At 49.1% G+C, this 71,191-nt stretch overlaps 1 protein-coding gene and 1 long non-coding RNA gene across 3 annotated transcripts; one reads left to right on the top strand and one right to left on the bottom strand.

Annotated features, from left to right (window-relative positions):
- The first annotated feature begins 48,151 nt into the window (after positions 1 to 48,151).
- Positions 48,152 to 68,717, top strand: LZTS1 (leucine zipper tumor suppressor 1). Of its 2 annotated transcripts, XM_062616932.1 has the most exons (5): positions 48,152 to 48,508; positions 55,439 to 55,496; positions 62,945 to 63,432; positions 63,857 to 64,678; positions 65,925 to 68,717. In XM_062616932.1, exons 3-5 carry the CDS (start codon positions 63,082 to 63,084, stop codon positions 66,588 to 66,590), a joined length of 1,839 nt encoding a protein of 612 aa, XP_062472916.1. In that variant the 5' UTR covers positions 48,152 to 48,508; positions 55,439 to 55,496; positions 62,945 to 63,081; the 3' UTR covers positions 66,591 to 68,717. The 2 variants fall into 2 exon arrangements, with proteins under 2 accessions (XP_062472916.1, XP_062472915.1); XM_062616931.1 differs by lacking the exon at positions 55,439 to 55,496.
- Positions 56,736 to 62,971, bottom strand: LOC134162737 (uncharacterized). The gene is made up of 2 exons (XR_009964430.1): positions 59,498 to 62,971; positions 56,736 to 57,072 (listed from the first exon to the last, which is right to left on the bottom strand). It is a non-coding gene; the product is annotated as an uncharacterized LOC134162737 (long non-coding RNA).
- Positions 68,718 to 71,191: the final 2,474 nt, after the last annotated feature.

Raw genomic sequence — 71,191 nt, 5'->3', positions numbered from 1 at the left:
TGAATTGGCACAGAACCTCTGAAAACTTGAAGAAAAAAAAATCTCTTTACAACAATCCCATTGCAGAACCCTGGAGTTCCCAGCTCAGCACCACTGTCAAGTTGCAATGAGTCCCCTGGGCCTGGGCAGATACCACCACTTCAAGGGGATAGATCAACAGTGAGATGAAAGAACGCCTGGAAAACCCTGGGGCAAGCCATGTCTTGATTTCCCAACCCCAGCACCCTCCTGGGGCAGAGATGAAGGGGCAGTATCATCAGTGCTGATGGAAGGATGGAGCCTGCTCTGGAAAGGAGCCCCAGCTAAAGCCGTCTCAGCATCACACCTGGAGAGGTCAGTGTCCAGGAAGGGACGATGCACCAAAGGGGAATTATATGCTTGATCCTTGCAGCAGGAAAAAATCCCAACAATCTGGAGAGCTGTGCAGAATAAACAGCACCGGAAAATCTAAAGCATGCAACTTTAAAAAAGCTGCTGGAAAAGCCCAGCTCAGCAAAGCCCTTAAGCCTCTGAGTGGTCAGCCAGAGCCAAGCAGACTCTTCATCTCCTGAAAACTCCTCTTTAACATCAGCCCACTGGCAACCCAGAATGAAAGGAGCTCACCTAAGGATGCAAATGCAGTCTTCCACATCATTTCCTTGGCACCAGGAAACCTTCCCAGGGAGTTGTTACCCTTTTTCCCTCCAATTCAGCAGCCAGCTTTCAGGTTTTTTAAGTTTACACTTTGCACTCAAAACCTTGGGCAAAGCCAGAAAAAGGTCAGTGGAAGGGAAGAGGCTTGACATGAGGCATTCAGGTCTAGTTTAGAGGTTCCAAAAGCCCCCCAAAATGCAGAATCTTATAGTCCTGCCCTGCCCCTGTCTTCCCATGACTGTAGGTAGCACAGCTGCTAGAGCCTGGCAACAGTAATTGATCCCATAAAGCATCTATTGCAGCACTCGCACTAATATATTGTTCTCTTGCTGCCCTCCCAGCTCACACTGATTCTCAAGCAGAGAATGGACATAATTTCCCCAACAGAATGCTTCACACATGAATGTTTCTCTGCAGGACACAGCTGAGAGATATTGAAATCAGGTCTGGGGGGAATGTTTGAACTGAGGAACACAGTTGCTGTCATACAGCACCATTTTGTACAGCAACATGACCAGGGAGTGAAACCTTAGCAGGGCTCTTAGTTTGGGATTCAGCTCCCTCTGTGGTGGGGCAAAGGGAGAAATACCTTAACTTTTGCTACCATTGAGGGTAAGAGTACCAAGATCTTGCAAGCTGTCATCCATGCACTGAGCATCCCCCCGAGAAAAACCTTTTATTTTTTAACTGCTTCAAGTGATTAACACAGAAATGACAAGTTTTCCTGCTCTGCAAGCTGCAGTAACTTGATTGCATTCAGTGCTGTGTATATATCTTTACATCACGTTTCTTCTCTTGTTTAAGAAAAATGTTATTATGTTTAATATAAGTTATTTCTTCCTTTCAGTTTATGCTGATAAGCTCCCACATTCCACTCCTGTGGGTGCTTTTACCAAAATGAAAATTACAATATCAAAGTAAAAATCAGTAAATGGGGTAGAATAAATGGCCCAGAGAGCATCAAAAACAACGTACCAAGAGTGAATAATAAGCCATCATGATTCCTCAATTCTGTCCATCCATCTAACTGTTAGACAGGAAGAATCTCAATTAGCTGTTAAAAGGATATTTATGATTATTTTACAGTATTGCAGTGCTCTTTCTGTTCCCAAAAGCTCTCGTGACACCTCTCCAACCCAAGGACAGGGAAGCAAATCCAGCAGATTAGAAGATCTCCCAAGAAATGAGATATATTCCTGCTGCTGCATGGAGGTGAACAGCCTAAACACCCCAAGCCTCCAGGGGGAACCTGGCTTATTTCACCTGGGATCACTCCCACATACCAACAGGAAAGATAGAAGGAAGCTCCCAAGTCATTCGTTAACTCCAATGTATGCAATTACCCTCTGAACAACCAACGAGCCTGACCTCCCTGCTCCAGCTCTCAATGTTCAGAACAGTCAACAATCCCAATTAGCTGTAATTAAGAAGGATTATAACGAATCTACCGCCTGGGTTTTTTCATGCACCTATTAAAATCCCCCAGTTTGTTATTTACAGCCCCTATGTACATGCTGGCGCACCCAAGGAAAGGGCACAAAAGGAAAAAAGGTTTCTTTTGTCATTATTTCTGTCAAAAGCTTTTACATCAGGGCTTTCTGCCTGCAGCTGATTATAGATGTCGAATGGAATTCTAACAGGAGACAGAAAGAGAAATTAAGCAAGAAATAAAATTGCCGAGGCTGTAATCCCCACTGAACAGCCTCGCTGAGATTACTGCGGAATGAATCTGGCTTCTGCTGCCATTACTTGCCTTTTATTTACCTAAGTTTGACAATACATATTTATGCAAATTGGAGACTGGCTGCTTTTTTTGCTGTTCATTAATTAGCATCTCTTTCTGAATGCAGGAACCAGGCTGGAAGAATTTGTCTAATTTGATCAACAATTTGATTCCTTTCCCCAACACCACCTTCCTTCCCCCCTTTTTGGATCTTTAACAAGGTTTTGTTGCACAAGGAAGTTTACATTCAAACCACATGGACCTCACAGGGCTCTAGCAATTGAAATTAGGGAAAGAGGGATGCTGAGAGAGAAAGAGAAGAGAAAGAGTGAGGTTTAGGAAGAGGTGAGCAGCAGCGTCACACTTGAATCTGCATCAATCTGGTTTTCCCTTCCAGCTTCTTACCACAGTGATGCTGATGGTAAGACTTTCCCCAGAAAGCCTCATGGAGCAGGGCTAGAGCTTGTTCTGGTGACCAAAGAGGTTTTGCAGCCCAAAAAATGGAGATGGAGAAAGAGGATGATGGTCCCATCCCCATACCAGCGTGTTGCCAGCTGGGCCAACATGTCCAGCAGGCACAGGGCTGGGATGCAGGCCCAGGATGCTCCTCCATGCAACATCTGGCAGAGGGATCCAGGATCATGTACCCTTCTCCCAACAAGCAAGAAAAGAATAAATCTTTACATGATGGGCAAAAACATCAAGATCCAAGACCAACAGATGCCACTGGGAGCTAGTGTGCTGTGCCATCACCACTGTGGTGCTGTGCCCGTGAGGAGTGAGCAACCTGCCCAGGGCAGCACCAACCCCTCAGAGACAAGGAACCATCCCATTGCTCATACAGGGCTGCAAAGGGCCTTTTACTTCAACTGCATGAAGGAAAAGGCAAGATGTTCTTGCTCACCCTGAGATGTACCAGGGCATAAATCACTCCAACAGACAAGTTTATGGGGCAAATTTCTGGAGGATGCATTTAAACTACCAGTGAGCAAACACATAAGCAACATTGCTGATGTTATGTTTACAAAAAAGATGCTTCTTAAATGCCTGACCAGCACCAAGTGACAACCACATTGGAGCACAGCCACATCTTTAAGCAGAGGTGAGCTTTAGCCTGGAACATGGCAGAGACATCCCCACCCCAGGCTCCCAGTTGCATTCCTCTTCCCCCACTGCTTTTATCTATCCTCAGCTTCCCTCAAGGGCAATTACTTTTGCTCGATTTACACATTTGTTTACAAATACATAAGGAGCAGGGGAGGCACCCACCACCTGCAGAACAGCGGTGCCTATTTCTAACCGCTGGCCTCTTCCGCTCTTTCCTCTGCAATTTCTGCACACACACAGTCACACAAAACGGGCCTAAACACTGCAATTTTCCAACCATTTTCATCCAAATTGCCAGCAATTTCCCAATGGCCCTGGCACCAAATTACTAGTGAATGCTCCGTAATACTACACGGCTGCGCAGGCATCCCTGGGGAGAGGAGTCAGGGAAGGGAGAGTGGGATGCAACGTCAGTAGCTGGACACAAACTCTTCAGAAATGGGCTTTTAGGCTATTACTGGCCCCATCTTGGCCATCAAGTCATCAGGGTGAAAAGATGTGCTCGTCTTTCTGATGCATTTCAGATACCACAGCACAAATCTTCCTCGATGGCTGGGAACGGGGGCTTTTTGCAGGATATTCATAGCTCCAGGATGCCAAAATAGAAAGGGATCGCAATATAAATCGGGGCAATTGCTCAGCTCACACTATGACTGCGAGGTTCTTTAGCACATCTCACTTAAAACTCACTCAAAAACCAGGGAGGATAGCGAGACACTGGCACAGGGTGCCCAGTGAAGCTGTGGCTGCCCCATCCCTGGCAGTGTTCAAGGACAGAGGGGCTTGGAGCACCCTGCTCCAGTGGAAGGTGTCCCTGCCCGTGGCAGGGGTTAGGACTGGATGAGCTTTAAGCTACCTTCCACCATAAATCATTCAGTGATTCTAATTCCACCTTAGCAGGAGTGCACCCTGCCCCAGGCTGAGCCCCTCCAGGGATCCTGCCATACCCAGAAAGGCACCAACAGCTCTACCATGTTCAGATGGCAACTTATTTGGGTGCTGATGAGGTACCTTGGAGTGTGATCCCACAGGAAAACACAGACTTTTGGTAAGAAGGGATTCTTTCCTGAAGCACGTACCTCCCCACAGCGCAGATGGCTGCTTTTGAAGACCTGCAAAGATTTGGAGCAGAACATCTTGCTTAACACTAACTTGGAGGTGAAACTCATTGACCACACACCAGACCACATCCCTGTGCTGCTATCACTCCATCCTTTCCTGCCCTGATATTCCAAATAGGAAGCTGAGGCCCGGTTCACACAGTGCTCCAAGCTTTATCATTCAAATGCTGTTAGTTCCTGTCTTTCTCCCATGGCATCTCCTGCTTCTTGTCACACGTATTTTGCATTCCCCGCATCACCCAGAAAGATAAGCCTGTTAGATATTTATGTTTATCACAGATGGTCTTGGTTTCAGCAACAAACCATTCTGCAATCAGAAAGAATGTATTAATAACTATATAGCACAACATGATAATTACATCCAAAGCAATCTAAGTCCTTTGTCTCTTCTCTTCTACTTAGGCAGTTATTTCATCAGTGACTGGGAAAGCCAGGAAGTGTCAAGTATGGTGGTTAATTCCTGAGCTGACAGCATTTATTAAAATTGCTAATGAATCTAATAATTAAACACATAAATTTTAGTTACCTCAGGTATTAAATCTAATTATTGGGCCAGCAAAAATCGATTTCTGTGCATATTCATAATAATGCATGGGCAAAGTTAATTAGAAATGTTCAGATCAATATTTGAGTAATTCTTAACTAGTGGAATCCCTGCCTGAAGAGTGGGTCTAGATGCTGTGAATAAGTTATAGTTCAGAAATTAATGCCTTGTCTTAATGGAGTTTATCCTAGTAAATTAATAATACTCCAGTAAATCTGTGAAATAAGTGACAAACCTGTTTGCCTGAACATTGCCCTTAGGGAAATCATATTAATGATACTCTGTCAGCAAGCTCCGAGGTCAGAGCTGAATCTCTGCTCCCAAGCAGTCTTGCTACATGGGGAGAGCACAGAGTTGGAGCTTGCCAGGCCCTGACCCACACTGCTGCTCTTCCCTAAGGTGAGCAGTGTTGCAGCTGAATCCCACCCTTCCCAGGAGACAGCCCCCACCAGTGCTGCCCCATTCCCACGGGCTCAGCTCATCTCCTCCTCCAGCAATATCACCCCACTGGTCTTGGAAATACGACCTTGACTACAGTCCAAGAGCTGGGGTGTATCAGCGGAGCGGTGCTGATGGATGCTATTTCAGATCCTAGTCCAAACAGAAGCATTAAATTCAGCAGTACTGACTCTCACGGAGTTTTCCCAGCCCAGGAAGAAAACCTCAGCTATTTTTTAAAGGTGGTTCCACTGCTTTGCAAAGAGCAGGAAGATCCAGAACGACATCCTGATGCTTGGAATATGGCAGAGCTGGGGGGATTTTAGCATCCCACCTCCTATACCCAACAGAACCACAGCATCCATGCATGCATCTCCTCCACTGGCAACTCTTGCCAGCACAGAGTTGGTTAAAGAGGAGAAAGAAGAGCAAAATGCTTTGTTTTGCTTGGAGAGGATGCTGCATGGCTTGTTTTAACACAGTGCTAACATGAGCCTCCACCTTTTCCCTTGCCATCGCCCTGTCACGCATTCCCCTTGCTTATTCATCTTGGCTGAAGGAAGATGAAACAGATGTAATACGGCACAGAACTCCAATACACATCCTAAATCATCAGTCTCGATGTGGCTGCTTGGCACGCGCGCATTGCTCATCGAGAACCTGGCTGAACTGTTTCAGTGCACATGAGTGATTTGATTGCTGAGTTTCTCCAGTGTGCTTCTGGCATGGGCAGGGATGATGAAGGGGAAGTTATTCAGTCATGGGTGAAATCATGATGGGGAAATCTCTGCTCTGAATTACACTGGGGTAAATCCTCTGAAGGGTAATTCAATTGAGATCAATGGCCCCAAATTTTTGCTTTCCTTTACTCCAAAGATGGGACTGTGTAACAGGTTTGAAGTCACAACTAATGCTGCTGATTTTCACAGCTGACAGGCAAATCCGATCCACCCTGTTTCCAATCTTTTGCATTATGTATTTTGTGAAACCAGTACTTCAGGGAGATTATTTCACATGAAGTTGTCTTTTTCCATTTCCCCCTAGCCACAGAGTTTAAAACACATTGTAGCCCTATTTTATAACTCTGGCTCTCCTAAGTAAGCAAAAGGAAAAAACCTGCTGACCATATGCTGGGCAGCTTATTGAGGGATCATGTGAACCCCAGCTGCAACATTAGCGTCCCTGTGCTGAAATGCCCAGCCATGATGGCAAAGGGGAATTGCAAGGAGCCTGTCCCCACCTCACAAGGACCTTCTGCCTTATAACCTTGGTGAAAAAGAGCCATGGAAGGACTGTTGAAGGAAAAGATTGTCTCTGCCTTCCCTAAAAGACAGCAACCAAGAACACTGCTTTCATAGCTGAGCAAAAAAATCTGTGCGTGGCCCCAGCCTCCTACACCAAAACCGTATCACATAGATGGATGAAACAGGCAAAGAAGCAGCTATGAGATGCCAGAGGCAATGGAGCTGTGGTCCATCGGGTCACAAGGAAGAGCACAAAGTAAGGGGTCATGAGCACCACTCAGCCCCCAGCTTCACCAAAAGCAGGTTGGGGCTGGGGCTGGCTGCAGGAAGCATCACCTCTGGCTATGGTTCATCTCACTTCTCCCTGTAATTGATACTTGTCAGCTTCTTTACAGCGATTGAAGCCTGGTGGTGCTCGTTAAGAGAGGAAAGAAGGTGGAGCTGAGATGCTGCTAATTGTATAAAGCCCATGGAGGAGGGTGGTGGTTCCCTGGAGCTCTCCCAGTCCACTAAATTGAGACATCTGTTTGGAGTGCTAAACAACGCAGGACCAGACCACTGAGCAAAGCCACCAGAAAATAGGTGTAAATCCAGGACCACTTTTTCGGAAGTGGGTTTTATGTACTAATCAGAGACACAGGCACAGCTCCTATGGATCCATGTAATTACAGGGACAGGCAATTCAGGAGAAAATTGGAAACCCAAAGGTTATCCCTGTTGTCAAGTGGGCACCAGGAAACCTCAGCCTCCGGGTAAGAGCAGTTCTTGGAAAGAGCTTCCAAGAGCTGCTGGGGAGGGGAGCAATTCTACTCCTGAATCAGAAGCTCAATTGCTCGTTTTGGTGATAGTTCATTTATAAATGATTTATAAAGGCAAAATCACCACTTCATAGACATGCCAAACATGTTGGAAGCATCATGACTAGTGTGTGTGTCACATAGCTAGGAGGACAGAAGTTGTTACGCCTTAGGCTACAGCAACAAAGAAAAAAACCCTGCAGACAGTAAGGCAGCAGTTTATTGAGCTGCTGGATTCTCTAGCAGTTAATTCTCCATTTATTAAAACATCTATTTGTCATTTATTTACCCTCCATGTGCTATTTATAAATCTGTCCTTAATAAAGTGCAAATAGATCTTAACAGAGTTTCACCACAACAGAGAGGATCCAGAGCACATCACTGTCAGCAATCTGCTCAGGTCTTACAGATCTTTGCCATCTCTTTCTAGGACAGTTTCCCTGTCTCTATTTGTTTCTGTCTCTCTCCTGGGATAACACCATCTTTCAATCTACTCTGACACATTCATTTCCTGAGGGCAATTTAAACTGAGAATGATTCCCTGATTGCTCACTTTTCCTCCTCCTCTCTTATTCTGCAGGGTTTTGGGTTTTTTTGAAGGATCATAAAATAACATGTTTAGAAATAATTGCATGATAGGGATGTTTTCTTGCCATGTGAGCATTGCTCATTTCCTCTCCAGAGAGTATATTTTCAGCACGTTTTCAGGGAAGGCTTTGCCTATCGGCAATACAGCCTGAGAAGGACTTTGGCATGGGGTGGCCATCTCAGGCAACCCAGGAGCTCTGTATGCAAAGGAAAGGTCCATCAGCCCAGCCAGGGCAGGGGTAGAGATTTGGGATCAGATCTGAGCCAGTGCTAGGCTCCAAGCATCCTAAACCTGAATGATTTCCCAGCAGGAGCTAGAGCAGGCAGCTCAGCACACACTGAGCTCCAGCCCAAACATTGTCTGCAGGTGGCCAGACCCAACACGCTCCCGAATTCCATGGGATTTCTGAAAGTGGCAGAGACACCAATCTCCTGGGCTGGCAGACCCTGCTCACTTCACTGCAACGTCAATTCCACTCAACAGCTCAAAAGTGTTTCTATTTAGTTATAAATGTATATGTGTTAGATTATACATTGCAAGTGCAAATAAATTCCACGTATTACCCAAAAAAACATTTGGTAGTCCTCAATAACAAGCAGGTGAACTTTAAAGCAATACATACTGTGAGAAACGAGAATTGTGAACAGGTCTGTGATTTTCCTGTTTCCTTTTCTTTATTAACCTTTTACAGGCCATCCAGATACCAGCATTTCCTAATAATTATCCCCTCCCACCCCACCACAGGCATCAGGAAACTCATTACAGCATCCACAGCACATGAATTAAGTGGACAAGTTTCACAAAACTATGAACAAATTTATGACAGGCCATAGTGATTCTTAGGAAAATATTGATTTGTTAACAACTGAATGACTGTAGAGCTGTTAAATCAGAGCTATTGTACTTCCCGACATTAACAAAAAAAAAAAAAAAGGTTTATTTTTCCACATTTCTGCATCTACTTTATCTGTAAACCACAGAAGGGCGAGTTTGGAAGAGTGTGTCCAGGAAGAAGTGCTCTGATGCTCCTGGAACTGTATCTGCACAGAGCCTGGACTGCTCTGATGCTTCAGCAACAGAAGGGGACTGATGATTTTGTTCCCTTAATCTGCCATACATCAGGAGTGACTGTCCCCAAATGGGAAAGGAATGTTGTCACTGGGAAAGATGGAGGCAGCCACAACCTCAGTCATTAGAACGTCTCTGATTTACACAAGAGCAGAGCTGATCCTTTCCCTCCTCTCACTGCAGCCCACAGGCAAAAACCTTGTGGAGGGCAATGCCATTATCCCAGATTTATGTCTCTATAATGGAAGGAAGAATCTTTCCCACTTAGGATTTTTCCAGAGGTGGGAAGAGCCCAGGGATCCTAGCAACTTCTGAGGACTTTTAAACTGCTCAAACAGGGTTTGCAGTTCATCATTCTGGTATTAAGGCCTCAGATAAAAGTGCAGGCAGCCACGATTGTTTTCTTTTAAAGAAATACAACTTTCTGCTTTTAGTGATTGCTTGCTTTTCATTTCATACCCTTTCTCCTTGCCTGAAATGAGAAAAATGAGTCCCCATCACAGGCTCTAAAGTTTATACTCCCTCACTATCTCCTCCCTTATCTACTGCCAAGCCAGCAAGCGGAGAGCACACTGGGTAGAGCTGCAGACTGTGCCATAAAACCTGCAGAGAAGGGCAGGGCCCAGCCTGGGGAGGTACCTGCCCCTTCCCCTTCAAAGTGAGACTCTCAATCAAACCCCCTTCGTGCTGCTAGTTCCTTTCCTTCAAATTTGATAACAAGGACCATGTTTTAGTTTGGAGACTGGGGTGTCCTAACACCAATGAAGGGCAGGAGAAGCAGAATCCAGGGTTTGGGAAGAGTGACAGCATTACAACTTATCCCAGTCCACAGGACTGCTTTGCATGATTATTTCTTGGCTGGTCAGTATAATCCATCCAAGAGATGATCATAAATGTCTCCAGCAGACATCACAGCCTGCTTCTTGACCTCTATTTGTTGTTCTCAAATAGAATTGCTTGATTAAGGCTTTTTGTGCTTAAATGTGCCAGGAGAGGAAGGCAATCAACATGCATAACATCACCCCACGGCCACTAATGCCATCAGGTGCTCTGCTCCCTAGGAAGTCTTGAGGTTTGGGGCTGGGACAAGGAGGGAAAGTCCTCAGCAAGGGACAGCATAAGGACATCAAATAGGATTAGCTCAGCCCTGGTATTTACCTCCCAGTACTCGGTATTAGAGATAACAGCTGATGTTTGATGTGCTAAACATGAGGATCCAGGCAGTCCTTGCTCATTTTCTGAATGCAGGATGTTGGACTGTGTGGATTTACATGGATTTAGGATAATGTCGCTCATGACTATCTGGAGGTGGGCTCATCCCCATGGCTTCAAAGATCAGTGCCGAAACTAGATCCAGCTCTGCCACAGCTTGAGGCACCCAAGGCAGCACACCCACAGCCTCACCAACTTTGAGCCTATCAAGCTAATTAAAACCCATCATCTCAGCACGGATGCCATTTAAGAAATGTCAAAGGCAGGCCCAGCCCCTAAGAAAGGAGGAAAGCAATTAAAAGGGGAAAGTGCAGTCAGGCTAAATAGTGATGAGATACAGGAGTTTGAACCATGCAGGAGTTTTTCAATAGCAACAAAATACAGAGCCAATTGCAGGTGACATGGAGAGGGGGAGGCAGCGATAGGCATAAAACCAGTTAGTGACAAATGTGCCTGGAAAGGACGGGGGGAGGGAGGGAAGTATTCAGTGTATGTACTGGCCTGCCAAAGAATAAAGCTGCTGAGAACAGATTTCCAATGTGGAGAAGGAAAATTGGAGTGTTTGGTCTCAGAGGGAGAGGGCGCAGCAGATGTCCACAGCAAGGAATGAGGAGGCCAAGGACTGGGTGCTTCTGCAGCCCAGGTGCCAGTGACACACAGGGCTATGGAGACAGCAAGCACTGAGCTCATGAAAAGGAGGGATAAAAAGTAGGAAAATATCCTGTGCAGCCCCCGGCTTGTCCCTGACACCCGAGGCTATCATCTTTGGTGTGGGAAGCTCATTGCTGGAGGGAAGCATGGGAGAGCAGAGTTCACAAAGGGATGGGTGTACACACGCATGTGCGCACACACGACCCCACTGCCTGCTGCATTTGGAAAAAAAAAAAAAAAGTGTTTCCTTTGTTCTTGCAAGCACTTTGATATATAAAACAAGTCATTGCCACAGCTGGAGAAGAAGGTGTCCTCAGGGCAAACAGCTCCCTACCTGCCCTTGGGGTTCCTCACTCCTTCCCCGACCATGCATGGTGCCAAGTCCTGCCAGGGCAGGGCATAACCAGAGCAACGACTTAATCAGGCCCTGGGATGTTCTGGACAGCCTGTGATGGCTGCACGGATGCTGACAGGGCTGCGGAGCAGTTTAGCATTGCCATCTAGTGGGGTCCCCACCATCGCTGCGGCTCGCATTGCTTATTATTTACAGGAAAGCCTCAGAAATCCCATACATCATACAAAGCCACCCTCTGCACTCTTGATATCACATCCCTTACAGCCCGAGAAAGGAGGGGATTGCTGAAATGGGGACAGACCCAGCAATGCCCGTGTCATCCCCTCTAAGCAGCCCTGGGGAAATGCTGTTCCTCATTGCAGCCATAGAAGTTGGAAGCAACCCTTCAGATGGTTTTTGTTCTCTCCATCCCTACAACTTTCACAAATTGTTTTCTACACAAATATCCCCCTGCCCTCGCTTCTTTTGATTAAGAGTAAGGTGGCAAAGGTCAAGTTTGCCCCCCAGCCAGGAGCCGCACAGTTTAGCCCACTTGCTGGGAAGAGCAGACAGACACCTTTGATTTGCCTGAAAAGAAGTCAGCACCGAGTTAAACTAGGCAGAGAGACACAAACTTCCTTCCCCGGGGCACTGAGGGCTTGTTTCAAAGGGTGCCTTCATTCAGCAAGCAGTTTGCACTTGGATGACAAAGCCTTTACGGACAAGGGCCAGATCCTGTCACAGACAAGGAGCTGAGGTTCAGAGCAGGGGGAGTGACTGCTCCAAGGGCACAAGAGATGAGGCCACATCTTGCTATCCTGGCACAAAGCCACTCACACCCAAACACCCACAGCAGATGCCCCAGCATATCCGAGCATCACCATGGGATACAGGGCTGAGATGCCAGCTCCTCAAATCCTAGTGCCCAGCTCCAAGCAGGATTATTCTCTGTAGGTAAATAGCATTTCTTCACACAGCTTGTGAAAGCCAAGCACAGCCTAGACAGGCAGTGGAGGAAACTGCTTGGGATGGGCAATAAGTGTTTCAGCAAACAGCAGGATTGGAAGAAAGGCCATATACAGTGCAGGAGAGCTCTGATTGCCTTTCAGCTTTAAATGATTCCATGTCCCTAACTGCCTATTCCAGGAAAACCAGTTACCAACAATTTCTTCTAACCATTGAGATATTTGATACTTGTTGGAAGGAGCCAAGGAGCAGGTTGCCTTTGCCCAGCACTCAGTGCCCCTTGTCCCAGGACCAGATAGAGCCACAAAGTGCTTGATGCAGCTTGGAGACTGCAGAGCTGAAGTACCAAGGGGATACCAGACCCACTTGGACCAGGTTTGGGTCAGGTCAAAGGGTGGCAAATCCTTGTCCCAGAACAGCTTTGCTAGAACCAGAGCTGTGTTACTGAGCAGCTGTAACACAACAGCAATGTCAGCAGCATTCAGAATTGAAGTTTTCCAAACGTGCATTTAATTTGGAATTAATGGGATATTTTTTCCCCCGAGTTAATTGAAAGGGAAAAAAATGATTATTAAACGCAATCTCTGAGCTTTGACAACTAGGTAGTAAATATCCATCCAGCACATGGCTGCTAATTCCCAATAAATATGTTTCTTTCAATAACCAGCTGGTTTTAATTTAACAAACAAAAAGCTGTCTGGTAAAATTGGAATTAATTGAATGTTTGGAGACCTTAACGGAAAATAGCATCTGTGGCTCAGTCCCCACCCCTGGCCTGTGCATTGTCCCCATCCCAGTGCAGTGGGAATGTGGAGCTGGGTGATGGTAGGGAAAAGCAAAACTACATGGGTGTCCCTGAGCCTGTTTCCCTAGACACATCCTTCACTACTCCCAGCTGTGCAGTGGTCATTGCATAAGGGAGTACCCGAAACCCAATTGCTTATACCATGTCACCCTCATTCCTGGCTGCTCCATACATTGGGCAGTAACTCTGGTAATATTCTATTTGTACAGCACCTTCCCTGCTTGGGATGCCCCACAACAGAGTTAACTAGGAAGGAACAGAAAAGCAAACCAGACAAGTTATTTCCCAAATCTGGCTTTTCCAGGAGCAGCCTGTGCTATTGTTAGCTCTCCCTGGTAGAAGGGAGAAAGTCGGAGCAGCAGTATCCAGGCATTTTGGCTGAGCAGCGGCCAAGCAGTCCAGAGTGTCATTTGCAGGGAGATAGAACCTGGACAACTGGACTGTGGAAAGAAATTCATGCACATTGTTGCAGGAAGCACCTCTGCTGCCTGCCACGATCCTGCTCCCAGCCCTGAGAAATACGCTTGCAGCCTGAAGCAGCAATAAAGTGGCTCCATCAGTTGAGCAAACAGGGAAATTGGCCCAAACGACTCCCATGGGAAGCTAGGCACACAAGTCCCCATCCAGGGCACAATCACATCTCTACTGAATCAAGGCCTTTGGTTTCCCATTAAAGACCCTGCTGGATGCACTGGTGGGCAGTCTATGCCTCTGAGTTTTTGAGTCATTACAACAAATTACAGCACTTAGCACCTTTCCCAGCGTCCACCGATGCCTGTTGTCACTCAGAAGCATCCCTTCAGGGTTTGTATTTGGAAAATAAACCAGATGAATAGCATAAGACCCAGCCTGCCTTGCAGCACCCATCATAGCCTAGGATGCTCTGTACACCCGCATGGAATGGACATCCCTAAAGCCTGAGCAAGCAACTGTTCTGGCTGCAACACCTGCATCCAGGCAAGCCCCTTTTATTCCTGAGCACCCGAAGAGCCAACGGCACAGTCAGGGTGATTTATGCCTGCTCCTTCAGTCAAGGATCTCTGAGCACTCTCCAAATAATTCTTCACTTGTCCACAGATTTTCCCATATGTTTTTCTGACACAGCCAGAAAAACAGTGGTACCAAGCCACTATAACACACTTCTCACATTCTCTGTGCATCCAGTCCCTGGAGATGCAGCTGTCCTAACCCAGCACATCAGCAGCTTTTGCAGTAATTTACAGGGACAAAACATTTCCACGAGCTAGAAACAATCTGGGCCTGAAGGTCAAGCTTAGAGCTGCTCGGTGATACTCTACAGATTGGGCAGCACCACCAGCAGAAGCAATATGAAGCATGTTCGGCCTTGGAAGACATTCACACCCGGTTTTACAAGTGGGAGAGGAAAGGGAAGCACACGGAGCTGCAGGTATCAGCTGAAGGGCACAGCAGTAATGTCTTCAAATCCTTTTCCTAATGGCTTGGCTTCAACTCTGGAACTGAATCAGAGGTGAAAAGAAGGGAGGAACAGGGAGACAGGGGCTGAGTGCTGCCTCCCAGCACTGGAGCAGGGGATTAAATGAGCCCATAAAAGACCTTGCCAGACACCATGCAAAACCGCTTAATCAGAAAATTGCCTCTTGACCAGTGTGAGACTTTCCAGCTGCCATGGCGATCCCTGTCTTTGTGAAAGGGTTGCAGCAGGGCAGAGTTAAATATCTCTTTATTAAATCCGAGGGTCACGGATACAGTGCCAGCCTGTTTGCTTATTGCAGAGAACAAGCTGTGACCCCAAGAGGTCCAGAAGCTGCGACATTGAGCTGAGAATGAATTGCAGACACTTCAAAGAGCAGCGATGATGAGATGGAAAGTCAGGCTGTCTCCCCTGTAGCCTCCCCCCAGGCTGCTTCCAGCTTTCAGCACTTTCCTCCTGTACCCTGAACTCCTGAAGGTGCAAATGGAAAGGTTTGGGGCCAGGAGACATCCTCAGGGCTGGTGTACCCAAACAGCATCAGTCAGCTGCAAAGTCAACAGGGACGCTGCCCCCAGTGCAGTGGGGACTGTATTCCCTATTTGAAATGAGAAAAGAAAACCAGTAACAGATCAAGAAAAAAAAAATTGATGCTGATGTCTCAGAGAAAGAAAAAAAACAACACCAAAACACAACCCACAAGATTTCCTTTCCATTTCCTAGACATGAACTGATTATATCTGATGATGTACATGAACACCAGCCAGCATATACCATCCCCAGGTATGTGCCAGCGCACGCATGGCAGCTGGGAGTGCTCCGAGTTGGCAGATTGGGCTGTTTGGCCACAATAATTCCTGTATCCGCAGCATAGCAAGTTCTGAAAAGCTGATATCTGGGAGAGGACCCCAGACTTCAGTTACATCTTATTTCACAGCTGCAGTCAACTCCTACAGCTTAATAAACAGGTTGCACAAACCATGAACATACTTTGTTAATTTTCCTTGGGAAAATTGAGTTTTTACTATCATTCTGGCAGAAATGTTCATCATAACAATTACAACAAATTGGGGAGAAATTGAAAACATCTGCAACAACAACAACAAAAAAACCCCGAACAAAAAATCCAAACAAAACCAACCCACAAACAAAACTAACTTTGTGACAGAAGGACACCAGTGAGTCTGGGCAAGTCCAAAATGCACTTTTCAGTAAAGTAGATGCCCTGCATAGGTTTTTAATTCTCCCCACATTAAACACTGGGAAAAGGTGATTCAGAATGGAATCATTTGAGATGAGTTTAATGTATGTGTATGTTAATCACAGCTTTTCTTTCCACCTGGGTGTATCGACAGCCGTGCAATCAGGTTATTATTTAGAATAGAAAGAAGAAAAAACTAAAGGGGGGAAAGAAGCATCTGTATTAGAAATATTGGACTGAGAAAAAAAAAACACATTAATTCTTACCTACTAGGCTATGGACAGTGCCCTTGGGGAGAAAAAAAACCCCATCAAATACAAGCCTAACTTGGACTGTCCTCTTATAAAACAGATGAGTTTACCCTTTTCCTGCCTGGAAGACTTAAGGCTCCTCACGTGTGCATACCACACAAGAACAATGAGGCCTCCCCAGGAATTAGCCTAAGCTTTATTATAACAGAAGAATTAAAAATAACTGCTTAGCCCCTCTTGAAGCCCTCACTCTGGACCAGCTCAATAGTTCTATAAATTGATTTCCACCAGTTTTTTCATCAGAATCATGATATTAACAACATCCACTCCATTCTACATCATATACTATATACCTTTCATTTTCACCCACAAAAAAAAAAAAAAAAAAAGATGTTTCAACATGTTGCTCACTGTATAAGGGATTTTCTCCCCACTTTTTTCACACCTTGTCACTACCCATAGTCACAAGGGCTGGAGGAAGGTCCCCTTGGCACCACTTCGGGCTTGCAGACACTTTTGGGCTCACCACAGCATGCTGCACCCCTGCCTGATCCCTTGGGACCACATCACCTCCCTGGTGCCCAGCTCCTCTCCACCGGCAGTTGTACAACTCCTTAATGAATCCTTATTTCAATAAATTCCCTGTGAATGGGATTCAAATAAACCTCAGCAGTGAAGGCTCAGAGAGATCAAAACAAATCAGCCAGGACATGAAAGAAGGTAGGTTGAAGCAGAGGTGTGGTGGTACAGCAGTGATTTTCATACTTTTATTCTTTTCTTTCCCCTCCCTCTTCCTCTCCATCATTTCTTATGATATGATTAAGTTCAGTCAGAAGCAACACTGGTTTTGATAGCTAAAAGATCTGAGGTGCCTACCTGTCAGGAGGTGTACTGCGTTTAGCATCTGTAATAACTCACAGACACCAGGACATGAAGCTACTTTGCACACGCCATCCCCCACAAGAAAATACCCACCAAACACTTGTCAAAGACGTGTCTGCCAGTGTTGAGACCAGGCATCCTGGCAGGTAGCGGCAAAAGACTAAGAGTTAACCTTACCCAGAGCAAAGACACACAGAGAGAAGTTGAAACGTGAATTTGCGTCTGTTTAAATGATTAAATAACACCAGGAATTCCTGGAGAAGGAGGCAGAAAGCCAGAAAAAAATGAAGAGAAAATGCTAAGAGCCTTAAGAAGTAGCAGCTAAAGCTCCACACATGGAGGGTCTCTGTTCATCCCAGCTCCCAGCTCCCTGCAATTAACCCTTCTTGGATATGATTTTTATGCTGGAACAAGTCCAAATAATCCATATAACTTCTTTTTCTGGGAGCCAAACCTTTTGCCAGGAGTTTAAATCCCAGAAAAGGACTCAACACTTTCCTACCAAGAAAAGAAAAATTACCACAACTGCTGCTTTAATTGTTTCCTTGAACAAACTAAGATATGCCCACAAGAACACTTCACACAAGGAGCTCTCCTGGGGTAGAAAAGCAGTATAAAAGAAACAAGAAATCGCACTCTGCCAAAATGAACATTCCCATGTACATTTTCAGCACAGCTTACGCATGATGCTCAAATCCTTCCTTTCCCACAATCCAGAGGCCCAGAAGGGCATCACTGGTGCATGGCAGCTGCAGGATTGAGCTTTATAGACCCATCCACTTCAGATGTGATCCTGTTTATTGCTAAAATTGTCCTCAGTGGTTCGATGAAAGCAACATTTGGTCACTTAATGGCACAGGAGGACATCTGACAGTGCCTCTCACACCTGTAATTTAGCATGATTGGCCATGGCCTTCAGTGTTTCACTATGAAAATGAAAGCTTATTAATGTGGCAGTAAAAAGAGAAGGGGAGGGAGAGAACAAAAGAAAGGAAAATGAAGGGACTTTCAGCAGAGGATGGTTTAGTGTTCTGGAGGAGGTTGGCACCTCCAGTAAGTACTGGGCTAATTTCACTGTCGTGAGAGGAAGTGATGGATGGAGGTAGTTACAAGCACCGTGACAGCAATGAAGATGATACATGCCAATGCACAGAGATCTCCACCTGCACGTCTCGTTCCTCTACTCTGCCTCTTCCAGATGTGTGAGACACGGAAAGCCCCCGTGCCACCCTGGCACATGCAGGTTTCACTCTGCTCTGGGAAGCGGGATAGGAGATATGAACCTAAACACTTTAATTCTGCCCCCATTAAAGCCACACATGATAATATTAATCTGCCACAGAGCATCAGCATCTCAGCAGAGCCTAATCTCATCAGGCAGCTGCTTGGGTTATTTAGCAAACCGGCACCAGTGAGCTCATCCCAGAGGAGATGACGGGGTGCTGGAGGATGGGAAGATGGGCAGGGCTGGAGAGTGAGGCAGAGGAGAGAGCAACCAAGTTTTGCTTGGGGTATTCCCAAGTCTGGGACAGGGTCTCTGGCAGAGCTCAGTGAGGGCCCAAGGCTGCAAATGTAGTCACAAGCATCAGCAGAGGGTTGCAGGGGGCAGAGAATTGTTGCTTAGCCCTTTCTTTGGCTATGAACCTGCTGATCTTACCCTTCAGGCTCCTTCCTCTCCAAGCTGTGCAATACTCTCAGTTTCTGACCAGAACTAAGAATAAAACAAGGTGAATGTCAAACCACTCCAGACAACAAAAATAATAAACAGCAATGGCACTTTGCAGCCTCAGTTCCTTGGCACAGGCTCATCATTGGTGGCTTTTGAAGAAGACTCAGTCATTTCATCTCTCCATCCAATCTGGCACTAAAAATAAACTATTTTCCTACAGGTTCTCAGGTACAAAGCAGAAAGAGTGCTTTGTAATTTATTTGAAAGAAAGGAGGTATTTTCTTTTTAATCCCCTAAACAGCATTTTTTTTCCCCTTCTGCAATATGCCAGATCTCTCGAATTTTTTAATTTTGTTATTTTAGAAAATAAATTAATGCGCAGAACAAAACACTGCCTCAGAACAAAGCAGAGAGGTTTGTTTGTCCTTAGCAAAGGAATGGAGATGACAGCCAGCCAGTCTTCCACCACAGCTACGGACCAGAGTTGTGCTGCTTTTTGTCTTTGATGCCTCAAATTAAAATGTGGTGGAAGATGGTAATTAAAAAGAAATCCTGAGAAACACTTGGCTATTTGCATTCATCCAAACCTCAAGATTTAACCCTTTGAAGGATGTCTCCCCATCAATAGGTGTTGCCTGCAACTACTCAGAACTGAAGGGGAAAGTTAAATTCACTCTATGTGCCTGAGATTTCCCTGCAGGATGAGGATTGTGCTTGAGCTGGGGACCAGAGGGAAAGGGGACCCTGCAGCAAAACTCAAATCCTTGGAAATTCATATCAAGAGGAGGCTGGAACACAGGAGTGAGGATCAGGTGGTTTCCTTACCTTCTCCACCCCACACACACCCCAGCCTTCATGCCCTGCAACTTCTTGCTTCCTAAACATCATTGTTCCCATTTTTCACCCAAGGTATAAACAGCCCTTTCTTTGCCTGGGAATGCACCTCGTGCAAAGTCAGGGAGGCTGAGGATGCTTTGGGCTTTATTTATGACTCTAGAAATGATTGAGTGACCTCAAGGAGAGTCCTTTCCTCCAATATTAGTCAAATCCTGTACATGCTCACAAGCGCATCTGCCATCATCCTGAGAGCACTTATCCTGTGCCTGTGCTAATGTGAATATGGAGAGAGCTTGGGTTTCTTCACTGCTACCCCCTCTACACTGCTATAAAACGTGACTCATACTGGCAATTCTCCCAGTGGAAGGTTGTAAGGCTAAATGAATGTGTGCAGAGCGCTTTGATATGCTGGAAATTGTTTTATGAATGTAGGGTATTAATAATCTTGGTGTAGTTACCAAAGAAGAGAAAGGTGATTTAGTGCTATTTGTGTCTGAGAATTGCCATGCACAAAATTCATAGTCACAGAATCATTTAGGTTGGAAAAGACCTTTAAGATTGAGTCCAACCATTAACCCATCAATGCCAAGCCCACCACTAAACCATGTCACCAAGGACCTCATCTGCATGTCTTTTAAATACCTCCAGAGAGGATGTCATTACCATAATGAAGAGGAAAAGAATATTATCCAAGATGGAGTTGCAGCAAAATGTGGGCAGGTGTCCTTACAAGCTACTTCTTCCATGTCCCCAGTATGCACACTGGAGCAGTGCCAGGACACCCCACTGGAGACCAAAGCTCCACTGATCCAAGCGCTGCACAGGCACTTGCAAGGGAGAAGCTGCTCCAAAGAGCTGATGAAAGGCAGTTGCAAGGGAAGAGTGAAAAGCCTGTCCCCACTTTTCAGCAGCTCCCTGCTCTCCTGGTCATCTCCAAGTCTATTGAGCTGGATAAACACAGGTATGATCACTCCCAAGCCCTCTTGCTCCTGAACACTGTCCTTGACATCTCTGCTAGGGGTTTCAGCAACCATCTGGTAAATAGATGCAGATAGAGACACATGTTTTGGTCAACCCCCAGCATGAATTTCACTAAGAAATCAAAACAGAGCTGGGGGGTCTGATGCATGTCTGCATCCAAGGGATGCAGGAGGGATGCGGGTGCAGAGGCTCAGGACCAGTCACAGCTCAACAGCTGCTTGCAGGAAAAGTGCCCCAGTAAGGACTTCCAAACACCACAGCTGTCATTAAAGCACCTCCAGGCTTCCCAGAACAGCTACTGAAGGTTAATCCTAGAATGAAAATAAACGCGCCTTGCAAAAATGGGAATCAGCTCTCTTACCACAAGAACCCCAGCAGCTCCCTGAAAGTTGGAGCAAACCACTGGGATGAAGGTGGAGAAGTTTACCCATCAATAACTGGTATCAAAACAAAATCAAGCCACAAGATCTGTCTCTGTTAGCCAGACACTTCAGCTCATGGCCTGGGGGCTGTACAGCAGTGAGAAGAACATCACAAATGACATCACAAGAGAGCAGCAAGCCATTATTTATCAAAGCAGAGTGAACAAATACATTTGCATCCATTGATAGCTCCATGATCAATTACTGATAAGAAACTTCTCCATCCTTTTTGATCACTGAAAGCTCAGTGCTAATGTGGTCTATGGCATCTTTCAGCTAATGAAGACAACCAAATACGAATCAATCTACCCAGGGATATAATAATGCCTCAACTTTCAGTGGAAAAGTAATGTCTCCTCAATACGCTAAATTGATCATCTGTCAGATTCAGGGAGGTCTGATGGAGTTAAGGAGATATGGCAGCATCTCCTGAAATCTAACGGTAGCAGAGAAGCAGCCTCTTTCTTAATTATCCCCCATGGGAAGACAGAAGAAAACAGTGCTGTAGTAAACACTTAAAACTACACACATTAATTTATGCCGGCTGCTGCCTTTGCATTTTGGAACAAGTTGGACTTTCTTTTCCTCCTAATTGCTTGATGAAATGTCCCATCAATCCTGTCAATGCAAATAATGCCACTAAATAATGGATGCCCACATGGCACCCGAATAGCAGGACCGCTAATTAGAGCCTGCAAACAGATTCAAAGGTGGAGGGGGACAGCGGTGGCCACGAGGTGACCTCTTCTCCATCAGCTCCCAGGTCCCCATGCCAGAAAGGAGACAGTCTGGTGACAAACTGTGCCTGTCACTGCAGCGTCTGGTCCTGATCAAGCACTTGGCAGCACTTCCCCCAGATCCTCCCAGCTTCCCCATGAACCCAGCTTTAGACTGACGATGGGACTGGATGTCCTGCCAGAAAGATAGACATCAGCACAGTATTCTTGCACCCCATCACCAGCTCAGTAGAGAACTGGGGTGTGGGACATTCCAAAAAAAAACCATGTTCCCAGTCACACATCTCTGGCACAGCTCAGAGCTGAGCTCCACGTAACAGAAACCGGCTTAATCCCAGCCACAAACCTCACTACCCTGTGGGCATCATGACCACCAAAAAAAGGAGGGAGGGAAATGGATGTAAAGAGGAGTACCTTAACGAAACCCAATAACATTTCTGGGTATATTTCAACTCTGTATGGCCTTTGCACATGTCGAAAACTGAAAGAGGATCATTCATTAACTTGCTGTCTATATGGCTGGATTATTCTTTATTATTTTGGTTGCTTTGCCACAGCTAATTGTTGGCTGTGAGAACATGCAGATTTATTACTGTTTGAAAAGGTAGACCAAAGCATTCCCCTTGGAAGCAGCACCAATAATTGATTTCTCATTACTAGTGAGATAATTTATGTAAGCGAAATAGCAAGCCCCCTGTAGATAAAGGACCATCTAATTCCAGGCTTAGATTAGTGTAACCTCAAAAGATTATAGTGTGGACTCATGGAGCTCTCAATCCCTGGATGTGCTCAGGCCAACAGGACTGGAGAAACAGGCAAGCCTCAGACCAAAAGGGTGTTGCATAATGGCTTTAACCTACCAGAGGGGAGATCGAGATGAGCTCTTAGGCAGAAGCTCTTCCTTGTGAGGGTGCTGAGGCACTGGCACAGGGTGCCCAGAGAAGCTGTGGCTGCCCCATCCCTGGCAGTGTTCAAGGCCAGGTTGGACCCAGGGGCTTGGAGCAAGCTGCTCCAGTGGAAGGGGTCCCTGCCTGTGGCAGGGCTTGGAGCTGGAGGAGTTTTAAGGTATCTCCCAACACAAATCAGGCTGTGAATTTATGATAAATGCTGGTATGAAATGTCTTCAAAACAAGTCTGGAATTCAGAGCACAGCAGGGCTGGTTCTCCAGCCCCTCCCTCTTCATCCCCCCAGTCACTGCCAGAAGGCATCTTCCTCAGGCCTGAGCATCCACATTGTTTCAAGATGCTCCTTCCAACACAGTAAATCCCAAGTGAGAGCAACACAAACCTGCCAGGTTTGTAGGGTCATGCAGTCAGCACCTGCATCCACATGCTGGTAAGGACAGTATTTGGCCATTGGTGCTCTCATTTATCCCAACCATCCAAAGGCAGCCCACTCAGAGGGCCCCAGCTCCATTCAAGGTGAACTTCCATCCATGTTCCCTCTGAAAGCAGCTGAAGCTGACAAGACAAACTCCGAATGCAGAAGGCACTAGAAGGCAGCTGGCAGTCAGGGCGGCCTGCAGCAAGCAGCACTCACCAGAAACAACAGCAGCAGCATCCCTTCTCCTTACCCTCCCCATGGTCATCATGCTGTCACCCAGAGAGGAGCCCACAGACTCACACATGAACACAACGAAGATGTTGTTTAGCAGCTTGTCAGCAGCTGTAGATTGGCCGAGGAGCAGAGCCCTTTGCATTCTCCATGGACCTTGAACTGAATTAAACAGTGGCAGAAACTGCTGCTGCTGCCTTATAGAGCAACTCAATTCTCTCCCTCCCTCTTTTTCCCAGCACCTCCCCAGCCAGGATTCATTGCAGCACTGGCCATGTAGGGCAACATTAGCCAGACAGTCCTTCAGGGCCAGCAGGAAAAGGCAGTGAGATCAGGGCAATTAACCTGGAAGGCCCCTGGAGAATGGAGAAGATTGGGATAAAATACAGGATCTGAGCCCTCCATCTGCCTGCATTCTGCTTTAGTTGATCTGGGAGTCAATCAAACCAGCAGCAGCTTTTACTCAGCTAATCTGAATTCTGTTCAAAGCAATCAAATACAGGGCAGAAGGGCAGAATAGGATCCTCCAGCATCTCCACCCATCACAGATGAAAGGTCTTCCACAGGTAACAGCAATCAGGAAGGCGGGACAGGACAGTGAGGCATCCCACACCAATCACCATTACGTGGTACATTAAGACCAGGTTTATATAAATCCAAAGACATTTCTACATCTGCTCTGATTAGGAACATCCAACTATGCAGCCAGTTCCCAGCACTACCACTGTGGTTAAACACCTTCTCAAGTGGACCAGCAGGTCTAGAGCTGCTATCCCTAGCGTGGTGGGGGACAGACTTGCTGGGCTATGGGTTTTAGCATCTCCTGACAGCCTCTACCACAACCCTACCCCTTCACCCTCTCTCCAGCCAGCTCTGATAGCTATTTTCTGGCTTAGGTGGAATGGTTTGTAAAGGTAGGTCATCAATAACCCACCTTAAAATGGCGATGCATGGGAACCTGGCAGTCTGTCACAAGGCAGCGACAGATCACCTGGCCAGCAGACCACAGAGAGGGGACTCCTCCAGCACATTATCCTCAATCCCAGGATAACCCTGGAGACCTTGCCAAACATTAACAATACTTGCCTTCATCTCTGCTCCTTCTCTTCCCCTTGTCTTTAACTCGTCTTTAATTTCCACTTTCTTCATCTCCTCTACACAGCAGCTCCCCAGTGTCCCCCCAGACCCTTTGGTGAGCTGGAGCAACAGATACACATGGGAAGAGCTGGGGATGCTGCCCCCAGCCCTGCTACTTCCATGATAGTCAGGTGCCTCGGTGCTCACCCCAGCTTAGGGCACTATCCAGAGTGATGAACATCAGCTGCATCCTCACCCTGAGAACGTGTTCAAACAACACAGATCTGCTGCCACCTTCCCACATTTCCCCATCTTGCACATGCATGTCACAGTCTCTGCAAACAAAACACTGCAGCCAGCAGTACCCAAATACAGTTTTCTGCAAAGGGAACTGCCTGCCAGTGCCCCTATGCTCAGAGATGCTCTTCCTAGTATCCCCAATTCCCAGAGCCAGCATTCCCACCACGTACAGAAGCTTAATTAGTTTAGCATGGTTACTTTCTGCACAGCAACATCTGCTTTGCATGGGGCCAGGGAAAAAGCAGGGAAGTAGTAAACATCATCTTTATTTTAGAAGGAAGAAAAACATTAAAAGCCTCTGCACTGCCCTTTCCGAAGCCCTCCGGCTTTCCAATTTCTCTTCAGAAGACAATTCTGTTATTGCAACCAGCTCCAGGGAGCTGTTTTGCTCTTGTGAGTGCTGCACATACAGAGAAATTATACTTTTCCTGAAGAGCTCTTACATGCATAAAGATGCTTTGTCAATGCCCAGCCTGGATGAGTAACCCCAGGCTTTGTCTCTCCCATTCAGTCTGAGACAGTCTGCGGAGGCATCTGCTTTCCCCCTGCTACAGGGAGCACGAAGTGCAAGGTGGAGATGCTTCCCCTCTCATTTTCCTCTCTGTATGGAAAGGTCAGCTCCAGCCCTGCCAAAATTGTGCAAGGCTGCCAGGAGACTGCTGAATCCAGCTGCTGACTGGAAATGGGGTTGGATGAACAGGGCTGCATCAGTCTTTCACAAAGGCTGTTTTGCCACCTTGTTCTCTCACTGGGTACGGATAAAAACATAGCTGGATAATGACCTGCCAATAATGTTTCCCAATTTGAGAGTCTTTCAATGCATCCCCAGGCAGCAGCTGGAGTCAGAAGGGGGGAAAAAAGGTTTCAGAATACCCTTGTCTACAAGTAATTTGTGCCTGCACATCCCTGGATCTGAGGGGATGCTTTCTAGGGACAGATGTTCAGGCAGAAAGCAGCTGTCTGCACAAGCTGCCCTTGCCCAGATGTTTGCCAGTCCTCTGGCAAGGGGCCAGCCCAAAAACCAGGATGCAAGTGTGCCCTGCTGACTTGTGCATCCCCGCATCAGCACCACATCCCCCATGTCCCTGCAGGGAATCTCCTCCCTCACCACAGGACTCGGCCTCAAATCTGTGAACCTCTACAGAAGCTATAAGTTATTATAAAAAGTTATACAAAGAAAATGCAATAGGCACTGCTGTACCCCCTGTCTACAACCACCACCTCCTGCAACCAGAGCTTCTGACCTCATGGGGAAACATCAGGTTTAGAGCTTGTGTTGGGGCTAATTTCCAGAGAAAACGTGCCTCATTGAAAATAAACATCCCCATCAGCAGCAGATATAAGCCTGTATTCTACAGTGCGATTCCTATCAGCTTTAATCTTATCCCTCAGGCTTACCACATAGCCTCCACATGTGCCTTCTCAGAGAGTCACTGCAAACCCTGCTACACAGCTCTGCCTTTGCTTGCAGTGGCTTTTCTGCGGGTACATCGGGTTCTGGGGAGTCTGCAAGCTCCAAGTCACGGGCTGGATGAGGTATCAGGTGATGGTTTATACCCTGCTGAAATCCCTAGGACTTTCACACTCAGCTGGTGGATGTTCCCTTGCTCTGGGCTGTGCTCCCAGCACGGGCACTGGGAATATCTTGCTTTACCATTACCAGTTGACATATAGTATTTAGAAAAGATAAGTTGGCAGAGCAAGTCTTTGAAGCTGGGGTTAGTACCAATGGGTTACCTTCACTCAGTTCTTTGGGCTGGGATGAGAGGAGCAATTAGACCATTAGCAATCCTCTGTGCCATGATGAAAGGAGTAATCAATGCCTGATGCCTCCTCTGAACCAGCCACAGGGGACAGGCTGCTCTGCTCAATCTCTGCCTCCCTGGAGCACAGACCAGCTTTGTTGCATTTACTCTGCAGCAGCTACTCTGTCCCCCAGATTCTGGCATACAGAAGCACAGGCTAGTGCTGTTCCTGCTCCTGATTCCTTCAGCCTGGAAGAGGTAAAGCAACTCTTCATCTCCATCCCAGGAGGAATTTCCAAACCAAAGAATTTGAGGAAGCAACTGTTTCTTTTGTTGTTGCTTCAGTATTTGGTACCAATCTTCCCTTTTTCAGGTGCTCCAGAGATTAATTTTTCCATCGGCTGTCTCTCACTCAGGTTTCTGGCCCAACAATATCACAGCACAGACTACAGAAAGGCTACAGCAGCACCAACACATGCTCGATGGAAACACCCTTAGGGAGTGAGATACGTGACAGCTGCTGCCTTCAGCCGCTGCTAGCCACCGAGAGCATCTCTGAAAGCAAAGGCACAGCAAGATAAAAGTTAGAACAAGACTTAGAGCATCTCCAAGTGCCTCTCACTTAAATGGCTGTTTGGCTCAAGTGTGGAGCTGCTGCAGCCTGTGCTGTACTAGGAGGGAAGGGTACAGGCTGGAAACACAGCAAAGTGCCTCAAGCAGGCACCCAGCTCTTTGCTTCCCTCCAAAAAGCAGGGGCTGAATGGGTAGAACTGCAAAGATTTAAGCAAGGGTAATTTTGTTGAGCAGCTAAAGATGACATCTAAATGGAGAATGGGGATGTGGGTGTAAAAGTCTGCTGTTATTTTGCCTCAGCTCTCAGGATGATGCTCCTCAGTAAGGCAGGAGCAGTGGGACCTGGCTATAGCTCTCAAACATCCCCCAAAGAAATCACACAGGCATCCAAACCCCACAGCAACCCCCATCCCATCCAATACTCTGAGCACATCCCAAATCTGAGCCAAGGTTCACCAGGCAAATACAACCCTAGTTGCTAAAGCCTTGCCAAATCCCACCATCCTCAAGCAGGGTACTCGTGGATTGTGGGAAAGATGGGAGGCAGAGTCCTAAAGTCAGGCTGGGAAAGGGATTTTCTGCACTTAAGCACATCCTAGTCCACACAGCTCCGAGTGAGTTGGCAGATTTCCACCTCAGCAGCTTCAAAAGGAATTTCAGAGGGAGACAGCCCATCCTTTTGCATGACTGACTCCTGCCATCTAGTGCTGCTCACAGTTCTCCCAAGTGCTCCAGCACCCCAGCTGTGCTCCAGCCTGTAGCGAGGCCGAAGGCCAAGCGTTAAAACTCACCAGGGACGCCAGGGAAACTGCGCACTTTCCAACAGGTCATGACACAGACCAGGGCTCTGGGGCAAAACCATCTCAGAAGAGCCCAGAGAAGGTCAGATGGGAGAGCACAGGTCACAGAGGAAAGCAGAGGTCAGAGAAGTGGGTCTTGGCAATGCTGTATGGGGGGATGAAGAAAAAGGTTTTTCTCTGGTGGCTGCTCCTTGGTGCCCAGCACAGCTCAAAGGCAGAGGCTACACGGAGCCACAGAAATCATCCTGGGTGACCTCTTGGTGAGCGTGTTTAATACAGAGGCTGCATACATGCCAAGGAAAGCCAAGCACTAGCACCGCTGGACAGGCTACCCTTGGAATTGTGTCCTTCCATGGGGCGGGGGCCAGAGGAGTACAAATGCAGAATGGGAAAAGCCTCCCCAGCTGCTCCATGCTCTCACTCAGCACCACTGCTTTGTGCTTTTGCAAGCTCAGATGGGCACAGCTCCAGCATCGCAGGTGTAACACGTGGCAGGGAAGAACAGCCACAGCCCATGTCCAGCTCACAACTGAGCCATATGCAGCTCTGCTCACCCTTCTCCACCCACATCAAACCCACACAACAATCTCTCCCTGCATAACCAGGCAAACCCATCAATGCTTCACCTGCAAATGCATCACTTGGGCCATGGGACTTGTGCTGGGAAACCGCATTTGCAGGGCTGGAGGGGTCTCCCAACCCATGCACCCCACTAACTCCCCAGCTATGATAGTCCCACCCCTTGAAGCTCTTCACCTTCATCCCAGCATCTCTCCCCACCAACAACAACCTGGCAGAGCCTTTCTCCAAGTGCTTTCTCTATGGTAAGTGGAAATATTAGCAAATTTGTTACTGCTTCATATTAGACTACTTTTCTGTATTTTCATGGCAACATGACTAGTAAAAACACACTTTATCTTTCTGGATTTATGGGCTCATAAAGCTGCTTTCATGTACCTCAGGGAATCAGCGGATTAGAGCTGTATTAAACATCTCTAGTGAAAGTGCCACTCAGGTGAAAAGGGGGAGGGAAAGGAGGAGAATTGAAGGGCAAGGAATGAGAAGCAAACTTGAAAAAAATATGGGTTTAATATATTATCTAAAGAATAAAAACCTCATTAAAAAGTTATTGCCAGGCAAGAGGAATTCATAACACCACTGCTTGTGAATTCTGCCTGGGAACTTCCTCCATAGATGAGACTCATTAAGTAAAAGTGAGATACCAATATACAGCCTACCTGGACAGGGAAGGAAAAAGCTGTGAGGAAACTGTCATTAACATGAATCACTTCTCCCTCCATGAGGAGTTAATGTAGATCAAAGGTAGGAGATGTTTCCTGCCATGAAAAGTGTCAGGGCACTTTGGGGATAGTGGTTTGCAACGCTGCCGGTGGGGCTAGAAGGAGGATGGTGGGAGCAGAGAAGGGATGACCTTGCACAGCAATGACAAACAGCTTCAGGTATCACCAGGTTTTACCCATAGCTGTGGCTTATTTGAAATAGGCATGCAGTCTTATCTCTGAAGTCCTCTCATACCTGAGAATTTGCTACTGGTAATTATCTCATTTCAAATGTTTAAGACTTTTGGCCAAAAAAAAAAAAAAAAAAGACAAAAACCACTGAGGAAGTTAATTTTGCTACAAAACTGTCTTTTCAATAAGCAATTGCTTTTAATGAAAAATCATCAATACTGAGTTATCTGAACAGAGCCTTTGATTTCAGCCAAACTACTTTTCCACTCTAGGTAAAGCATTTCAAGCCTTGTCACTGTAGCTGGAGGTCTAACATCAGTCCAGAGGAGTTTGGATTTAGAGTGGTACGAGAGCAGAGTCCACAGCACCCACAAAGTGCTTCAGGATCTGTAACTAGAGTTAAGCTATTAAGTTTTACTTTACAATGAGTTTAAGCAAAAGGAGTAAATTAGGGTTTGGGGTTCTTTTTCCCCCATCCATCATTTCCAGGCCTGAATCCCTGGTGGCACAGATCCAGTCTCCCATAGAGTCGTCACCTCAGAGCAGAGATTAACCCCTGCATTTTGATGTTGCATTTTCTCTTCCCTTTCCTTTGGCAAAGAGCCTTTGGAGATGTTAGCCCACTATAAACACACACTTGATTTACAAGACACCTTGAAGAGAGGGGTATATATCCCTGTAATTAATCCTCCAAGGGCACTAATGGCATAGGCAGCACTGCTGGCGTAACTCAATCACTACTAAACAGCTTGTGTTATCTAAGGAACAAGCATGTTACATACCCAATAAATATCCCTGGTGATGAGTGCTGCTAAACAGACTGTAAATCTGCCTCTGCCTCCCCACACACATGGACAGGCACATGGAGTGTTGCCCAAAGCAGCCCTTCTTCCCCCAGCCCTCCTCTTTCACCAGCCTTGGCATTTTAATTCAGCTCTCCATCCAAGGAGAGTTTGTGCTGTTGCAAGCTCCTTAGGACAGGATTCACCTCTGTGGGTCAGTCTCTGTTGCAGGTTGCTTGTCCCCAGTATACTGATAATAATGCATAGAATCACTGCTCCACTGCCAGCACAGATGTGCTCGGGAGCTGAAGCAGTTTGGTTCTGTGAAGCAACATTTTTTCCTAAAACTCGTATCTAGCCACAAACAAGCACCATTTTCTTTAAGCATCCCTGGATTCAGACTGTGAGGCTGCAAATGCCCCTAACTTTGGTGCTGGCATTTTTTTCCCAGCCTGCCAGTACATCAGCAATGATTTGAGCTGAGCTCCAGCCTGGGTTTCTCCAACACTGCCCTCCTTTAAACATTTGCAGGAACACATGGGTGCCTGCAGAGATTTCCAGCAGAGTCAAACTAAGGCTCAGCAGGCCCTTCACACATCTCAGCTAGGTGCCTTCCTTCCACTTCATATGAGAAGCATCAGCCACCACTCCAAAAGCTGTCCCCAGGAGCTGCAGGACACAGCAGGACCAGCAGCTCAACCATGTGCTGTGATCTTCTGGGAAGACCACTGAGACTGGAGGAAACTCCCTCCTCCTGCCTTTTTCTTCGAGACAGTTCAAAAACAAAAGACCATATTATACTTAAACCCCATGACATAATAATAACAAGCTCTGTGATAAGAGAGACCAGTGATATGAAGTACTAGGTGAAAAACATTCCACCTGAGCTCATGTTAGATTACTTATGTTTGTAAATGCACTATCATACCAACCACAATAAGATGAACAATCGGATAGATTAGTAAATAGTATCTTCCTCCTGCAGAAGGAGAGAGCAAGTCCCAGTGGCATTTAAGAAGTTTGCCAGTCCAAAAAAAGCGACAAAATCTAATACAGGCTTTGGAGGAAGTTACACATACATACATACACAGACAAAAAGCAGAGGGGATTAAAAATCTATTAATTAGGGACTGCAGTGACAGGACAAGGGGTAATGGGTTAAAACTTAAACAGGGGAAGTTTAGATTGGATATAAGAAAGAAGTTCTTTACTGTGAGGGTGGTGAGGAACTGGAATGGGTTGCCCAGGGAGGTTGTGAATGCTCCATCCCTGGCAGTGTTCAAGGCCAGGTTGAACAGAGCCTTGGGTGCCATTGTTTAGTGTGAGGTGTCCCTGCCCATGGCAGGGGGGTTGGAACTGCATGATCTTAAGGTCCTTTCAAACCCTGACTATTCTATGATTCTATGTACAATACCACTGGGAAAATTCCAAATTCAGCAATACAAGTTCCAGAGTTCCAGAAAAATCTAAGTTTGCTCTCCCGATTACCAGGGCACCACCAGACAAACCCTTAGTATGTATCTACTACTTTATAATCCAGTTACCTTGGTAATTGGTTTTCTTTGGACACACACATTTAACCATTTCAGAAGCCTTAAAATTATACCACAGCTACAATTATGTTCAGTGAAGACAATTCTGCTCTGGGACTTTGGCAGGGATGTGTTTTAAGTACAACTCTTCAATGTTTTCTCACCAGATGGAATTTCTCTGCATTGCCAGGTCAGAGGGTTTTACTGATTATTTTAACATCCAACCCATCTGAAACAGTGACCTGAATCTCTTGCTGTTGTAAAATACACTTCAGTTCATCCCCCTCTGCTTCAGTGGCACAACTTGGCTCACACCAAGCACATTTCCCAACAGTCTCCTATCAGTCCTATGCTTCCTCAGGCAATCCTTTTGAGAGCAGCTTTTCCTGCTGTCTTCTTTCTTCTCACCCCAGCCCCCCCCCCCCCCAAGCAGGCCAATGAATGCTTCCATTACTGACTTTTAGTAGTGGGTTTTGAAAGCTTTATGTGAGTGTTAAACCTCTGTCGGTGCTAACAAAACCATGGAGCTGGAAATACTTGCCAGTGGGAGGGTGATTGCAGGGAGGATGGAGAACTGGGGAGACCCAAAGGATAACACCCTGAAGGGAAAAAAAGACCATGGAAACAGTTTTCTGTAGCTGGCAGGGAATTCTCCTGCAATTTTCAGGAGATATTGGAGGAATTCTGCCTCTGGGAGCTTCTTCTTCTGACTACTTCAGAGGCAGTGGTGGAACTCTGCTGGTTCCTCCTGGATTAAAAGTGCTGTTGTTGCCTCCTGGAGATGCTTCAATTCTGTTTGGAAACAGTCTTCCTCAGTAACTTCCCCCTTCTGCTTCAAGGGAGAGGAAGAGGGTGGGCTGCTGGGTGATTTCTCCCTTTCAGAGGGCAGCTGCCCACTGGTAACTCCCACTGGATCCTTCTCTTGCTCCTCCAGAAACTGTTCTGCCTGGTTGCAATTACTCTTCCCAAGCTTTTCTTGGGGGCAAAGCTCTCAAACCTCAAAAGCAAACCTCACCCCCAGATTTCAGCATGTTTAACAACTGCAAGGGGATGGCTACCACCATGCAGAAAGCCATCCCAGGGACTTCAAAGCCAAAGCATCCTCCAGCCACCAAGCAGATCTCCTCCTTGCAGCAGCTACCACCAGAAACACCTCCCAGCAGATGAACCAGAGCTTCGTTATGATGTACCACTCTTAGCCGAGTACTTGCCTGAACGTTGCTGGGGACTGGAAAGTAGAGGGGTAGGAGCACTTGGGCTGCAACATCTATATATTAGTATGAAAAAAACATTACTGATAACTTTTTCTCATTATTTCCATGTTATTGTAATTTCATGCAAACTTCTCCTTTCCAACAATGCTCCCAACTGCCACTACACTTGTTCCGAGCTGGATTTGTCCCCCAGCAACATTAATAATGGTTTCCGGATCATTTTTATTCATTTTGTGTTTTACTTACTGTACTTCATGTGACTTACGTATCCCCCAAAGCTCATATTTCTATTTGAATTGCAAGGCAAGTACTGGATTTTAACATTCTGACTGCACACACGTTCTCCTTTCCCTCAAAATGAAAGATCATTTGAACTTTAAATTGCATTAGCATGACATTTTTCTACTAAATTACCCTGGCTGCACTCAGTCTGAAAAGAAACAAACCCCTTTTAACTTTGTGTAGTTTATGAGTATGTCTAAACACCAGAGGCAACGCACAAGGGAGAGAGGTCTGCAGCACTGCTTGGCATTTGCGCACCAGGAGAGGCAAAGTCCGTCGGCGAGTCCTCCAGATCTGAGCCTGGAGGACTGATCCCCTTTCAGGACTTGGGGCTCCAAATTCTGATTGTCAATGACTGACCAGCAGCACCAGGTCTGTGCAGCTTCACATCTACATCTTGGACAATACAACCTCTACAGAGCATCCATCAACCCCTGCACACCCCACTCTACATCCATCGCAGAAGGATGGATGCAAGAAGCACCGAGGTTTTGTGACTCAGATTTCAATGCCCACCCTATGGACTGCATCTCTCTGGTAGTAGAATGTCCCTGTTCCTTGTTTTAGGAGGATTTTGTGGTGCAGGATGCCAGACCCCACTCAGATCAAGGGTTTTTTGTGTTTTTAAGACAACCATGTAGTGACAAGTGTTTTGGGGCTGATGAAATACTTCATCTGCCTGTGCCATCACAGCTTCCCCCTCAAATCAAAACTCACAACCTGGTTTATCCCGCCCCAATCAGCCATCAGCAGTTCAGTCCATGTGATTCACACCCTTGACCACCATATTTAATATTACAAGACCCTTTTCCATGGCCAAACTGACTCCCCTCATGATGAATCTCCTGGCTCTGTAGACCTCTGCCTCTCACATCTACAGGCAACCCATTTCCATCTGAAGAGGAATTTAAGAACTATTAGTCAGGGAACACAACAGATAGTAACTATAGCAATGCATCAGTCACAGCACGGTAATTACACACCAACAGGTTGCCTGTAAAAGCTGGTCTACCTGGCAGAAAATGACAGTAATCAGCCTATTGGCAGCAGACAATACAGCATCATTTCTAATTCTTATGGCTTCATGTTCTTCATTTCACAGGGGCTGGATGTTAATCACTGAGTTACCATGGTTACCCAACATCCCTGACCACCAATACACAATGAGATGCAAGGAAATTAGACGGGCTTTTAGTCACCACTGCTGGGGAGTGGTGAGAGCGGAGAGTTGGAGGACCTGGCTGTCCTTAACCTCCCCTCCATCCTGTTCCCACCAGTTGGAAGCTCTGAACTTGGGCAGATGGTTTGAACTCCACTCCTGGCTTCTCCTTGATGACCAAAGTGATGCAGCCAGAAAAAAACCAACCTTCTGCCCTGAACACCATGGCCAGCTCCCAACCCTGTGCACTGAAGAGGTTTTCTAAAAGAGGATAAGGAGTGGCAGTGCATCTCCATGGAAGTATGAGGGACGTCTCCTAACAGGGAGCAAGGCAAGGTCTAGCCCACAAGCCAACAGCACGGATGTGGCAGACAAAGGCTGAGGCTGGAGAATAGTGGACCAGGCAGTCAGATGACATTGCCAAGGTCACACAAGGAACCTGTAGCAGAACACAGCACAGGCTGTCCAGTGAAACCAGCTGTCCACAGTGACCACCAGCCAACAGGCTCAGCCAAGGTCAGAAAGCAAAACCAGCCCCAGCATCAGGTTTTTCATCTTAGTCAAGCTTGTCTTCCCAGGAATAGCAAGTTTTTTGCAAATAAATACTTTAATATGCATCAGTATTAAAAAAAACATTACATTTGACGCTTGCAAAATTTGTATCTAATGAATTCCAGAGATTGTTCTTAATTACCTGTTGCATGCTGGAACCTCTTAGGAAACCATGAGAGTTTTTCCTCTCTTTGGGCATATCAGAGTCACACCTCTGGGGACACAGCGTATGAGACATGCCAAGGGCACTGTTGCCCAGGCAGTGGCAGGGTACCACGGTTGGGAGATCTGGTCTTCGCAACAGGGAGTGATCTGCTCTGGGGCAGGTGAATTAAGTTCCTTTTAACTGAAGGACCACAAGCTTCATCAGAAAAGGCTCTGAATAGGAGCTAACCTTTTCTAAAACCATCCAAGGATCACAATCTGCAGCACTACCTTTGTGCTTCCTTTATAACCACATAAAAGGTAGAGCAAACATTAGCTGGTCATTCTGTTTGTCTCCATTCCCTCTTTGAATGCACAGGCATATCCACAACACTTTCAAAGATGAACATCCACAGGGATTTCACAGACCCACCATGCCAAGTTGCATGGGTGAAACGAGACAAAGTAGGACAGAAAAGGCACTAAGGGGCAGCCTAACTTCTGATTACAGGAGTACCCACATTTTCGAACCAGCAATTCTTGGCCCAGCACTGGGAGAGTGCAAAGACCAGGGCCCAGAGCAGATACTTTTAATTACACTCTGGTTTTCGGATTGATGCTCTCCCTTTCTGTGCCATCACTTCTCAGCTAATGTGGAGGACAAGATCCAAGGAGATGCTTGCTACCAACAGGCAGGAGACAACCAGCCAGCAAAGCCCAACACAAGGCGTTGCTGCTTTATAATCATCCAATCCAAACTATTCACATGCAAAAGGCATGAGCTCCATCTATTAGAAATGCCATTCTCAGGTGGCTCTCAGCAGGCCCCCTGGCACAAACAAAGTTTGCTGATGGGAAATACACACTGTAAACACATTTTAGTATGCATGAGGAGTAGGACCAAAACCACTCAAGAATGAGGCAAGGACAGGAGAAGATGGCTGGCCAGGCTTCCCTTCATTGCCTCAGGCAGCAAATACTTGATCACTGATCTCTGCTTCCTCCCAGGCATCTGCTCTCCACTTGAGAGACCGTGGACATCAAACCAAACCCCTTCCTCCAGTGCTACTTCCCACTCAGTGCTTGTCAGGCTGCACCTGGAATACTGTATTCATTTCTGGTCCCCACTACACAAAAAAGATGTGGACAGTCTGGAAAGTGTCCAGAGAAGGGCCACAAGCAGGATTCAAGAACTAGGAAGCTGTGTGAGGAAAAGCTGAGAGCTGGGTTTGTTCAGATTGTATAAAGAGCCTCAGGGGATATTTTTTCACCATGTTCCAGTATTTAAAGGGTGGCTACAAAGAAGACAGACTCCCTTTTTACAGGGAGCCACATGGAAGACAAGGGGTGATGGGCACAAGTCACTCCCCGGGAGATTCCATCTGGACAAAAGGAAAATTTTTCACAGTGACAACAATCAGCTACTGGACTAATCTGCCAAAGGAAGTGGTGGATTCCCCAACGCTGGACACAAGATTCAGCTGGACAGGGTCTTGGGACATCTCGTGCAGGTCATGCCTTGTCTAGAAAGGCTGGACAGATGACCCTTGAGGTTTCTTCCAACCTGGTATTCTACGATTCTGTCTATGACATGATACACTCAACTACAGAGTGGTTTAAAATGGGCCTGTTCTTCCCTTCCCTACAGCAGGATATTCCCATGGGAACACAGGTCCCAGATCCTCAAAACCCTACAGAAGCCGCTGAGCAAAATAGAAAGGCCCAGTAATAAAGGACTTCAGCACCGGCCCTGTTCCTCCTTACCTGCCACTTCATTCTTCACACAGGACTTCTTGCCCTGTTCCCACAGCCCAAGACATTCCCCCTTGGCTGCCCTGCCCCATCCCAGCACCCTTCCCCGTGGTCACCCCAGCATATTTGGCAAATGCCAGGTCCCAGGCACATTTGGAGGGGAAATAACTCCTTCCTTGTTCTAAGCTTATTGGTGGTGTTTAGATCTAGAGTGAGAATTGAAAGAGGAAAGGCAGCATCAGGGACGCTGGAAACGGCACCAGCAGCCTCTTGTGGGCAAGGCGGGTGCTACAGCTCCAAGCACTCAACCTCGGGTCCTGAGCTGCAGGGGCTTGGTCAAGTGGGATTGATTGGCAGGGAAAAAAAGGAACAGGGAAGCACTTGATTACGGAAAACAAGGCCTCGGGTAGGGAAAGGCAGCAAAATTAAGCCCTCAGCTCTCCCTCCTTCAAGAAGAGGAAATGCTTATCCACGCTTACCTCTGGAATCTTGCCTCAAATCATGTATCAGAATAAACCATTTAGGACCAAACTCACCACCCCCGGCTACATCATGCTTCTGCTCAGCACTGAGATCTAACAGAATTAAGGAATTACATTACACTAGAAGTGCTTTACCTGACAACATCACCTTGTGAATAAGTGATTAAATCGTCTTTACCTACTGCACTGTCTAGGCTGAGTGCTGACTTCAAGTCACACTCTGCATAGATAAGCCAGCCCCTATCTTGTCAGCAATCCTCCTTCCTCCTCCAGTGTCTCCCACTCAGGATGATTTTATTTTTCAGTACACAACAAAGACCACTCAAACTGTCAGATGCCACTCAACTTGCTTCAGGCTAACCTGGGATTTACTTAGAACACTGTTTTCAGCCTGCCTCCACTTAAACACAGCATAGATGTAGAAGATAGCCCACAAGTACATTAAGGACTAATGAGACAAGGAGAAAATATTTTGCCCAAGACCATCCAAATCCAAGAACTGAGCCAAAACCAGCAGCATAATCCTCTCAGCTCACAAGCACAAAGTTGTTAAATCCCACTCCCTCCCCAGTGAAAACCTCTCTGTCCCCACCTTTACAACCTCACATAATTTTTTCAGCTTCCTAACACACTTTTTAAGCAAGATGGAAATTCCCAAGAGGATATAAACCTTACTGTGGGGTGAGCAATAATTAGAGGTTTTAGGGAAAGGCTTGAGGGGAATGGAGCTGATGTGACACCCATCACAGAGCTGCTCTCCCAGGGCAGGCTGCAACCTGCCTGGAGCAGCACTAGCACCATACCAGTCCCCTCATGACCCCTTCTTACACAAGATATCAGCTTTTTGCTGCCTTTCTAGCAAAAACTCTGTTTGGCCCCCTCTATGCTCTCCCCCCCATTAGCCAGCTAGCTGCATGATGTCAAGTGCAAGCAAACAAGAGAAAACCACTCCTCGAGAAAGACCACAGTGCCTCATCCTTCTCAGTAACAAACAACCTCAAAAACAGGGAGAAAAACAGACCCTTTTACCCAGGGCATTGTGTATTGCAAACTCTCCCATCCCTCCAAAAGGTGGGGAATACCAGGCTAGAGACCAGATTGCAACACAGTTGTTCCACATCTCCCTTCCCTTTACTCTAGAAAGCAGCCAGGAAATGGGTTGTATCTGTTTCCACTTTATTTTTCCCTCTAGGCTCTTAATTCCTAACCAGACAACACCACCCACATGCTCAGGTGGTTCTGTGCCCCCAGACCCCTCTGTCCTGCTACAGGAGGAACAACTGCACAGCCGCAATCCTATCCATACCTGCACTAACTCGCTAACAACCAGAGCAACAGCTCAGACTACCCGGATATGGACACGCTTACCTCTGTCACAGCTCCTCAGCCTCCAGTTTCTCCACATGCAGCAAAGCCATTTGTTGCCACAGTAGCCCTTTTATAGGCTTCATCCCACCTGCTTGCACCACATTTGGGGGCCTCCCATGTGCTATGAATTCCCTAATTGGCCTCTGCTCTAAATTAGCCCTTTCAGTTCTGCTGTGGCTTCATGCACACTCATGGCTCTGCTTTTCTGTCAAAAAGCAGCTCTTACACACCCGAGTCTCCTACCTTGGGTTGAGAGGCCCATTGCTGCTGTGACAAGGGTGGGGAAAAAATGGCATTTCCTTCTGGGGCCTCCGCATCAGCACTTGGGCTTGGTTATCTTCAAGAGTTGTGCAAATCCAGGAGGTGTGTGCTGGGACTGAGCTGAGAGGAGCCTGAAGAGCAGTTTAATGGAACCACAGAATCCCAGACTGGTTTGGATTGAAGGGACCTTAACGCTCCTCCAGCTCCAACCCCTGCCCCGGGCAGGGACCCCTTCCACTGGAGCAGCTTGCTCCAAGCCCCTGTGTCCAACCTGGCCTTGAGCTCTGCCAGGGATGGGGCAGCCACAGCTTCTCTGGGCACCCTGGGCCAGCGCCTCAGCACCCTCGCAGGGAAGAGCTTCTGCCTAAGAGCTTATCTCAGTCTCCCTTTGGCAGGTTAAAGCTGTTCCCCTTCGCCTGTCCCTGCAGGCCCTTGTCCAAAGCCCCTCTCCAGCTTTCTTGTAGCATCTTTAGATATTGGAAACTGTGGTAGCAGACTTTAGTGTTCACTCTCCTGTCTGCCAGGGTGAGGACGGGGAAAGTGCTCAGTCTCCCACCTCCCCAAGCCAGGCTTAGCTTACATCAACTTGAAACCAGTTTAAACTCCTCTGGAGAAAAAACACAGAAAAATATCTGCTTCAGGTTTTGCTTTGATTTAGTGAAACCAGTTTATGACTGCGTTTGTGCAGCCCCAGGTTCAACAAATCCCTAGGTCATTGTGTTTTTAAGTGATTTAATTTGGTTTAAGGGTTGGAATTTGCAACAGTGTATGCATATCAGTACTTCACATTGGAGCAAAACACATAAATGGATCCTGGAGTAGAGCTCTCAGACTTCCCTACAATGGATTTCACAGGCATGGAGTCCAGCTCCTCTCCAAAGGAAATGCAGGTGCTCCCATAGAGCAGCACTTCATCCCCCAGCTGTACCCATGGGGCCTTTTAACCCAGTTTAAACATCCTGTGTTTGAGCTGGGATAAAATGCTCATTATGAAAGCTCTCCTTGCAGCTCTGCAATGGATGCTCCCTCTTCCATAGGGATGTTTCCTGTCTAGCTTCAGTGGATACACTACAAATACTTTGTCCTGCACAGAGCCGGGATTGCCCAAACAGTGCTGTGCGCTCCACAGAAGCCTCAGCACAAAGCAGGACACGAGGTCCAGCCACGAGTGCAAGCAAGGTTGAACCCAATGGGGGTTTGGCATGCACCAAATAAGCAGATCACCAGTTGCCCTTGAATGATGCCTTCTATTGCCTCAGGTCTGAGGACTCCTCAACCATGACTATACTGGAGCAGAGGCAAGGGCTGTCATGATTAAAAAAACACCACAGTAGGTCCCTAAAAATACTTCCTGTGATTCTGTCATGGCCTCCTGCCCATCACAAACACTATGATTCCCTCCAGCACATGGCAAAATAACCCCACATCCTCCAGTCCACACCCAAAACCCAGCCAGAGCTGCATGAGAACATCATCTTTCAGAAGGGGTCCCTGTGGCAGCTACATTGCCCCCAGGACAGACCCCTCCAGGCTGCTGGGTTCCCCCAGCTCTATCAGTCCTCCCACCCAGGAACCAACATCTCTGCAGGGAATGGGTCCACCAAGCCTGGGCTGGCTTTTCCCACTGCTTTAATTACACGTATGAACAGTGGAGAGCTGCTGTAACCACGGCCCTGGCACACTATAAAAGCACATAAACGTATGTGATCATTATGCAAAGGACTTACTCCTTTATGGGGTTTGGATTATGGTTTATAATATATGAAGCTGAACTGCAAAGTGCTTTGGTTTTTACAGAAGCCATAAACACGAGTAGCAGCGCGCCTGGGAAAGAGCAGCTAGACCAGGCAGCAGCACAAAAATCATTGCATTCCCATTGGGATGCAGAGCAAACGATGCCTTGTGAACCTAAAACTAGGGATCTTGCCCAGGCCCTTTGCCTCTCCTGCTGCAGACCTCATGCTACAGCTTGGGACAAAAGATCCCCCGGCAGCAGCATCCCCCTTCTGCAGCCCCAGCTCAGCCATAATCCATGTGTCCCATGTGCAGAGTGAAGGAGCAGGAGAGATGCTTTCCTGTTTTTTTTGGGGGGGGGCTTACTCCCTGCTGCATGGTTCACACATGCCCAGGAGGGTGAAGAAACCTGGAGCTACAGAGGAGGGTGATGAAGGCTCACCCCCTTGGCTCCAAATCTCCTCTTTTATTGTGCTAATTGCCAATGCTTCCACGGTGGTGAAATTACTCTGTGCAGAGATAAGGCCAAGGCCCAGCCCCACTCAGGGGTAGGAATGGTGTGGGGAGAAAACAGCTTTTTATCACAGGGATGCAGAGGGGAAAGGGATAGGAAATATAAGGAAACCAGATCAAGATTAACGTGATCTTTTTGCAGCCTGCAGAGTGGGGCATTGCTGGTCGGGAAAACAAAGAGGACTTGACCCGTGGAAGAGAATAATCGGTTTTTTTCCCTGCCTTTACTCAAGTTCCTTCACCCCCATTTCCTTCAAGAGAAATGCTCTTACCCTCAGCCTGGTCTGAACCTCAGGCTGCATTTCTCCTTCCCTCCCAAGCCAGGGCATGTTTGGGGTCCAGGGTGCAAACCCGTATGGGTTTGGGATCCAGGCTGGGACTGCATTGGCAGGGCAGGGAAAAGCATCTGTCAGCATCCTGCTTCTTTCTTCTAAGTGACAAACATCCAGCTCTCCATTGCCTGGCATGGCACAGCATCACCCCAAAAGCTCCCTGAGCTGGCAGCAGAGCTCTGCACACCTCCAGAACTGGCTGTATTTCAGGCCTGGAAGGATTTCATCAATATTTAAAATGTTTTCAGCACAGTATGTGTACGCTGTGTGCTACTTACACCAACACTGAAATACATAGGGCTAACTGTGTGGGTGCCACATCCCTCTGCAACCAGGCTGTCCCCAGCTGGGTTAATGATCACTCCTTTGCTCTGGCCACCAACAGTGAATTAATTTCAGCAGCTCCTTGGAGAAGTAGGCACATATATCTGCCAATGGAGAAGTCAGCTCTCTGCAGATGTGAGCGGCTCAGTTATTCCCCATGGGAGATTCATCTGGCGAAAGAGATTTGAACACACAGCATGGGTGTTTATGACCCCCTCCTAAAGGCACCTTTTCCCTTCTCTGATTCCATCCCCTCGCACAGCCTGAGGACCAGGCTGCCTCATTCACCTCCCTCCCTGCACAGCAGGATCCCTAACTTCCAAAGGGAGAAGAAGCGTGAGTATCTACTGTCCTCCCCATGGGTGCAGCCCCCCATTATCAGCCCCTCATGCTGCCTTTTTGCTCCCTTCTTCTGGGAAGTCCTGAACACCTCCATCTCCCATGGCAAAGGGAGATGTGAGGGGACCACAGCCCTTGGTGGCGCCAGGGGATCCAGCTCCTTTCAAATCCCATTGCACAGCAGCTTTTTCCCAACAGCCCTGACAGCATCTTGGCCTGATCAGAGGGAAACTTTGCTCTGGAAGGGAGTGGAAGAGCCCCAAAAGCTTTGCTCTGAAAGGTGATGTAACCATATTTCCCTCAAAGATCCAGGATGAATTATTTAGACCTGTAGTGCAGCAGCTCTGCTGAATTATTTAGGATTTGCTTTTGTAGGCCAATGAAGCAGAAGCAAACTGAACTGAGCAGCACACTGAACAGTCCCAAGAGAGAGCCAGGCCCTTTTCCTGTTCTTTTCTTGCTGGGAATCAGTAGAAAAGCAGCCTGGATGGTATTGGGGCAGAGTCCTGGGGGCCAGGGAGGCAGAGTCAGACAAACTGCTTTTTCTAGCAGGATACTTTTGCTGCCAAACTGGTTACTGGTGTGTGCGCAGGGCTGGAAGATAATCATTGCATAAGGCTGAGTAATGCTGAGGAGGAGGGGAAGAACAGGAGGAAAAGGCTGCAAGAGGGAAAAGCTCTGCTCCTCTCTATGGGATGAGAATCCCACTTGAGTTCCAGGGTCAGAATGGCACAGGAGCTTGGGATATTTTGGCTTTGCAGCTGATTTCTGTTTCTGACCCAGGATGTTTCTGGCCCAGCTCCAGCAGTTTGGGATCACCTGCTCACTCTCCCCACCTTCACCCATGAGATATCATCTATCAGCTCCTTCTGCAAATCACAGCAGGGTTTGAAGCACACAATACTCTAAAAGATAATTTATCTGAGGGTCTGTGCATGGTTTTGCCTTTTGTCTTCAATGCCCAAAGGAGCCAAATTTTCCAGCTTCTATTTCTGGCCCTGAGGACTAGAAACCAAATTTACTATCAGAGCTCATGTCATGAAACAATGCCAGGGTGATGCTTTAGAAGGATCTCTGATTGTATGAGATCTGGACAAGTAAGACTGTGGTGTGACAGGGATGTCCAGCTAACAGACACCCAGATTAGCATCACTGATCAATACCCAAAACTACATAGCAACTTATCCCTGTTTTGCAACTCCACCAGGCAGAGGAAGCTGCTTTGTTTAAAATATGAAAGCACACTTTGCTCTGAGGCTCTGTGGACATAGCCTGGGCTTGTCTCTATTTTGCCATTGAGCAAAGGAAGAGGCCGAAGAGCTACCCAGGAGCTGAGATGTGCTCTTGTAATTGATTTTAATGGGAAAGGAGAGGATGAATCCCAGAGGTGGAAGAGGAAATTTCAGTCTGCTTATGTAAATTCGGATGCGATACACTTTTCCCGTGACCTTTTGGGGCTTTTTTTGCTGCTAAACTGGCTGGGATTGAAACCAGGATTTGATGGCCTCTTCTCAGGGCTCCAAGAAAGGGAGCTGAGAGCAAAGTCCAGTCTAAGTAGGCTTGAACTCACCAGGTGAAATTCTCCTGCTGGGAAAGCCATGTAGAGTTTATTTTTCATTACAGCTTTGTCTGGCTTTATTTTACCTAAAATTACAGAGCATGAAAGGAGAGAGCACAGAGACAAGTGTCACGTTGGTGCATGTCACCTTGCTTGCTCCTTGAACCCCATCAGGAAGGGATTAGCTGGATGGCTTCTCTCCTCCACCTCAACCAAAACATGAAAAATCCCCAGCCCTGTCTGCAAATTGCTTTCTGCGGCACAATGAGGACAATATCACAGGCACATCAGAGATATCAGCTGGTGGCTTGGCCACAGCGGGGCTCAGCTGCTGGATATGCACCACCCCCTGCATAACAGCCTTGCAGAGCTTAAAGTAAAGCCCACAGGAGACATCGGTAGCCACCACAAGCATCAGCCAAGATCCTTCTTGGCCTCATACATAAGCTCCTCTCTCACTATCTGGCAGATCACTACTGTAATACCATTGACAGGATGCCTAAGTGGCTTCTTTTTGATCCTGCAGCATCCCATGTCAACACACACATCCCTGCAGCTCCACCACAATGGTGCCAAGCAGGCTTATTGTCATTTGAAATCCACCTGCCTACCAAAAATGATCAAACACAAACTCTCCTCTGCTGCATTTCATCTCCAAATCCCCAGGCAGGGCTAAGCACAGGACTTCTCACAGTGTGAGCTTCCAGGGAGGGTGAACACACAGTGGGGATGTATTATGGTTTGCTCAGGAGCTGTTTTTTGAGAGGGATAAGGGATGATGCTCTCCAGCACTCAAAAATCCCAAGAGGATACCTCAGCCCTGACACCCTGAGTTCCCATTCTATCACCTATAGAAAGGCTAAGAGACATTGTGCAACCCCACAGCAGTGTTCCCACGTTCCAGCTTTCCCTGCTGCCACTTCCACACCACTTGAAATGGAAATACGCGGCCATGCAGCTTTGGGAAGCAAAGCAGGGCAAGTGCAGGCAGACCAGGGATGTCCCTTCCCCACACCACCAGCACTTCTCAACTTGGCTCCACATCTGGTGCACATTTTGCTGTTTAAAATTCATGCGCAAAAATAAAGGTACTATTTATTATGCTGGAATCCTCATCCTGTTTCTCTGGGTACCATCTGAGCCCTCCAAGCCTCTGAAACATTTTGTGGGTTCATTTCCTTTTCCCACACTTGCCTCACTCTTCCAATATTGCTTCATAGCTCTATAGGGGGAAAAGTCATTAAATACACCTACTTCTTGCTTTTATCACTGATCTTACTATCTTGTAATTCCCTTACAGAGCCTTAAATTAGTATGAACTAAATTACATCCAATTTCACTGGATTTGTAAATAATCTGATAGTAAAATAGAAGAGGAAAAACTCCTGTCTTTGTCATTTCTGCTCACCCTTTATCCCCAAATATATGGGAAAAGGGGCTCTTATTCAATCCATATGCAAATCCACTTAGGGCTGTGTACAGGATGACTATGCTAAGTGATTAAGGAAGATGAGTATAGTGGAAGGGATCAGTGACTCCTGCATGGTCCCTGTGCTGCCAGAAGCATCTGGAGGTGCCAGAGTCCAGGGAGATGGGCGAATGTTCCATACACTCTCTGCCCAGGTTTTCCTGCAAGGAAACAAGTCACTGGTGCTTCATCACCCATTTGCAGTGTGGGTGCAAAGACAATTATTTCGAATCATATTCAGTTGGATTTTATTGGAAGAGTTTTTAATCTCACCATTAATGAAGGTGGGAGACAGGGGCATGTTTGCAGCAGGATCTTTCAGCAGGGCTCAGCTCCCAACATTGGGAGATCGCAACTACATGCCACGCTGCAGGACAGCCTTCCATGGGCAGGCAAGGGTTGGGAATTCATGCTGTGCTCAATAACTCAAATTTCCATGAGAGCCCTTTACTATTACTCTCCAGGGCTCCCTTGCCCTGGGAAAGCTTCTTCCAAATGAGGCAATACCACATTGTCAGACTCGTTTGCGCGGGTGAAGACACACCAGATGGGGCGAGTGCTGACATGAACGGGATGAATGAGCCGGAGAGGACAGGTTTCAGCACAGGAGGAGCGGACGGAGCGACACAGACTAGGGGACAGCAGCCTCCCTGCAGCCAGGCAGGGACAGCCAAGGGACACAGGAGGGCCACCCTATTCCCTGATGATGGCTGAACTCCTGAGCTTCCGGGCAAAATCTGCCCAAGGCAGGACAATTCTTGAAAAGCTGCAGATAGAACCACGGCCCATCTGGTACAAATAACTTCTTGGTTTTGCTGCCTTATTTTGTTATGATTTACTACAGAAACAGGAAGCTCTGCATGGCCGAAATTTTTTTTTTTTGATGCCTTTTCCCTTTGAGTGAAATCCTGCTAAACCATTCCTCACATGAAAACACATTGTTCTTCTCCTCCTCCTCCTCCTCCTTCTTCTCCTCCTCTTCTTCCTCCCTCTTCTTCTCCTCCCTCTTCTTCCTCTCTTCAATTTTTACATCCTAAAATAGCAAATTCCAGCTGACTGCTTTCAAGGCAGCAAGGCACTTGCAGGATTGTGGGAGCATTCCTCAAATCAGCAGAGAAGCCAACTAAGCTGCCAGGAAACAATATTAAAAAAAGCAGGGGGGTGGATCTCATCTGCCATAAATCAAAGCCCTGCAGTTTGTGCAGAGCTAAAACTGCACACTCTCCTGTGCTCCACCCTGGCAAAACTATTTCACTCAGTGTCAAATGCCCTGCTAGTGGGAGCTGAGGGCTGGGATTTGTGCTAGGATTTGGGAGGAAGGCAGCAGGTCTGGCTGCTCCAGTTCACAGGAGCAAAGCAAACCTGGGTGCTGAGCCCCAGCCACCCTCCTTGAGTTTTGCCAAAGGCTGGCAATCATGGTGTGACCATCCACAGGACACGAGCACAATCCAGTGGGGACCTGCCGGATGCACAAAGCAGTGGTTTAGTCCCCTCTTGTTCCTGGAGGTCCTGCTCGACCTACCTGCATCTCCCTGTGCCACTGCTGGGTTTCTTGTGTGCATGCTAATGCAGCACGCAGGATGGTTCCTTTGGGAAAGGAACAGCACAGCTCTCCTGATGCACAGCTAAATGCATGCTGTGATGTTCCAGCTCATGCTGAGGCTCCCATCTTCCCCAACCCTTCTCCATCTCAGTGCTGAGAGGGGCAGAAGCTGATGTGGGGATTGGGGATGGGATCTGGCTGCTCCCCAGCATGCAGAGGTGTGTGCTGGAGTGCAGGGAACCTCTTCACTGTGCACCTGACAGGGATGCAGCCACACTGCACAATGCATGGGGCAAGTCCAGGTGTGCTGCTAGCTGCCCAGTGAATTCTTGAGCACTGTGTCAGCTGTCAATGGCAAACAGGCCTGCTCAAAGCACACAGGCAGGAAACCTGTCTCTGTGTAGGAGCAAACTAATGACAAGGTGAGGAAGAAGGAGGCAAACAGACTTCTCCAGGGGCAGGCTTACAGGGAGAGAAGGGATGTAGAAACATAACTGCACCTCCAAGATTGTTCCACCCTACCAGCGACTAGTGGGATGCACTGAATGCTGCTTGGTGCTTTGGAAGTCCCAGTGTGTGCGGATACCTGCTTATCACCTGCACCAGCACAATGGGCTTTACCTGTGAACAAGCCCAGCCTGCACAGGCTACAGAAAGTAGTCCCATGGCCCTGGCCTGTGTTGCATCTGGAAGGTGATTTAGCAGAGATGCTCAGGGATTTTTCTTTACAGCATCCTTCCCCATATTCAGCACTAAAAGCAAGGCCAGGAGAGGTCACAGACTGCTCCCACCCTTGTCTGCACCTTGGCACAGCAATTCCCAGCCCCATGGGTGCTCCTCAGCTCACTCTGACCTGGCCCTACTGCTCTCTACCTGAAGAAAGGGCTGTCCAGAGAGCAAAACTCCTGCTGGGTTTGACACTGCTGGAGCTAGGATGGGAGCACCACTTGTGCTTAGGCTTCTGGGCTCAGCTATTCCCTGTCCTGCATTTATCTGCCTCTGCTAATGACAGCTGTTGCCTCTGCACCCCAAGTAGCTGAAGCAGCTCTACAGGTACTTTACCTCAGTTTCCCCATCTGCACTTAGGATGGCTTTGGCCATGGCCTCAGCAATTTGGTTCCCTGTGGCCAGAGGCCTGGGTAAAATGTCCTTCTTCCTTCTGGGAGGACTAGATGTGGCATTAGCTAGACACACCTGGGCCCATCCCAAACTGGGGAAAGGGACTTCTGACAAAGGGCCTGCAGGTACAGGCCAAGGGGAATGGCTTTAACCTGCCAGAGGGGAGACCGAGATGAGCTCTTAGGCAGAAGCTCTTCCCTGTGAGGGTGCTGAGGCGCTGGCCCAGGGTGCCCAGAGAAGCTGTGGCTGCCCCATCCCTGGCAGTGCTCAAGGCCAGGTTGGACACAGGGGCTTGGAGCACCCTGCTCCAGTGGAAGGGGTCCCTGCCCGTGGCAGGGGTTGGAGCTGGAGGAGCGTTAAGGTCCCTTTCAACCTAGGCTAGTCTATGATTCCAAGGTTCTATGATATTGGAGACTCGGATTCACGTCCCTGCTCTAAATCAAGCCAAACAGGAACTTCAGCCCAGGCCTTTTCCGGCCGGGTGAGCTTCGTGGCTGATGGCTGCTTGCCCCGGGCTCTCTCCTCTTTTCCCGAAGTGCTTTCCAAGGCGCTGGCACGATCCCAGCGCCGGGTAGGAGCGGCGGTACCGGTGCGCCAGACGCCTCGGGCCCCTTCGCACGGTCCCCAGCCCTGCACCGTCCCACTGGTCCCCGGCGGGGCTGCAGCCATCCCGGGGTACACGGGCGGAGCCGGGACACCCCGCGGGCCGGGACACAAAGGCCGGGGGCTGCGGCGGGGCGGGCGTGGGGCTCCAGGCTCCTCCTCCGCCGCGCCGGGGATGCCGCTGCCGGGCGGGCATCGGGAACCACGCGGAGCGCCGCGCCGCCGCGGAGAGGAGGAGGAGGAGGAAGCAGCAGACACCCGAGGTGGGAGAAGCCCCGCGGCTGCGGACGGAGGGGATGCGGGAAATGGGGGGATCAGCCCCGGGAGTCCGTCCTCGGGGCAGAGAGGGGGGACGGGACTGCGCTGCGCGGCCGGGATCCCCAGCCTGCGACGGCAGCGCGTCGGTTTGGGGTTAAACGCGCTCCGGTTTAACCCTAAATCCCGGGTTGGGATGCTCAGTACGGCACCGGCCCGACGCCGCGGTGTCAGGGTGTGGGGATTGGGCATAACGTATCACAGATGGCCGGAACAGCGGGTTAAACGGAGCGCATCCCTCTGCCAGGTGGGAGCCTCCTGCGTCTCCCACGGGGCTCAGCTCCGGCTCTTCACTTCCCTCGGAAGTCTGGAAAACAACTTTCCAAGACAAGGAGAAAATTTTGCCTGTTCGGCAGCTTGCTTCAGGCTGCTGTGGTTGCACAGCCCCCAGACTCTCTGGGAAGAGAAAGAGCAAGCAGATGCCTTTGGTTTGTTGTCTTCAGATTGAGCCACCCTCGGGAGAAGGGACTGCCTGCCCACCGTGGAAATTGCTATTTGCTGGTGGCTCCTGTGTGCGTGGGGTAGAAGGGACAATGGGCGGTGGAAGAGAGTTTGCAAGCCCAGAGGCTGGGGCTTGCCTGGGCATCAGATATTTCTGGGTGCAAATACTGGTATCTGGATGTGGGTTTCGCTGTGTGTTAGTGCACGGCCAGGTATGGCTGGAAGAGGTTTAGCCATACTTTGGGTGCCTGCAGTCATGGCCAGCCAGGTCTGTCAAGGCTTTCCTTGGAGTGCATGGCCAGGAGGTCACTGCTGACCAGAGGAACACTTGGGTGCTCTGGTCCTGGAAAGCCAAGGATTAACCTCTGCCTTTAGGAGCAGTGCTGGAGGGGGATGAGGCAGTAGCCTCTGGGCTGTTCTCACTCTGCTAACAATCGATGCCAGATCCACACAGCCTGGCAGCTGCCAGTTCGTGGAAATGAGCATGGAGCCAGGGCCCAAGCTCACTGCCCGATGCTCCCTTCTGTGCTCAGCCAGCTGAGCCACAGGTTCAGGTTTCCCAGTGGTGTGGCAGGAGAGTTCCACACGCAGAGGTTCTCAGGACTGTGGGAGAGCCCTGACAGCTCCCTTTAGACCCTCCAGCACCACTGTGCCCACATAACTCAAACTCAGCTGCAGTGGTGGTACCGCAGCATCCCTGCCACAAAACCCTTTCTCCCCAGGGAGCTTGCATTTGGTTTCCTGTTTCCTGTCCCCTTTTGCTAACACCCCCCCTGGCCCCTTCCAGCAGTGCCAGACCCCAGACACCCCTCAGCCATGGCTACCCCAGCAGAGCTGCACTGAGGAAGGGTTTCTCCCTTTCTCTCCTGTGTTCATAAGTGAGCTGAGGCCTGTGACCTCATTACATGTGCGACTGTGCTCACCACAGAGGGACCTGTTTTCCCAAGCAGGCTTGTGTTTCCACAGTGACTGTGGTTGTCCAAATTCCTCGAGAGCTTGTTTTCCTCACAAGATATGTGGAACATGAGAGGAAGGAAAGGAAAGGAGAGGAAGGAGGAAAATAGTCCTTGTTAGTCTCTACTTTCTGTCTTCCTGATACCATCACTCCAGGAACCAATGAACTTCCCTTTGAAATCATTGCTTGGCCCCAGACTCCCACACCAGCCATGCACTGTCACACACCATCTCCAGAGACCCTCTGCAGCACATCAACCTACTCAGCTCACACCTATACCCATAGCCAGGCTTTTCTAAGGCTCTGTAGACACCACCCCCTGTCCCTCTCCCTTAGCCATTCTGCAGCATCACCTGTACAATTAATCAAAAGGGCCATTAATCAGTGGGACAAAGAACTAAGTACAAGATCAGCTGTGGGGGCAATTAATGGCAGCTGCAAAAGCACACTCGGGAGCACAATTGCTTGCTACAGGAGATTCTCTTGACTCCCTGCTAGGCCTCTAGCCACAGCCCTGTGGCTCACACATGCTTGAGGGGCAGCTCCCACACCCTCAGAGCCCCTGGCTGCTCTGGTGTCCCTCCTGCTCCCTGCTGACCCCCTCCTTTTGGCACCACAGGGTGCTAAATCGGTTTTGAGTCATTGTTTTCCACCCACCCCTTAGTCACTTCTTCCTTCCAGGCAGCACTGTGGAGTGGTGGGAGGCAAATGAATGAGAAATTCAGGCAGGAAAATGAGATTTCAGAAGAATCCAGCTCTGCTGTGAGCCACCGAGACAGGCATTGAGACTTCCAGGGCAGGTTTCCTGACTGAGAGTGCATGGAACAGACCCTCACCCCAGGCTTGGGCAGAGGAACCACAGCACTGGAGAAGGGGGGAAGTCAAGCTCTTGTAGATGCTCCACGGCAGAGCAGGACCAGGCAGAGACAAGGATGCATTCCCAGCGAGCTGCTGCTCTCCCATTCCGTGCCTCTTGCAGCTCTGGCTCTGACGATATCCCTTGCCCTAAATCACAATTTTTCTCCCTCTTTGAAAGCCTCTGTTTTGCTGCGGGCAGGTACAGTCATGCTCAGCACAACCTTAGGTGAGGCATCTGCGGCATGCAGAGGTGGGCAGCCTCAGACCAGCCCCTCTTGGTGTGATCCAGGTGGGGGCTGGATCACATACCTGCTTTCCTTGAGACCATTCAAAATCCTGTCCCCATCTCCAACAGCAGTGAGCTCCAGGTTCACTCACTGGGACTCTCAGTCACTCAAAGACATCCCAGCAGAGCTGAGAGCCTGCAGTGCAAGGTGCTGCGTGGACAAGTGCGAACAGATAGTATCACTGCAGCCATTACAGGAAACTGGTGTTATAATTGCTTCTCAAACAACACAGGCTGGCAGAGACAGGACTGTGTCCATGTACTACTTGAGAACGGAGCTACACAACCTGCCCATGCCCTGCACCATAAGGAGCTAGTTCTTAATCCTCCAGTACTTAGAAAAAGCTTAGCACTGATGGGAAACCCGGAGGTCTTTTTTTTTTCCCTCGTCTCTCTAACCACTGACTTGCATAGGTGGTTATAAATATTTCTCTTGAGATGTCTTAAAAATCCCTCCCCTCTCCCCCTCCAGTTTATTTGATGTTACGTGTTTACCATCTACCCTTGGGTTTGATGTCGTGGGTTTTCCAGACCTGCACAGAAAGCTTCCCTGTGGAAGGGGCAAGATACAGAGAAGAGGCATGGAGCACTCATGGAGAGCAGCAGTGAAGGCGCGCTGCAGGACCTAAGTGGATTGTTGCCATTAGAGATTAGTTAAAAATAGCAGGAAATGTACAAAGATTTGGCACAAAGAATCAGAATCATAGAATAGGGTTGGAAAGGACCTTAAGATCATCCAGTTCCAACCCCCCTGCCATGGGCAGGGACACCTCACACTAAACCATATCACCCAAGGCTCTGTCCAGCCCAGCCTTGAACACTGCCAGGGATGGAGCATTCACAGCTTCCTTGGGCAACCCATTTCAGTGCCTCACCACCCTCACAGTAAGGAGCTTCCTCCTTATATCCAATCTAAACTTCCCCTGTTTAAGTTTTAACCCATTACCCCTTGTCCTGTCATTACAGTCCCTAATGAAGAGTCCCTCCCCAGCATCCCTATAGCCCCCCTTCAGATACTGGAAGGCTGCTATGAGGTCTCCATGCAGCCTTCTCTTCTCCGGGCTGAACAGCCCCAATTTTCTCAGCCTGTCTTCATACAGGAGGTGCTCCAGCCCCTGATCATCCTCGTGGCCCTTCTCTGGACTTGTTCCAACAGTTCCATGTCCTTTTTATGTTGACACCAGAACTGCACACAATACTCCAAGAGAGGTCTCACAAGAGCAGAGGGGTAGGATCACCTCCTTCGACCTGCTGGTCACGGTTCTTTTGATGCAGCCCAGGATACAGTTGGCTTGAGTTTCCAAATATGATGGACAGTGGTTTAGCAACTTCATTTGCCAGCTCCTTCAGGACTCGTGGATGGATTTCATCAGGTCCCATGGAATTGTGCACATTCAGATTCTTAAGATGGTCTCAAACCTGATCCTCTCCTGCAGTGGGCCCAAGGTCTTAATTCTTGCAGTCCCTGCATCTGCCTTCCAAGACTTGGGTGGTGTGGTCTCAGCATTTGCCAGTAAAAACTGACGCAGAGAAGTCATTAAGAACCTCAGCCTTCTCCAAATCCTGTGTAGCCAGTTCTCCTGATAGGTTCCGGAGGGGGCCTACGTTGTCCTATTATTCACTACGTACCTATAGAATCCCTTCCTGTTATCTTTCACAACCCTAGCCAAGTTTAATTCTAACTGGGCATTAGCTTTCCTCACCTGGTCCCTAGTTTCCTGGACAACATCCCTGTATTCTTCCCAAGCCACTTGTCCTTGCTTCCACCTTTTATAAGCCTCTTCTTTCCCTCTAAGTTTCCTCTGCAGCTCCTTATCCATTCATGGACGTCTCCTGGCCCTCCTGCTGCACTAACTTCTAGTTAGGACGCCACACTCCTGAGCTTGTAGCAGGTGATCCTTGAATATCAACCAAGTCTTGCCCCCCTGCCCCTGCCCTCTAGGGCTATATCCCATTGGTCACAGTCTTTCCCACACAGATTGTTTGCTACCATTGGGGTTTCGTGCTTGCTCACTTAAAAGCTCCCAAATGAGCAGGAAAGCTTGATAAATTGTTTCTAGGAAGTCCTGAATGTGCACACAGGGCCACTACCTGGTTTGGAGAGCAGAATCTGGGGAAAGGGACATCCTGTTGCACAAGCAGAGCTACGATCTCTCCAGAGCTGTAGGAGCAAATGCAACCAGGTCCTTTCAAGAGCAGCATTCTGGTTCAGACCTTCCTCCTCCTCACACACATGTTTTTCTCCTGAGCTAAAAGAAGATCTCCATTTGTCTCAGCAGTGTAAGGCCTTTGTGAAAGCTGGCTCCTTCCAGCAGACGGTAGCAAGTTTTATTCATTGTTTAAAAAGCCTCATCTCCTGAGCCTCTCATTTTTGGAGCACGAAGCATCTCTTCCCATGGGACACTGGCAGCGCACAGGTCTGAGAGCCAGACAAGCTGCGGCTCTGCACTTACCTCCCTCTTGCTGAAAGAGTAAAAGCCTGCCAAAGGGCTCTCTTCCTGACATTGTGCAGTGACACACAGCTGTTTGCCACGAGTGGTATTTTAGATATTAGGGACAGATCTTCACTATAATTGTGGTAAGACACTGGCACAGGGTGCCCAGAGAAGCTGTGGCTGCCCCATCCCTTTCAGTGTTCAAGGCCAGGTTGGACACAGGGGCTTGGAGCACCCTGCTCCAGTGGAAGGGGTCCCTGCCCGTGGCAGGGGTTGGAATTGGATGAGCTTTAAGCTCCCTTCCAAGTTAAACCATTACATGATCCTATGTTCATTGAGGTTTCCTAGATGCAGAAGGGGTGAATCTGGCCACTAGTCCTATTGCCTAAGCAAAGATAACCTCAGAACCTCAGATAAAGTCTCAGATTCTATCTCAGATTGCAAGTTGGAAGGAATATTTAGGTATTTTATTGCCTTGGAGCAGGACATCAGCCAGAACTGTCTTAACAGACATGCTCCCATGAAATGCAAGTGCCTGTGTTTATTATCTTTTAAAACACTAAATGACATCTCTGTGAGCCAGTTACGGATGTTCTCCTTTAAAGGTTAGTTGAATATTCCTTGCAACTTTGATGTACGTTTCTTTTTGGAGAGAACTGCTCTATTTGGCAGTCAGGCATTAAAGGGGTGGTTTTCACAATGGGCCAAATTTGAAAAGGAAAAAAGGAGGAGGAAAATAGGAAGCAAAAATTGGATTTGCCTTTTGGTTTTTTTCTTCTGTGGCTGCTGCACTGAAGCCTGATTGAGGAGAGCAGGGACAGGGACATGTAACACGCTGGAAAGCAAGAGAGGGAGTTGAAGGATGAGAAGACAGCAGCAGCACAGCAGATGCTTTTCACAGCAAGGGCTGAGATTAGCTTCTGATCAGCATGCAGGAGTTGCCTTTTCTCAGCTCCCCCTTGGCTGAACATCATGCAGGGTATAAAAATACCCAGCATTTAGACAAGCCACAGCATAACTGGTATCAAACAATGAAAGGCAGCACATAAATAATGCACATCTTACTTGTGGAGCTCAGATGTTATGAAGCCAAGCATAGACTTGACATGGAGAAGTTGAGTTTACTGGAAGATCTTCAGGTCCTACCTCAGAGAAATTCTTTCTCTGATACTTGCAGCCTTACTGCTAAGGACTGAGATTGAGGGTTTTCAGCTGCTGCCAGGGTCACTTATTTCCTCTCATGTTTCTTGGGGAAGCAGCTAAATCTTCCCACTGCAGCAGGCCTATGACTTCAGGAGTATGTCTCAAGAGAACCAGCCCTAGCTCAGCCTTTGGCTGCTCATGTCCTCAGCTGCCTGGCCAGCACCAAGAGCAAGGGAGAGCAAACGGTGGGTCCATGCACTGTGGCAGTGCTGATGTTGCACATGAACCCAACAAGGCTGAGAGAGAAGCAGCACAGATTTGTTTTATGATCCCCAGATATAACAAGGAGGTGCCAAAAGGCTAGAGGAGGTGAAGGACCCAGCAAAGCCTCTTAAGCACTTTATAGAGCAGCCATGGCCAGCAGGAGCATGGGAGGGAATGGTGCTGTGCTCCTGGCTGCTTCTCAACCACTTGGGAGAGGAGGAGAGAAAATAAAAGGCAAGAAGATTGCAAATAGAACCTTGTCTCTATGGCAGCCTTCAGCTCCACTTCTAAATTTTCCCTGTGCGTGAAAAGGATGCTTCTCCCATGTGCTGTTGTGGGGGTTTTGAAGCTTTATCCTAAAGAAAGGGCTTTAGTCCAGGTATTTCCTGGAGGTTGGTGAGGGACTGGCTTGTAGAAGAAACCCTTGATGCTTCCATCTTGTCATAATCTGGAAAGAAATGGGCTTACTGTCACTTGTTGCTGTTTTATTCATAAGTAAGGAGACAGAAGAACACACATGCAAAGCTTGCGGAAGCGGAAAGCTGAGAGAAAAGGTATTTCGGGCTCATCTCAAGTTACATGAAGCTATCTTTAGGTGGATAGGCAAACCCTTTCCATCAATTAGACCCTGGAGAAAGCACATGAGGGACATATAGGACACCAAACCTCACCAGTCTGGCTCGTAACAGGGGCTACAGCTATGACAATTGGACCTTGCTGCATCAGTACTGCACAGGCAGGGATAGAAGGGCAACACCTTCCCAACCACGCTCAGAAGCACCTGAAAGATGCACAGAGCTCCTGAGCAGCCTAATCCAAGCCAGTACCTTGCAACTAGCTTTTTTGGATGCCCACCCCACCCCAAACCCTGTCAGATTGTGTTTTACAGGGTTGGAAATAGATGCATGAGAAGGGGCCTCGCAGATCCCAAGTGAAAGCCATGCTCAGCTGTCACCCACCCCGGCACCAGCTGCAAGCTCCAGACAATTCCCAAAATAACTAATCCGCGGTAGGGATGTGAGGGCCCCATCACACTCCTCTGAGGGAAGGAATGGTTGGTTTTCACCTGCCAGCCTCACAGGGATGGAAGAGTATGGATAGTACCTTCTGCAGTGTCTTTGGTGGGAATAGGAGTCCCCTCACCCGCATCCCCAGGACACAAAACCCCATCCCCAAAACTTGCCTTGTTAACAGAGGGGTCCTGCAAGCAGCTGATGGAGACCAGGGGCTGCTGGTGACCTGGGTGCTGTGATACAGCAGGGCTGCCCTGGCTGTTCCCCATGGACCAATGGTATCTGTCCGGGAAGGTTGTGAAATCAGAATCCCAGACTGGTTTGGTTTGAAGGGACCCTAAAGCTCCTCCAGCTCCAACCCCTACCACGGGCAGGGACCCCTTCCACTGGAGCAGGGTGCTCCAAGCCCCTGTGCCCAACCTGGCCTTGAGGACTGCCAGGGATGGGGCAGCCACAGCTTCTCTGGGCACCCTGTGCCAGCACCTCAGCACCCTCACAGGGAAGAGCTTCTGCCTAAGAGCTCAGCTCAGTCTCCCCTCTGGCAGGTTAAAGCCATTCCCCCTTGTCCAGTCACTACAGGCCCTTCTCCAAAACCCCTCTCCAGATCTCTTGTGGCCCCTGGTAGATATTGTTGTAAGGTCTCCCCTGAGCCTTCTCTTCACCAGTTTGGAGGTGGTGCCCATTCCCTGGTGCTGGCATCACCATTCCGGGGTGCCTGCCACAGCCCCAGGACTCTGCAGACCTGCAAAAGACAAAAGCAGTGAGTAGAGCACTTCTGAGTTTCCAGTTAGCAGGGCTTTAATTGCAGTATTAGTCCCTCATTAGCAGGAAAAGACAGATGCTGTTAGGAATTAAGTAAACTGAAAAGATCTGCTTCTCCACCCCAGGAATATTTATGTCTCACACAAGCATCACCTCTGTACCAGGAGCATGACTGATGTGACTTGTGTGGGTGCTGTGCTTGGCTGCTGAATCACCGCTGAGCTCCAAAATCTGTGAAGTGAGGCTTCTGGGGATGAAGCTGTTGGGGTGAAGCTATGGGGAGCTCTGGGTGGAACAGGTTGGGTTTCTTTGCAGTGAAGGTTCAGAACTGGAGACTCCTGGAGTTGCATTTAACCTAGAACAGAGTGAGAAAGTGTTTGGGCTCTGGGATGAGCAGAGAACTGGGGATGTCATGGGTAGGACCAAGGGTTACTTGCAGAAATATGTGGCATCAGGATCATAAGAGTTCTAGACCAAACTAAAGTGGTAATAACTGGAGGATCAGGCTCCTGGAGCAGTGCTGGGGTATTCCCACAATGCCCTGCTGCTGCTGTGCTTGCATCTGGCAAGGGCAGGACATTGTATGGGGCTAGCTCCTCCTGGGAATAGCTTTCCCTGAGGTACAGCGACAGTGGGAGGTATGCTGGGACTGTCTCAAGCCCAACTCTTGCTAATGCTTTTAGGATTTGCTTTCATATGAAGCTAATTAATACAAACTGCAGCTGTGCTGGGGCTTTTCAGCATCCCATCACTGGATCATCTAGTGACCTTCTGAGCCCAAGGATCAATTATGCTGCCCCAGCGCTCTCCCAACAGGTCACTTTGCTCTCCTGACTTTCCTGTGGGCTGCCAGGGCAACCATCAGCTTTTCCTGGGAGTACTGCTGTTGCTGAGGCTGCAGCTTTTCAGCCCCCAGCAATAAGGTTCATTCCACTTCTAATTCCCTCTCAGGCTCAGGAGACAGGAAGAATAATGCATCACTTTTTCTAGCCCACACATTTGCTGGTGCTATTAGTTTGTGCTCAGGCTAACTGTCCAGTAAGCATTTGCAGGAGAAAAAGCACAAGGCTCTGTAGAAACACAGACATTGGAAGTCATGGGACTTTACTAACTTACATCAATTTGCTGTGGTTGAGCAATTGCCCCTGAGCAGGAACAGGAGTCTCTCCCTGCTCAGCTGGGGCTCTGGCACAGGAAAACACTGCTGTCTCTCCACAAAGGGACCAGACAGCATGGAATTAGGCACCACACAGCAGGTGTTGAGCTGACATCCTCTAAAGCTCACTCTGACAATATGATTCATTGTTAATTTGAGAAATTCCTCTTCTAGTACTGGCTTCCCCAAACATAGCTCAAGCCAAGTCACTTCAGTGCTGCTAGATCATCACACACATGATTTTGCCCTGCTCTCCTATTAAAGCCACTGACTCATGCCTGGTCACAATTGGTGCCTTGTTTGCTTAATGGATGGAGGAGAGATGTACAGAGCTCCTTCAAAGCTCTTTCCAAAGCTAATGCTTAATTCAGTGTTGATTTTTAGATTTCCCAGTGTGGCTGGCAGGAAGAAGGCTGGGTGGAGTTTGGAGCGACCTGGTTTTAGTGGAAGATGTCCCTGCCTGTGGCAGGGGTTTGGAACTGGATGAGCTTTAAGGTCCTTTCCAAACCAAACCATTCTAGGATTCTATGATACGTGACCTTGACCTGAGCCACCCTCCTTGCAGGAACTGGATGCAAAGAGGCAGTGCTCTGTGCTGCTGCTGGACTTCCAAATGGCTGCAGATTGCTTTTGGTTGCTTTTTTCCCTGTAGAGCCATTGCACCACCTCCAGGGCCTGCAGCAGGATGACCAGTCATAGCAAAAGAGCACAAATGGCTGCCAGGGGACACTGGCAGAGACATGGCACAGTCTCCTACTGCTGCGCTGGCATGAAGCCCACCCAAACGCCTGCCAAAGCCAGGCAGAAAGCCTGCTAGATCCTCTAACAAGCACCAGGCAGTGGGTGCGAATTCTCTTAGTGTTCATTGAAATAACATTGTGATGGACTCCTGGACTATTAGAGTAGATGTAACTGAGGCTGGTTATTCATCTGGAGTGTCCCCCTCCACTAATGACAAATCAGGACAGAACACATGGTGTGCTTTATGAATCTGGTACTCAATTCATTCCCTGCCTCCAATCAAAATGATTCCAATGAATGTCAGTGAATGAGTGGGGGACAATGAATTAGAGTGAATGAAAGGCTTGTAACGGGGCCCTTTGCCGGCACTAAGCCACAATTGAACACCACAAGGACGGCATCTGCCTGGGCGGGTGTTTTAATTCATACCCATTAGCACCATTAGGGGGAAGATTACAGGGTGGGGGCAAGGTCGGCTCTGCTGATGAGGCTTTCCAAGCCCTATTGATGCCAGTTCTTTGGAGATCGAAATGAGTAGATTTCAGGGAGCTTGGCTCCAGCTGGGCACGGGAAGAATAAGTCTGAGCAGGGACAGGCAGATGCTCGTGCAGTTGGACGTGGGTCAGTCTCAGCAGCCTGGTGTTCGGTAGCGTCTGGGGGCCTTGAAATCAGAACCCAGCTTTGGCTGCAGATTCCAAATCCAGTTTACTGGAATTGCTGCGCTCACAAGTTTTGGATTAAGCCATTCTCTTCATTAAAACATGTCAGATGCTTCAAGTAGCAGGTGGATGGCTTTTTTACCATAGAAATGACCATATTTTAACCTGGGGCCACATTCTTGGTGTCTCAAAGACTCAAATTACCAAGGAAAAGGGCACATTACCTGGCAGTGATTGAGGGAAAGAGGAAGGAGGCTGCTCCTGGATCCAGGCTCTTGGCATCTGCTACTGCTTCTGTATTATCTGTACCTCTCCCAACAAACACCAAAATGTGTGGGTGCATCTGCACAGAAATTATGAATAATGATTCAAGAGGGAAAAAAGAGTAGGTGAGAGAGTGCAGGGGAGAAGGAAGCTTTCACAGAGGAGAGAAGAATAGGATCAGCAGGGAGGGAGTAATAATGCGAAGCCAGGAAGGAAAAGAAGGCTTTTATAAGGTGACCTGTCTGGGGAAGGCAGAGAGAAAGTTACTGGCTGTGAAAACAGGGAGGAGGGAAAGGCTTCAAAGAAACAGTGCAGCAAAGGAGATAAGATTAAATTCCCACAGCCCATTCAGAAAGGAGGTGATGGGGAGAGTCACACTCCTGTGTGCGATCCCAGGATAGGCATAACTGCAATGACTGTGAGATGCCATTCATTTTTCCCTGTTTCTGCAAAAGCAAGAGTGGGTGCATCCATGTGTTCACCCTTGATCCCACAGGTTTAGCCCACACTGCCTGGGTGTTTATTTGGGGTCTGTCCCATGTGTGACCACTGCCAGACCCCCACTAACCGCTCCACCTCAATGGGTTTTGTTAGCAGTCCCACAAAGGTTCATGGAGCACAGGCAGTGCCCCTCGGCACAGCGTCTCCCCAGGAATCCAACTGAGGGGCTAGGGCTGTCCCTAGAACCCCCTCCCCACCACAGTGCCAAAAAGAGTTTTAAAGGGCTCATGCACTGGAGGCAGCAGGGCAAGAGGGAAAAGCTCATGCCTTTTCTGGCTTTCTGTCCTCATTAATTGGTGAGTGACAAGGCAAATTGCATTCAAAGTAATCACACTGAGCACAGGGCTAAATATGTGGGGCTGTAGCATCTGGGTTCAGCTGCAGAGACAGGCTGCTACAGTGGCATCATCATCACACACCATCAGCCACACACAGACCCCATGGACATGCACAGTTCCAGCCCCAACACACCATTCCTGGGGCATTTTCAGACCCTGCACTCTCAGTATTGCTTACATATTTATCCTTTTTTTTTCAACCCCCTTCATACTTTGCAGTATGTTCAATCTAACTGAACTGTGACTGTTGCCAAGCATGCAGAACCTCTTAAAATGCATACAAACATCTAAATATATATGTGTATACGCAACTAGTTTTTGTGTGTCTCAGCAAACCAGTCTGGTTCCCTGCACAGTCACAGTCACTAGATTTGACACAGGGGAAGACACAAGCATGTGCCCCAGAGGCTGAACAAGGAAGAGGGACAAGACCTTTTGGAGGTGCCCTGGAGCTGGAGCAGAAGCCTGTACCCTCTGCTCCCTTGCTGCACTCCAAGCTGTGCTGTCTCCAGAGCTTTCCTCTTTCTGCTAATGCTGTGCATGGATACCAACTCCATGGCTTTCCAAGTACTCATTTTTAAATCAAAAGAGGGAAGGAGAAGAAAAAGACATGCCCAACCCTCTCAGGGATGTGTAGGAGGGCTGGGATTGATTGAAACACCTACTGCCAAAAGCCTGGAAAGTCCTACCATTCCCTCCCCATGTTTCTCCTATCTTCTGCAGGAAAGCAAAACCCAAGGGTGCATCTATCCAAAGGAACTGATGCTCTGGCTATGGGGACAGTGAGCCCGACATCCCAGAGCACCAGGGCTATGCACTCTGCAAAATGCTGTGCTTTAAGGCATCAAACCTCCCTGACACCTTTGCCATAGGTGCACATAAATACAGCAGCTGTTTCCCCCTCTACTTGCACATGTTGAATGCTGTCTCTGGGATGCTGTCACTATAGCTGGCAGCTTTCCTGCTGTGCAACTGCCTTTCCTCTTGTGCAGGCTCACACACACCAGCATGGTGTTGGAACATGTGCTGGCAGAGCCACCTCCTGTGCCAATTATCCTGTTCCCTGCAGCAATTCCTTCCCCTTCCATTATTCCTCCATTATGCCTCTTACACAGTAAAAATGAATGAAGCCAAAGTCATTGATAATTTTTAGCATATCAGCATCCAGGCAGCAGTTCACACCTCAGTTCTTACTTACTTCTCTTAATCCCCCCAAAATGGAGTTAGGGATTAAAGAGGATATTCTGTCTTTCTGGGACTTTCCTTTGACACTTAATCAACCTGGATCCTCAGAACACAGACAAAAAGGAAAAAAATAAAGCTGAGGGATAAGCACAGTTTGTGTTACCCTGTTCGGGATGCAGAGGAGCTTGCACCAGAGCATAAGGCAGGACATGAAGAATGGGAAAAGCATAGGAGCAACTCTCTAGACCATGAGGATGAGGCAGTGAGGATGCCCTGGCACATTGTGCCTGCACCTCTTCTACCACTCAACCCTCTCCCAGTTGCTAGGGGACATTTTACCCCCTGGATGCCTGTTTGGCTGATGGGAACCCACCATGGGCAGCTCTGGAGAAGAGCTGGACCTTGCATTACTGTCACCACTGAAAGCAGGAGCTTTGAGCTCTTTTCCATGCAGAAACATTTCCTCTGTCATCATCCTGTGCAAACAGGATTTAGCTCATTTTGATTATGCTCTAACTTCTGCCTACAAGCAGCATTTTCCTGGTCTCCTGATCCTTTAATTATCTAGATGGAAGGTGCATCTCCATTATAGCTCTGACACAGGGAGCCAAGCATCCAAAGGCCACTAGGAGCTGGGGCTTTATGTTTTTTTTTGCCATAGCAAAGGGAATTAATGCATAGCTCTGCATACCTCTGAACTGTGTTCACAATACTCAGCGCACACATAACGCCTCTCATCTTAAGTGCTGCACAGACATTAAGTGTAATTAAGCCTCACAGCAGCCCTTTTCAGGTAGATTAAGAGGAGCACTGAAAATTGGAGAGAAATTAGGGAGCCACAGGCTGATGCAGGAGAGGCTGTGACTGCAGCTTACAGTCCCGAGCATGGCTGTCAGGAGATGGGATACATCTGGCATGGAATAAGCAGGAAGCATGTGTGCTCATAGAAATGAGTGCCTATCAGGCACCTAAAAATCACTACAAATCCCTTTTCCTCCTCTCATTTTCAGGGGCTCCTGTGTCTCCCAACCCTCCTGGCCTCATCCGGGTGCACTGTACCCAGGAGCTCCTGATGAGCTCGGGCACCAGGCAGGATGTACCCATCCAACTGGGAACTGTGCAATGGCAGGTGCCAGCCAGCCTGGGGGACACAGACTGTGGGAGGCTCCTGCAGACATCCACAGGCACAAAAGAAAGCCCTGTTCTTCTCTGTCTGCCATCCTCCTTTACACAGGGCTTCTGCAGAGGGATGGGGAATAGCTGCCCTGGGCTGGTAGTGGGGTACCACCATCAGAAGTCACTGATGCCCAGCTCACAGGCACAGCATCATGCCCACCTCCCAGGCCTATTTTCCTCACCCTGCTCCTCTCTTTGCCTCCTCAGGCTTGCAGCTTCCTAGCACAGTGAGGTCTTTGCTATGATTGCAGCAGCTGCTGTCTGTACTCACTGCCCGGAGCCCTCGTGCCACGGTTCTTCTGGGCTTTGCTCCCCCTGCCGCATGCCCCCTGCCTGGGAGCAGCATGGGCAGTGTCAGTAGCCTCATCTCTGGCCACAGCTTCCACAGCAAGCACTGCCGAGCCTCCCAGTACAAGCTCCGCAAGTCATCTCACTTGAAGAAGCTCAACAGGTACTCAGACGGGCTGCTCCGCTTTGGCTTCTCCCAAGATTCCAGCCACAAATCCAGCTCCAAAAGCAGCAAGAATGAGGACTTCTTTTACATCAAGGTCAGCCAGAAATCTCATGGCTCCCACCGAGCAGACTATACCTCGCTTGCTGGCGTGGAGCTGGGCAGCCAAGCCGGGACCAGTGCTATGGACTTTGGGACACCCACACCGCAGAAGCTGATGCCCTTTCCTAGTCAGCTGGAAGTGGTTAGTAGGGGAGATGGCATCCCAGAATCAGGGGGTACCCCACTGGACCACATCTGCCCTCCAAGTGGGTGCAGGCCCCACTGCAGGGCTGTTCTGGTCCAGGAGAAGGCTCAGAGAAAGTTTGTGCTGAAGAAGCGGGATGAGAGGGGCAGCAGGGAGGTGCTGGAGGCACTCTGCCACCTTCTTCTTTCAGGAATTCGGATCAACAATATGATCTGTATCCTTTAATTTCCAAATGTGCCATTTGCTTCCCAAAAGGCTATTTTAGCCATCAGCATCCTCTTGAGCTTTTGGTCCCTGATGGAGACCTGAGCCATCCCAGCCATGGGGGTCTTGTCCTTGGGGACAGAGGGATAGGGAGGTGGTGGTGGTGTTGATGTGGTGTTGGTCCATGCTGATGTCTCTGCTTTTCTCTTCTCCCCAGGGTGCAGAGAAGCCAACTGCAAGACCGACTGCCTTCAAGCCGGTGCTGCCCCGGTCCGGCGCCATCCTCCAGTCATCCACAGAGAATGGGGGTCACCTCTCCCAGCAGCTGCAGCCCCCTGACAAAGCCAAGGAGCAGGAGCTGAAGCCAGTGCTGTGCTCAGGGGGTCTGTCTGACTCCGGGAGGAATTCCATGTCCAGCCTCCCCACCCACAGCACCAGCAGCAGCTACCAGCTTGATCCCCTCGTCACACCAATGGGACCCATCAGCCGCTTCGGGGGCTCAGCCCACAACATCTTGCAGTGTGCCATCATCCAGGACAGCAACATGATGAGCCTCAAGGCCATGTCCTTCTCAGATGGAGGCAACAAGATCCTTAACCCTGGGAAAGCCCCCCCCAACCACGCTGCCAAGAAGACCACTTGTATCCGTTCGCCCATCTCTATGGATGAGTCCACCATCCAGGAGCTGGAGCAGAAGCTTCTAGAGAGGGAAGAGGAGCTGCAGGAGCTTCAGTCAAGCTTTGAGGAGAAGGAATTCAGCTCCTGCCAGGCTTATGAAGAGAAGCAGCGGCACTGCAAGGAAGAGATGGAGGGCCTCAAGCAGAAATGCAATAGCAAGCTCAAGCAAACCTTGCAGAAAACCCAGCAGACACAGCAGGTCTTTCATCTCCAGGTGTTTCAGCTGCAGCAGGAAAAGCAGCAGCTCCGGGAGGAGCTGGAGAAACTCATGAAAGAGCAAAACCTGCTGGAGACCAAGCTGAGATCCTATGAGAAGGAGAAGACCAGCTTTGCCCCGGCACTGGAAGAGACCCAGTGGGAGGTGAGTGGCACCGAGTGGCATCTTGGGTTTCCAATGCCCAAAGCAAAGCATGTGCCTGGAAGGAGATAGCTCCAGCACCAGTAATACACCACACAGCTCTTCTCCGTGTCCATACCTGCACCCAGCTCAGACCACAGAGGGCCTGAGAGGAGCAGATGGTGCACTCACTAAGGCCAGGCTGTAGGAGATATTAAATCCAAGGAAAGCCCTCGCCTGTCACGTGGAGGCTCTGTAAACAGTGATTGAGTGACTCAGTGCCCCTCTGAACTCCTCAGCACTTCACGTCCTATAAGGAAACAACTGCTGCATAAAAAACCCCAGTCACTAAAACAACTTTGGCTATCTGCCCCAAAGGATTAGTAAAGCTGCCTTCCCACCTGTAAATAGGAACTACTTGGACTTGCAGGGCCATTTATTAGAGAGCAGTAAAGCCTTCCACTCTCTGCTTAAGCTTATTTTTCCCACTGATTTGGCTCACTGAACAAAGACCATTAAACCGCTGAAAATTCAGATGTGAGCCTGTGAGCCTGAACAACACACACCAATGTCATTTCACTACAGCTGTTTTCACTATAGTTTACTATAACTGTTGCCTAGAATGCTTCAAAAAGCATGGTGCTCAGCTTCACCCCCTCACATGCAAGGATTTCTCTTATCACTTTCAATATTTCTAGTTTATTTTCATTTCAAGCCACCTTTCCAGGCTGTTCTCAGATCCTCCCTAAATTGGAGCTGCAGTGTCCCACCAAGCCCCCAAAAGCTGTCCCCAGGAGGACCTGTACCAGCAATGCTTTAGGCTCCAGGGGGATTTATGTGCTTTCCTCCCAGCTGCAGTTTTGAGGGGTGCCGTTGAGTGTCTGCTTGTGAAACGAGCTCAGCCAGTTTAACTGACCATGTGAGCAGTGGTTTCAGCAAACATGTTGGACAGGATATGGAGACTTGAGCATTTCCTCAACACCCTCCATCTCCACACCTCAACTGAGGGTGTCAGCTCCTTAAATCTTCACCAGCAGCCTTGTGTGTCAGCTGGGGTGTTGATGCATGGAGAGCATGGGGTCCCCTCCAGCTCCCAAAGAGCCCAGGGCATTGCTCCCAGTGCTGGGGCATCTCCCTGGGTGGAATTTCACGGCCAGGGTCTCCACATGCTGTGCCAGCTGTGCCCAGCATGGGTTGCATGGGGTACCGTGGGTGCTGTGGGCTTTCTCTGACATGCAGCCCTAACTTGGTGCTGCATTCCTCCCATTAGGTGTGCCAGAAGTCAGGGGAGATCTCTCTCCTGAAGCAGCAGCTGAAGGAATCCCAGACAGAGCTCAACAGCAAGACCACTGAGATCCTCAGCCTAAAGGCTCAGCTGAAGGAGATAAGGTTGAAGATGGAAGTGCTGGAAATGAAGACCCAGGACCTGGAGAGCTCCCTGCACACCAAGGCCATGGAGCTGGAGGTGTGTGAGAACGAGCTCCAGCGCAAGAAGAACGAGTCTGAGCTGCTGAGGGAGAAGGTGAACTTGCTGGAGCAGGAGATCGTGGACCTGCGGACGCAGCTAGCCATCCTCAAGGAGCAGCTGAGTGAAGCCCGGGAGGTGGCCAGGCCCTGCCCCATGATGGACAATGCTCAAGCCCTGCAGGGAGAGGTGGAGAGACTGAGAGCAGAGCTGAAGGCTGAGCAGGACAACAATGAGCAGATGACTTCCAGCTTCCAGCATGAGCGGCAGACATGGAAGGAGGAGAAGGAGAAAGTGATTCACTACCAGAAGCAGCTGCAGCAGAGCTACCTGCACATGTACAAGAGGAATCAGAATATGGAGAAGATGCTGCAGCAGCTTGCCACAGGGGAAGATGGCAGGGAACCTATTGAGCTGGACATACCTGGCACAGATGTCCCCTATGAGGATATCATTGCCACCGAGATCTGAGCCAGGTCTGCCTTCTCCTCCATGCAGCTCGGGGTGGGCGTCTCTCTCAGGCAAGAAGCACTGCCCCGCACCTTGTACAGTTCAGATGAGCCATGTATTTATTAGCAGAGCTGGTGGCCTGGCCAGCTCACAGCCCTCCCTGTGTTGCACCACAGCCTGTCATGTTAGAGGTGAAAAAGCAACTCGTGCCAATGGTGACGTGCCAGCAGCTCCTCCTTGCTCCCACCTCAGCAGTATTCCTTCTGCCCCCTTGTTGGGCTGAGAAGCTGGCAAGGGAGGTAGTCAGGGAACAGGATTTTAGCGAATAATCTCCTGTCAGGTATCAAGATGATGCAAAACTCGCAGGGGACGTTCTGCTCCAGGCTTGGAGGGATCCTGGGACACCACAGCCCTTCTCATGGTCTTCAAGAGGAATCAGACCTGGCACATTTCCAGCTGTAGCCTGGAGGAAGCATTGTGCTGCTGTTACACCTCCTTATCCTTCCTCCGGTCGGTGCCAATCCCCAGGGATCCTGTGGTACCGAGGAGCCACTTCCTGCCACCAGCACAGGCTGCACATCCACTTCTCCCATCCTTTGGCCTCTGTAGTGCCTCAGGAAGGACCCTACACACGCACACACCCCCCACCTTCTACAACCAACAGTCCCCCACCAAAAGTCACTTTCACCAACAAGCACAGCCCACCCATCCTATCCCCTAGCCACAGCTGCACTGGCACATCCCTCCTCCCTGCACCTGCACAGCCATGGTGAGCCCAGTGCTCCCCAGTCTGATGGACAAGGACTCCGTGTCCCTTTTCTCCATCTGCCAGATGGGCAACTGGATTCAAGAATTAACAGGAATTTGCAAGCCACAGTCCAACTGAAGGAATTGAAGGGGAAATCAGTTGTGTTTGCCCCATGTGCTCTCACATGCTCGCTGGCAAGCGTCCCTCCCAGGAGTGCCAGCTGCCTTTTCTCCTCCTGTGCCCTTACAGCCACAGGATCCCATCATCTGGACCTGGTTGAAAAACCCCAAACCAACCACTGTCATTTTGTTTTCTAGCCTCTCTCAAAATATCCTGCTGCCAGCAAGCAGATAACAAGGCTCCACTGCACGTCACCAGTGGTGACTCTCCTGTCCCACCACAGCTCAGTAGGAATCAGCCAGCATCCAGCTTGCCTGGATGGAGGTCTTCAGCCAGGACCACTTTTGTGCTAATGCAATGTTTTTTTTTTCCTACATTATGTTTTTTAACCCACTAGCGAGCTGGGCACCAGCCTGAGAAGCCCCATCCCAGGGCTGCCAGGGGGAATCTTGCACAATCCCATGACATAGATTCAGCCAAGGGCTCTAAGCTGTGCACAAGCAGAATTCAGCATCCCTCACACCGTTCCAGCCAGCCTGTAACAGCAACACAGAAACCAGTCTGTGCCTTCCACAAATGCCCCTAAGTACCCCCTATTTGCGCTGCCCTGGGGCATCCCAACTGGCACAAAGCAAATCCTTAGCCATGGTCCCATGGAAAAAAGCCAATTTCAAATCCCAGTTCCAGCACTGTGGCTGTAGGTTGGAACCACACTGGGTCTGCCAGCCTTCTCCCAGACCTGCTGAAGGATGCTTTGGAGAGCTGGACGATGGTGGTTAAAGGGTGGCACCCAGCTCCACTCTGGCTCCTCTCCCTCTTGAGAGGCCAGAAGGGATTTTCTGCATTATCCAAGCCATAGTCCTGCACTGACAGCTTCACAAGAAAGGACCAGGAGCTTGCCAGTGCCAAACACATGGAGTGTCAAGGAGAGTGGAACCCTCACTGCCTGCCCTATCCCAGCAATGCCCGCAACTACCTGCCCCATCCTGGTTCCTGCTCCTGCTGGCCTCCGTGCCACTATCCCAGGTCCGCATCACCCCGTCCCTGTCTCCTCCCCAGCCCTTTGTCCTTCCCCAGCCCCTGCTCTATGGTGTAACCACCCAAGGCCTCGCAGTGCTGCCTTTGCACAACGCTGTGTGTGACCTTCTGCATTGCAGGTCTGTCACTCCCGGTGCCTGTACATATTTTTCTCCGGGTTTTTTTGGATGTTCTTTCTGGCAACCAAGGTGTATTACTGGTAATTTTATGTTTTTATTTATAAGTAAATTTTGTAAAATGTATTTAACTTCTCGGTGCCTGGCTTGGTGGCATCAGAAGAGGGCCTCCCCGGGGAGCAGCAATGCGGGAGGGTGCTTCACTATGCCCTTCTCCAGGACTGCCTCTCTGGTGAGGGCTTTTGGGTATACTGGAGCACAGCTGACAAAGTGTGAACGTCCAGCCCCTCAGCCCCTCCTCCAGGAGAGAAAGATGATGCTGGACATCACCTACACATGGTGAGCTCCGCAGTGGTGCCACCAACATGGCAATCTACCCTCATTTTGTCACCAAAAACTCCATCTGCATACTGGCCATGGCAGAGGGTTGGAACTGATGAGCTTTATGGTTCCTTCCAGTCCGACTCATTCCGAGATTCTGTGTCCTACACTCGGGCTCTAGGACCCAGCAGGGCAGCGTCGGAGGGCATTGGACCCGATTGAAATCTGAGACCTGACAGCCCGAGGCTTTCAATCTGCTAGGGCTTGCAATTTGCGAAATTTGGAGCCCGCTGCCTCTGGGGCACCTAAAAGGTGAACGTGTGCTGCCACCGTGTGTCCAAACATCGGTCCTGCAGCTGGTGGAGGGGGGGCTCCGGGCGCTGCTCGCTGCTGCCATCTTGTGTCGAAATCCCGGTACTGATGGGAGGGGGGGGCCGCGCTGCGGCCCCGGGCACCGCCCGCTGCTCCCCTTCCCTGTCGAAAATTGAGCACCGAAGCGAGCGGTGATGGGGGGAAAGCGGCTGGGGGCCGCGTTCCGGTGCTACCGTGTGTGCAAACCGCGGCACTGCGCGTGGGGAAGCGGAGGAACGGCGCCGGGAGACGATCGGTGCTGCGATCACGTGGCCAGTATTCGGTACGGCACGGGGTGGAGAAAAGAGGCTGCGCTTGTGGCGACGAACCAATCAGAGCTGCGGGAGGGCCGGGCTACGAGTGATTGACGGGCGCCTCAGCCAATGGCAGCCCTGGAAGGCTGTGGCATAGCAGAGCGGGAGAGAGGCGGGGCTAAGCGTGACTGAAGGAAGGACCAGCCAATGGAGGCCGCGGGGGGGCGGTGGCATAACAGAGCGGAAAGGGGGCGTGGCTAAGAGTGATGGACGGGAGCTCAAGCCAATGGTAACAGCGGGGGGGGCAGTGGTAATAAAGACCGGAAAAAAGGCGGAACTAAGGGTGACGGATGGGTGCTACAGCCTATGGCGACCGGGAAGGGGGGGTGTGGCAAAAGAGACCGGAAAAGGTGAGGGCTAAGTGTGATGGACGGGAGCTCTAGCCAATGGCTGCCATGGGGGGGGGTCAGAGGCATAACAGACCAGAAGCAGGGCGGTGAGAAAAGTGATTGACAAGAGCTCCAACCAATGACGGCCTCAGGAGGTGGTGGTGGGAAACCGGAAAATGGGCGGGGCTAAGAGTGATGGACGGGAGCTCCAGCCAATTGCGGCCGTGGGGGGGCGGTGGCTAAAAAAGACCGGGAAAACGGCGGGGCTAAGAGTGATGGACGGACCCTCCAGCCAATGGCGGCCGTGAGGGGGCGGTAGCAAAATTGACCGGAAGAGAGGTGCAGCTAAGAGTGACTGACGGAGGCTCCAGCCAATGACCACCGGGGGAGGGGGGGGGGGGGCGCTTGTCTGTGTAGACCTGGTAACCCTAGTAAAGGTAGACCTGGTGACCCATACGGGCCGCACGTGGACCTAGTAGACCTGGTGGTGCATGCGGGTAGGTTAAGGTATGGGTAGACTTGGTAGCGCTTGTCGGGGTAGACCTGTTAGCCCTTGTAAGTAGACCTGGCTACAGGAGGCGGCGTAGCAGAAGAGCCCTGCAGCAGCTCCGCACCACCTAGCCCGTGACGTCATGTAACAGCAGTCAATGAATGAAGCCCTGACTACTCACTAATAAGGGGAGAACGGGCGGTTGGGAGGAGGGCAGCGACTGGCTGGCAGCGCAGGGGGGAGGGGCCAAGGGGGGCGGATCTTTGAGAGGTAGTGCCAAAAATGGCTAAAACCGAGTCAAACAGGGAAAACAGGTGAGAAATGCCCCAAAATGGCTTAAACCGGGTTAGAAATGGGCAAAGTCAGCCTAGAAATGCCCAAAAATGGCTTAAACCGGGGTTAGAAATAGCAAAGCTGGGCTAAAAATGGCAAAAACCACCTTAAAACGGTTTAGAAATAAACGCACTCGGCCATAGCCCGAGTAGCATGGCAGGGTAGGCCTGGTAGCCGCAGCCCGTGCGGGTAGACTTGGTAGCACTTGCCGGGGTGACCTGGTAGCCCTAGTAAGGGTAGACCTGGTGGCCTGAGGGCCATAAACGCCTGTCGGGGTAGACCTGGTAGCCCTAGTAAGTAGACCTGGCTACAGCAGGCGGTGGAGCAGAAGAGCTCTGCAGCAGCTCCGTACAGCCCAGCCCACGACTGGCCGGCAGCGCACGGAGGGCGGGGCCAAGGTGGGCGGGTCTTTTGAGAGGTAGTGCCAAAACCGGGTTAGAAATGGGCAAAGGCAAGCTAGAA

This window comes from Pezoporus occidentalis, unplaced genomic scaffold (assembly GCF_034315485.1).
Source record: "Pezoporus occidentalis ecotype Australia unplaced genomic scaffold, CSIRO_AGI_Poc_V1 ctg191, whole genome shotgun sequence".
Classification (NCBI taxonomy): Eukaryota; Metazoa; Chordata; class Aves; order Psittaciformes; family Psittacidae; genus Pezoporus; species Pezoporus occidentalis.
This window is presented reverse-complemented; position numbering and strand designations above follow the sequence as displayed.

Excerpts from the sequence above, each read along its gene's own strand:
- LZTS1 (XM_062616931.1), top strand. The coding sequence starts at position 63,082 with ATGGGCAGTGTCAGTAGCCTCATCTCTGGCCACAGCTTCCACAGCAAG. Across the intron at positions 63,433-63,856 it reads TTCCTAGTCAGCTGGAAGTG|GGTGCAGAGAAGCCAACTGC; the intron begins GTTAGTAGGGGA and ends TCTTCTCCCCAG. Across the intron at positions 64,679-65,924 it reads TGGAAGAGACCCAGTGGGAG|GTGTGCCAGAAGTCAGGGGA; the intron begins GTGAGTGGCACC and ends TCCTCCCATTAG.